Source organism: Ictalurus punctatus, chromosome 2 (assembly GCF_001660625.3).
Source record: "Ictalurus punctatus breed USDA103 chromosome 2, Coco_2.0, whole genome shotgun sequence".
Lineage (NCBI taxonomy): Eukaryota > Metazoa > Chordata > Actinopteri > Siluriformes > Ictaluridae > Ictalurus > Ictalurus punctatus.
The window spans coordinates 31,883,408-31,939,807 of record NC_030417.2 but is presented as its reverse complement, the minus strand read 5'-3'; the positions used below and the strand labels follow the sequence as shown (position 1 = coordinate 31,939,807).

Here is a 56,400-nt window from a genome sequence, read left to right as displayed (position 1 = left end):
ACTAAATAATTCATTAGTTCTATCAAAATACTTTGATATAAGAGGAATAAGACTTTAAGCCAGCAAGGCCTTAACTGTGCAAACAAAAAAAAAACTAAACCAGTGGGCCTATAATTAGACAGTGCTGGTATCAATTTTAACAATCTGCAGCATCCAGAAAGCATTTGGTGTTCTAGTGTTAGCGTGCTCTATACAATTAATGCATATTTACGATTCCTGATTATACTAAATGTCATATTTCTGTCTGGGCCACAGTTTCTAGCAAATTTTTCTTAACATTTATTACAATTATTTTTGCTCTGACACTACAGTGTTTCATAAGTACAACATAATCATACGTATGACTTTTCATGCTTTTTGGATTGCCATGTTTTTTTATGTTATGAAATCAATTTAATTCAAGTGACTAATTAACAATCATATAATAACAAAACAGATAATAGTAGTTGTTTGTGGGGGCGGGGCGGGGGGCGGGGGGGGGGTAAGTCGTGATCATGAGAGAACTATTTTTGATGTCGATATCACGAGAAAACTTTGTATTGAGGTCAGGAATAAATCAAGTCGTGATCACTAGAAAAAAAGAAAGAAAGAAAAATTAATGCATGACCTCTTAGGAAAAACGTTCTTTGGAGTACACAGTAAACAAATAAGTAATGATCATGAGAAAACATGAAAGAAAAAAAATTAATGCATGACCTCTTAGGAAAAATATGTTCTTTCGAGTACACAGAAAACAAATAGCTGTGATGATAGTATAGATGAAATAGTAATGATCATCAGAATATTTTTTTTTTTTTTTTGATGTCGATATCACGAGAAAACAACTACTTTGTTATGTGGAGATCACGAGAAAATTAAGTCGTGATCACGTGAAAACAAGAAAGAAAGAAAAAAAAAAAAATAAACAAATAATGCTGTTCGGGTTTCCGTGAATAATAACGTGCAGGCTTTATAACAGCTTTACTTGTAACAGCAGAGGGCGCGTGCGGGTTCCACACCAATACGGGGGCGCGCCTGATTGCGTCTGTGTGCGCGCGCACAACCTCCCTCCCTCCTCCCTGCGCAGGACAATAGAGGCGCGGAGAAGGAAAGGAAAGGGAAGAGAAGGGGCAGAGTGGGCATCTCCGGATCAGCACTTCTCTGTGCTTCAGCCAGAGCAGTAAACATGGACGAATGGCCGCCTCGGGCACTTCTGTGATGTTGCTGTAAGAATGCAGCCGCCGCGGGTTTCCCGACTCTTCGCCTTTTCGCTTCTCCTGTGCGGCGTTTGGCTGAAATCCGCAGCGCACCGAGGAGCAGTTGGTGAGTTGTTGAGCGGCACTTTTAGGATTTCAACGCTTGTAGCATCGACAGCGCGGTTTGTGCGCGAACACCGAGAGCCATTTTTGATCTTAAATGAAGAGCAACTTCAGGATGAATGAATGAATCGAACTTTATTGAGGGTTAAAGTTGCATAAACAGAATGTTGAATCTCTTCTGGTTTGGACTTCATTAGGGTTCAGGATGTTCACCTTCTGAGCTTTTGAGTGAGGATCATATTTTCGGATCAGCTATCACAGGGGATTTGATTTTCCTAGAAATCTACGAGTTAAACTTACTTTTGATGAAACCTCAGATACACCCCAGGAGCATGCACTGTCAATAAATAAATAAATAAATAAATAAATAAATAAAACTACTGTAAAATGTACAGCAAACAACTGTAACATATTTACAGTAATATCTCAACATAGTACAAACATATAATCCAGTAGATTTGCTGACACTGTGGCTGGCACATTGTGATGCAGGATGCAACCCATTTGCAGGTTAAGGATCTGATCATGACTGTGGTGGTGCTGGGATTTGAACACACAACCTTCTGCTCTGTAAGTCAACTGAGCCAACACAACTAGCTCAGCTACACTGCACTGATTCAATCACTTCAGCCTTGCACTAAAAGATTGCATTGAATCACTGCTGGTTAGATGTGATATTCGTGGTGGCCCAGGTGCGAGTAAATTACCATAAGACATTTTGTCAGGCGAGTAAATTACCGTAAGACATTTTGTTTACAGTGTGCAATATGTAAAATTATGAATGCAAAGTGTTAACGTTCCTGCAGGAGTCCCTGGCCTTTAAATTGAAGATGAGTTGAATAAATAATCTACACCATCAATTAGAATTATGGTACTTTGTTACCTAATGAGGTGTAAGTGGAAAATGATTCATTTAGGGTGCGTGATTCACAGTAACGTCCTGGTTAGACAGAATAAGTGACTAACACGTTGGGTTAGTGGTTTGTAAGTTCGCCTCACACCTCCAGGGTCGGGGGTTCAAGTCCCACCATGGCCCTGTGTGTGCGGCGTTTGCATGTTCTCCCCGTGCCGCGGGGGTTTCCTCTGGGTACTCCGGTTTCCTCCCCCAGTCCAAAGACATGCATGGTAGGCTGATTGGCGTGTCCGTAGTGTATGAATGGGTGTGTGAATGTGTATGTGATTGTGCCCTGCGAAGGATTGGCACCCTGTCCAGGATGTACCCCGCCTTGTGCCCGATCTCCCTGGGATAGGCTCCAGGTTTCCCCGTGACCCTGAAGGAAGGATAAGCGGTATAGAAGATGGATGTTGTACATCTTATACACGAATATAATCAAGTAAACCTAAGAGGGGAAAAATGAATTGAGTTTCTTGACGTAAAATGTGTCCAAAAAATTAAGTACACTTATTCACAGAACGTACTATTCTCCTAGACCGTTTAGTTTCGAATTCAACTCAAATCGAAATCTCATGAAAACTTGTGTATGTCTCGGAATGAACAAGCGGTAACCTTCTTACCGCTTCACACAAATTGCGTTTAGATTGTTACGAGACCATGTTGTTTATCTCCGGACCTTGATTTAACAAAGCCCAACAAGTTCATATCCAAGTGCATATTTGCTTCTATTATATTGGATCAAAAACTTATGCACAATATATTATCATATCCATCATTCTGACACATTTGATTCAGTTTCTGACAAACTTTGTTACCACTTTATTTGCCTTCACCGTACAACAGCTATCCAGAAATGACACACCCAATTTTTACCTCTGGAATTACAGGATTGGTTTCTGTCCAGGTTTTTTTTCTCTCCAGAAACACTGTAGAGCTGCTGTTATAGAAAATTCACCCTCTAACTGAAAAGATTAGAGAATTCAACAGTTCTCCATCCAAAATATCACTCCTTATTAACGTAGCGTGTGAAAAGAACTATGTCACTAGTATGTATGTGATTTTGAACAAATTGGATGATAATATCCATTATGTTCTATTATTGTTGTATAGCAACAGGGCATTCATGTTGATGCTGCTGTGTTTCATACGAATACTCACCCTGAGAAGGCTGTTTATTATTTATCTTAATAAAATATTTGAGTATGCTTGTTGATTTCATCATTAAGCACTGAGTTTAGAGAATCAGTTTTTGAGGCGCTGGCCCCCCGGTTCAGTCTGTCAGACTTGTTTGTGTAAACTCTTTGCAGGAACTCTTTGCTTCCGCAGAGACATTAGGGGAATATTAATGTGATCCGTGAGCCTTTTCTCTGCCTCCACTCTGTTTTTCTCTCTCCATGAGCTTATGGCAGGCGATGCTTCTGTGACTCATTTGCTTGCGGTTGCACATGCCACAAAGTAACCACCGGCTCTTCCTAAACGCAGGACTCTCAGCATCAGATATTTTTCCCTAATCCTTTGAAATCGTTTCTGGTTTTTAGGCATTGCATGAAATTTCAGGTTATAAACTTGTAATTGTCAGTTTATTGGTTTGAGCAGTTGTTTTTTATTTTTTTTTTTAAAAATGGATGCACCAAAATTTTGACCACTGGAAATGGAGGAAAAAAAAAGCATTTTAACGAATGGAAAAAAAAAGATTAGCACACAGATGTCATTTGTAGGCAGTTTTTGGAAAAGACTAAACAAAATTCACAAGCAGCAGTGTTAAATTACGAAGTCTTACAAAAAAATTTAGAGGTATTTGTTGCTTTGGTTGAGTGGTCAATCTCTGCTGTCGAGGATATTGGATTGTTAAATAGAGCATATTGAATATTGGATTGTTAAATAGAGCATATTGAATATTGGATTGTTAAATAGAGCATATTGGGCTCTTATTGGCGTTATTTTATGTATTGGCATTACGCAGTGACTAGTAGTTGCTCCAAATACCAGAAATCAGTCCCCTCAGGATTTTGCGATTTTACCATTGCAAAAATTAGCGCAAAATGATGTAAACTCAGCAATATTCTGAGAACCCTGACATTTTTCAAAATTACCACAGATTTTCAGCAGATTTAAGCCAAGACGCATCATGTGACGTCATCACAACACACATTCAGCCAAAGCCCTCTTCGATTCACGGGCATCATGAGTACAGCTAAAAGGTCTCATTTACCACAAAACATCACCGTGAAAGACAATTTCTTGCATTGCAATTTTGCCAATTCATGTAGTTTTCCGCAAAAAAATACACAAAAAACTCTGCAAGTTGCATCGCAAACTTTGAAAAAAGCCACAGCAAAATCAAGCATTTTTGACTGAGAAATGTACAAAATAGTTGCAGTTCATAGCTATAGTTCCCAGCAACAGACATTTCAGTTAATTTCAGCTTTACTACTGAAACTACTGAATTTTTGCTGCGCTTTTGGGTATGAATTTAAATTTTTATAATTCAATCCTTGCTTGTTTTTGCTGTTTCACTGTGGATGTGAAATGCTGCCTGATACTTCATAATACTTCGATCTGCTTCAAATGTAGACTTTCCTTTGACGGTTCGGTAATGTTTCCTTGGCAATTCTTTGGAGAAAAAGGAAGACGCTGCAGGTGAAGGTAGAAAGCAGTGTCATTATTTATAATGTACAACAGTGGTCTGAATTGACTGCTGAAAAATTTGAATTCACACAATTTCTAGATGCATTTGTTAAGCTTAGTGTGACAGCAGTTTTGAGAAACCAATTCCAGATAAGCGTTGTCATGTCAGCTCCCAGGAGCCCAACTGGTGCATAATTAGTCATGGGTACATGCCTTCTGCATCATTAGTGACATGATGTCCCGTATAATTTACCCAGGAAAGAGCCATGTGCATGTAGCCCGCACAGTGAGGGAGCATTAATATTATTCTAATATTAATCAGCAGAAAAGCTCATTATTTTATCAGCACCAGGGATGGTTTTTAATAGATTTTTTTCTACTGGTACTAAAGGAAAAGTTTCGGCATCCTAATTGTGAGGTAATTAATGTTATGGCTGGATGTTTGATGTTGTTAGAAACTCAGATATTGTGTACTTAGACATTCTAGTGCCAGTTAGAGTTTAGGTCGGCTTGTGTAATTAGTGACTGCTTCTACTGACAGTACAAGTTCTTGAAATCTTAGTATAATTTAACACAAAAATCTGTGATGCTTTTTGACTTTTCAGATGATTACCAGGTTACTTATGAGGTTAGCTAAAGTGCATGCTATTTTCTGTACTGTAGTTAGTTAGGCATTTGGTAGCATGAGGTAAATGTGTGCTGTCTAGTATTACTTGTAAAGTCCGTGGTATAAACACATTAAGACCATGATTAAACATAATTTAATATACTGTGCTTTATCTCATCTGTTTAGTTGTGGCCTGAATAAAAGCCTTGATGTTAGGTGAATTTTTGCCAAGGTCTTGTAGATTTTGTGCAGATGCTGCCTGAGTCATCTGGCAAAGCGTAAAACTGGGCTATTCTTGGTTTTTTGTTGTTGCACAGCAAGCACATGACCGTCCTAATCGTGCTGACACCCATCGCAGGCTCTTCTGTGTTTGCACGAAAGCCTGCAGAGGAAAAGATAGGTTTGGACTAATGCAAACTGACTGCTGTGGATTTGAGCGTGTCTATCAGTGCCTCAGGCCAGGTGAACTGTGACACTGAGTGGAAAAAAAGTCTCTTTTTATTATTCCGATAACAGTTTTGCCGTTTCTTGTGTCATGGTTAAGGATCAGCTGCTGAAGTGCATTTCAGAAAATTGAAACGCTGTTTCGTGAAAGTGAACTGTGTGATTGGGGAGATGAAGGTCTACACCAAAGAAAGAAAAGAATGCTAATCTAGTTCACTCTAATTGAACCTCTCAGAATTTGCATTAGGAGTAAACACTTAGGTCTTCACTTCTACTGAAATTAGATGGACACACATGGGCAGATAATTTACAAGTGCATACAATCTTTGTAGGAGGGAGTTATCAAGGTCCTCGTATTAAAATAGTGATTAAACAGAATATCAAATCTGGATGAAGGAAACTGTGGTAAAATAACAGTATAATAGATACACATAAGCTCATAAACATTTCATGTTGTTTCTGCATTGATGTTCTGGTGCTCTCAGAAGAGACCTTCACTGTCCTTCCGTCTGTTTCAACTTCCACGGGAGAGAAGGGCTGAATTTATTTGACTCCATCAGATTTGGTTCTGGGCATTGACCACGTCTTGCTGATCCGTGATCATCGTTAACCTTCTGCAGGGGGCAGGAGGACATCCCTGTCGCCTCCATCCCTTGGGATCCACTTGAAAGAGCACCCTTGCAATGTTTGACTGATTGAGTCTCATTGTGTACTTCATCCAGGACTACTTCAAGATTGCGTCATGCCAGTCTATTTTAAGGATAGACTTTAGGCACGCATTAATAAAGATGTCCAGCTGCTGATTGAGAACGTTCTTGACCTTTCAAGTTTCACAGCCATGCAAGAAGCATGACGCGTGATTCACACATACTCCGTTTGCAGTACGTATGCTGTGCGGAAACAGCACGCACCATTGTGCTTTCACATAAGCGGTACTGATCCGCAGCGGAACACGGTCAGAAAAGGACATGAAGGTGGAGGGTGACAAGACTTTGAATGAAGTTTAGAGTTTAGTAACACAGTACAGTAATACAATGATAATGATAATGAGTCTTTATTGATCATATATACATATGCACAGTGAAATTCTTTTCTTCGCATACCCCAGCATGTCAGGAATCTGAGGTCAGAGCGCAGGGTCAGCCATGATACAGCGCCCCTGGAGCAGAGAGTGTTAAGGGCCTTGCTCAAGGGCCAAACAGTGGCAGCTTGGCAGTGCTGGGGCTTGAACCCCCGACCTTCAGTAACCGAGCCTTAACTGCCAAGCCACCACTGCCCCCCCCATCTTTCACAGACATATTCATGTTTAAGCACAATAAATATAAACAACATAATATTCCATTCATTACTTCTATATATATTACGTTGCTCAAACAAGTGGCAAAACATTTAAACATGGTACTTCTCTTACATGAAAAAGTACTGTAGTATCACACACCTTTTAGATGAAAACTTACCAGCCACACAAACAGCCGAGGAAACTACCTCCTATGTCTTTTCTTTTGCATTTAAATCTTTATACAAAAAATCCTGGAGGTCATACACAACTTTTGTCCGATCACCAGCCTGTCACGTGATGGCCGCGTTCTACCGAGATGTGAGTGTCTCCCCCCTTCTCACCCTCACACAATATAGCTAACACACTGTGTAGTGTATTTCACGTTAAATAAACTATACATTCGATATGATTTTGACCGCATTGGTTATTTGTGCAACTCCTAGTAAGTGTGTTGATTTTACATACACACCGCAAACGGAGTATGTGTGAACCTGGCCTGACTGTTGGAAGACTTGCAGCTTTATTTCCAAGCTCAGTGTTTTGAACTTCCAGATTGTTCTGAATAGAGAACAGTAATTAACCTTAAAATGACTGTGATGCTTGGAATATAATCAACACATCACAGGGTGGTGTGATCCGTCCTAACATTAAGCCAAGTTGATTAATTTCCGATAACAGCGTGTCACAAAGTGTTTTATTCCTCTTAAAGAATAGCAATTTGCCAGCAATAACAAAGTTAAATTTATTAATGAACAACACGTCATACTTTGCATCTGTTTATAGTTATATTTTATGTTATGAAATGTTTCCTCATCAGTTTTTTTTCTGTCTTGATGTTAATAAGACCAAAAAAAGCCTAAAACAGAGCAAACAAACAAAAAAAAACCCCCACAGCTTGTCATGTTACCAGGAAAGCCAAAACGCGCCGAAAAGTCATCTGTCCAGAAGAGTTTCCTGTGATGAAAAAAAAAAAAGCACTGACACTGGAGACTTTTTCTGTAACAGTTAAATAAAATGGTCCATAAAGAAAACTTCACCAGATTAATGATTTTTTTAAAAAATCTGTTCATTGTAATATAATATTATAATATAATCTGTTATTATTTTAGCCTTAATTGTTAGCTGTTACTATAGAAACAATAACCTATTAGAAGGAGCATGTTAATGTTTGAATGATGGAACAACCATCAGAGCTGCACCTTCTGAACAATTAGAATTTTGAATTAAACAGTGTTTTGGTATAATCCTAAATAAAATGACATTTTTCGCTAACACAGTATAACTACGTATAGCCTCAAGCATTTGCTTGATCTACTTCAGTTGTATGTGAATACTGTTCAGTTTCATCAAAACTGAGAAATGGGCAATATTCATTTTCTTTAATTCATTAATTCATTAATTCATTCATTTTAGGATTTAGAAACTTAATGGCTGCATTTTGAGTTCTTGGTCTAAGTAGGACTAGGGAGGGTTATTCACACATGCAGCTTCAGGAACTATAGAGGAACCTAACTTGTTTTTTGTTTTTTTTCCACATGGAACGGATACACACAATTTCATTGAGATAAATTACATTGAAGTAAAAATAGTAACTAGATTATTGGACAACTTTTAACACATGTGAAAGAATGCAAGCTTGAAATACTGCATACCTTGTATCCATGAAGACGATAAAATGATTGCTATATACTATGGTATAGCTCTTGTTAAGAAAATGTGTTTGTGGCCTCCAGGCCAGTGTGATTTCCAGCACTACTGTAGAGTGGGACAGCTTTTAGCCACTAACAGCCTGAAAACATGACCATAAACCATCTATCCACAGGCTACACCATTGTACATGGCACAATGTCCACAGACCTCAGAGTGACAGTTTGGATCATACTGTATGTTATTAAGTGACCACTGGTAGCGTTATTTTTATGTATGGTTTAGCATGTCATGACGTTTGAAATGGGAGAGGGATAATGACCATCATGGTTACACTGCAGCTCTTGACAGCAAGATAAACCCTCTTACAGGACTCCTTGACTAACTGGGACTACTGTGTACACTCTAAACAGTACACAACTAAACAGTTAGAGGGCTTTGAGAGCATCAGGGGTGCCAACCTGAACAGAGCAGTATTGGTGAGCATGGTCATTAAGATGAGCACAGTGGGCCATGAATCGCACCTTAACTCCGGTGGATATTTCCATAGAGCACACTTCGTAGTTTGCTTTGCTTTGATTGCTGTCATTATTTGGGAAAAACATCCAGAACAAATAAATTAGGGAGGAAAAACATATATATATATATATATATATATATATATATATATATATATATATATATACATAGAATTCAACTTTATGAATAATTAAAGTTATATACAACATTATATAAATTGCATAAGGTTTCAAAGTGCATTTGTCTGTCACTTTCATCCAAAGCAAGTTACAATTGAGATATGATACAAGTGAGCAGTTGAAGGTTAAGGATGTTGAGTAAAGGCTCCGTAATGGCAGCTTAGTGGTACTGGGATTTGAACTTGCAGCCTTCCAATTAGAAATTGGATTGCCTAATTTCCCCTGCCAACAAGATTAAGGTTGTGATGACAAAACCACTGCGGGGGGAACGTCTGAAATTTATATTATATATAACTATATTACATAATGTAATATAATAATAATAATAATAATAATATAATTTTATAGGCTTAAATTAAACAAAAACCTAAATATACAAAAATTAAATGAGGCTTTATTTTGGCACTTCTGTCAGTGAAGCGAGGACAGTCTCCAGTGAAACAACTCAATAAAGCCTTGTTGTGTCGATTTGTTGCAACCCGAAGTGAAATCGCAGAATTCACCTGACTGGATTTTGCAGTGCTCAAACAAACCCGCGCCAAACTGACATACAACACCACATAAGCCGTTTGACTGTGATTATGTAATTTGTGTATTAATATAAAATCTCCCACTATATGGTAGGCTATAAATAGAAATGAATATAGCAACTGTTATTATTAGTATTATACTTGTATACAAAACTTTGTACTTTGTACTTGTCAAAGCGCCCACTCAAGCAGAAACATTAACGTGGCATGTGATGTGACACTACTGCTGGTGACACTCCACCAACGCAGTGGCAAACTACCACCATGGTGCTGCGGTTGTCATGGCCACCATCACAGCCCTAAACAAGAATCCCATAAATACAGAATGGCAAAAAAGTGGTGGTTTCTTGTCAATCCAGGGACAGGCTAGAAATAATGGGCTACTCTAATACTACTTCCGTTGTTAGGTCATTGACGAGTGAAAGGTTGAGACCCATGTACTTGTAATAGAGGGACAAAAACTAAAATATTTTAATTTAGTTTACATTTATGAACAATAAATGCTAACATTTATTGAAATTGCTAACATTGGTTTTGGATCACTTAATGAAAACCAAAAGAATAATGAATGAGCAGGGAGAAAATGTTACTGCTACAACCCCCCACCCCCACCCCCCCAAACCCCCAAGTTCTCATGTCCTGTTGGCACGCTGTGCAGATGTTTCAAACCTCGAGGCTGACGGTGCTGACTCAACCCACTGCTGGGATTCATTTCCTCCCAGAGGAACTGTAAACCCTTTTATGAAGCCTGGAAATCTCTCGACTCAACGACCCCAAATCCACACCTTCTGAATGAATAGTCAGGGAGAGTGTGTGACATTTTCATGATGTGATCATGCTTAGAATAGACAAAGCTGAAAGCCGTAGGCCAAGAACACTTACTCTTGTGTAACGGTGTTTTGTTTTTTGGCAAAGAATCTAGATTGTGCATCATATAACAAAGGTGAAGGTATTCTATCCCACAAAATAGACACAGTAGAAATTTACCGTTACTAACATTACTTATGTATATAATATATTTATTAATATAGTTAAACAAAAAAAAATATTTTGTAAGAGACCTCAACATAAAATGGAATCTGGAGAAGAAGTCTTGAAAAGTTGTGAAAAGGACAAGAACTTGTTTAAATCATTTAATCTATTAAGCATGTAGTCACACCTGTAGCAGTTTAAGATGTCTTGGCATTTAAACAGAGTTCTTTTCTACATGCCAACCATTGGAAAGTACTTAGATTTTAGCCAGAATACAGTTCCTGAAGCATTAGACTGAACTGTGTTGCTGAACAGTGTAGAACTGTGTTAGCTCTGCTCTTCAGTGGCAGGATGGGTTTAAAACACTGTCTGAGTTCAAATATTCATTTATATATGCTGCTAAATTCTTGAATCTGATAGGCGAGAAGGTGTTCACTAATTATCTAGTACAATATGGCCGCAAGGGAAATCACGGGTTTATGTCAATGCTCTGTGAAGACTGCATTTGTTGTTAAAAAGGATAAGCCAACATAAAAATCAGAAAGCTGTCTATGGGAGCAAAGCAAGCCATTTTGAAGCGGAGAAAAGAGGGAAAATCAATCAGAGGTATTGCACAAACATTGGGTGTAACAAATATAACAATTTGGATTGCCTTGAAAAAGAATGAAACCACTGGCGTACTGAGAAACAGACACCGAATGGGTTGGCCAAGGAAAACAACAATGGCTGATGACAGAAACATTGTGAGAGTTGTGAAGGAAAAACAAAACAAAAAAAACAGGCAGTGACATCACCACCAACCTCCACAGGGCAGGGGTGAAGGTATCACAATCCACCATTTGAAGGAGACTTCAAGAGAAGAAATATAGAGGCCATTCCACATGATACAATCCACTCATCAGCAGTAAGAATTGGAAAGCCAGATTGGAATTTGCAAAAACAGTACAGAGATGAGACCAAGATTAACCTCTACCAAAGTGATGGAAAACCCAAAATGTGGAGGAAGACGGAATCTGCTCATGATCCAAAACATACAAGCTTATCTGTGAAACATGGTGGAGATAGAGTCATGGCCTGGGCTTGCATGGCTGCTTCTGGAACAGGTTCACTAATGATGATGTGACTCATGATGATAGCAGCAGAATTAATTCAGAAGTTTACAGGAACAACCTGGCTACAAACACTGCATCCAAATTAACTGGGGAAGTTTATCATGCAGCAAGAAAGTGATCCAAAAAGCACTGCTAACTCAACAAAGGACTTTATCAGGGTGGAAAAGTGGAAGGTTTTAGACTGGCCAAGTCTTTCACCAGACCTTAACTGAATTGAGCACTGAAGAGTACTGAAGGGAGGGAACCCTGCAAAAAAAACTACTGAAAGGAAAAAAATGCCTAGAAAAGCATCACAAAAGAAGCAACCACCAATTTAGTAATGTCCATGAGTAGCAGTCTTGATGCAGTTATTGCAAGCAAGGGATATGCAACCACATATTAAGTGTTATATACTTGGTTGTCTGATACAAAAGGGTCTATATGTATATCTAGATGTAATTACCAGGAAATAAATGCTGAAATCCTAAACTCTCGGGTCATATCAATCTCTTGATCTCAAACCCAAATTTCTTTGGTGTATGACACAAACAATTGAATTGGCCTTGCCGTTCCAATAATTTTGGAGGGGACTGTACTTAATTTTTATGAAGGAGTCTCTAGTCTCAGAGCTTTTTAATATTCAGAGGTAAAGCTGTTCCTTTAAGTTTTGCACCATGGGGAATCTTTTTGATCTCTTAGTAATATGACAGCTACATTGCATTTAATCTTATTCACTTAAAGAGAGAGAAGAAAGTGGCTGGTGAGGAGATGAATGTTTATAGCTTCTATTACGTAAAGATATCAAGTAACTCAAACAGCACAGTAGAAAGGAACCACAAAAACTCTAAAATATTCATTTTGATCAAATACGTTGTTTGATGCTGTATTTAGAAACAAAAGTAATTGTGTTTTATGAGAGCAGTAACTTTAACGGGGTTATAACATGTAATTGTATATAAATGTAAGAAGTGTCATACATTTACAGAATAAAATAACGTTGCTGTGTTCAAATGAGTGAATGTGTGTGTTACTGCAGAATATTCAAACTCTTACCAGTTAACACTTAGTTTGCGCTTTTGTTTTTCTTGTTTACCATTTTTAAAATAGTGATTTAACATCTGCTTTAAAGTTGTGAACAATCAGTTGTTCTTTTGTTTTCAAAATATAATGTTAATATTTTTTAAAACTCCTTTGCACAACGTATAGCATAGCCTACATGGATACAGTTAATACCTTTTTCATAGCCTTCAGTTTGCACAGGGTTTGAAGGACAACATTGCTCAGAATGTGAAATAACATGTTTTCTTTCGAAAAAATACAGGAAAAAAAATTGGCCTTTTAATCTAACTAATCGGTTAATCGAAGAAATAATCGACAGATTAATCAATTATCAAAATAATTGCTAGTTGCAGTTCTAATTAAATGCAACTATAAAAGGATAAAAATAATTTATCATGTGATTCTTATCAGTTAATTTATATGAAATGCTGTAGTATAATGGGAATAACAGTTGTTCTGTTATGCTGTTACAGGTATGCTCTTATTGTAAAATATTGCATGACACCATTGAGTATTCCTCTATAACTGTGTTTTATTCCGTACTCTTGATTTCAGTCCCTCCTGAATTCTGCATGAGCTTCTGGTATAATTTCATGGTAGACTGCAGCAGTGAGACCCTGATTGCTTAATTTACTGGAGTAAATCACTGACTTGTATTTGAAGTTCGGTTCTTTGAAAACATGTCCAGGTGCTGCTCTATTTTTTCCCATGTGGTAGAAAGATGGTCCTAAAACTCCCTTCCCTCAGTGCTGTTCTCTTCCTCAGTGAAAGCTGGATTAGTGAGTGTTGCTGCACTTGAGCTGATGGCTTCCAGCTGGAACAAAAGTTCCATGAGAAGGCAATCAGGGGATTTATCTGCTGCATGATCTCCTCCAGGCCCTCCCAAAGAAGAGAGGTTTGCCCAAAAGAGATGGGCTTTGTGAAGAGCAGAAGGAATAGTTCAGAATTCCCTACTTACCATTATGAGCTAAGATGAATATTGCTTAATAGGTGTGGTGATAGCTTGCCTAGTGTTGACATGAAGAAGAAAAATGGCTTCAACTAACCAACAAGAAACCTAACTCAATTAAGCAGTGGTGTAGTGTTCATAGACACTGAATTGTTTTATTTTATTTATGTAGCAGACAGGGATGGGCAAATCACCAGCCCAGATGTCCAGAATAAGCAGATTTCATGTCTGGGCTATAGTTTTTTTTTTTTTATAGTTTGTTTGTTTGTGTTGTTTTGTTATTTTTTTCATAGATGGACCCACTGTACAAGTGATGTAGGTTCAATAACCAGAAAAAGAAAAATAACCCAAATCTTTTGTGTGCAATATGAGGACACAACACAAGACAGCTTATAGATGAACATTGGCCAAGGACTTGCTGAGTTTTTCTTGAGGATACAAACACAATGTGCTTGTCACGATAGGGACGTAATGGAGACTAGGACGGATGCAATTGCAGATAAGAGCTTTTAATAAAGAGAGGCAGACAGACAAATCCGAATCATGAGATAATATCGTGGTCAAAAACAGGCAATGGGTCAGGCGATTGGCAAACAGGCATAAACTAGGCAAGGCAAGAATCGAGAATGAGAAACAAGATCAAAAACCATGAAATGCACCATGAACAAAGACTGGGCACGGTGAATACTCTCAATACTTCGCAAAGACATTGTTTGAAAACAGACTCTTTATACTGTGGAGTGAGTATGTGAGATTGGATGCAGGTGTGAATGATTAGAATGAATGTGAGTGTTCTGGGAATTGCAGTCCATGCCAGCCATGTTTGTAGGCCGCAGTGCAGGATGGGAAATGTAGTCACTGGTTTGCTGTGATATGACAGTGCTACTTTAGAAACTGTCAGGAGGGGATAAAAACATACGCATTTGTTTCCCTTAGTCTGTATTAATGCCCTTAACATGCATTCAAGCTTACAATGCTTTATTGTATTGTGTTAGCTACCACTTTTAAAATCTAAAATATACAGTAGTTTATGGTAAGAGAATGAAACAAGGTAGCATTTATCCCAACTGAAGATAAAACCAAACACCAAGTGAAGATAAAACCACAAATAGTTTAAAAGATGTGGCATGGAAAGTACCCAGACATATACAGACATTTCTACTAAATTGGTTAGACTTTCATGACTGTGAAAATTCTGGCTCCTTCCTAATATAAAAGTTGATAAAAGATGTGACACTGAAGGGTTTTGATGCAAATTTAGATTTTCACATAATGCCAGCCAATTGGAAGCATCACAAATAAGAGAAACAACCAAAATATTGGTGGGATGGGATAAGTGTGTGCTCCAGTATCACTGCTGGTCTTTTGATTTTGTAAATGGTCTTCACTTATATAGCGCTTTTTTAACCTTAGCAGTTCCAAAGCGCTTTACACTGTGTCCCATTCACACACACACACACACACACACCAGTGGTAGCAGAGCTGCCACGCAAGGTGCTAACTTTCCATCAGGAGCAACTCAGGGTTCAGTGTCTTGCCCAAGGACACTTCGCCATGTGGAATCACGTGGGCTGGGAATCGAACCCCCAACCCTATGATTAATGGACAACTCGCTCTACCACCTGAGCCACAGCCGCCCACGAGTTCATCTTGTTGCTGCCTTGTTAGAACAGTATTTGTGGCCATGCTCTCTATGTGTGGTCAGTGACTACATCACACCGAACTCAAATGAGTAAATATGCTTTGCTACCTGAATGAACAAGAACGTGTCTTTCACTTGACCCATGACGCTTTGAGCATCTGTTGGCAGTCAGTAACTGGTAATAGGTAATGGCAGCTTTTAATGTGGTCAGACCGTCTGTGCACTCAGGTAATTATGGTTACTCACCAACATCGAGTAGTCCATACTGCAAAAAAATGATACAGTAGAAAGTAAACACATCTTGAATAGAGGCAAATGCATTTTTATTTGAATCGTGAGATTAGCAAATAATTATAATGCAATTCAACCTACACTATATGGCCAAAAGTTTGTGGACACATGAACATAACACCCATATGTGCTTATTGAACATCCAATTCTTGATTTTGTCCTGCTTTGCTGTTATACTAACCTCCACTCTTCTGGAAAGACATTTCACGAGAACTTGGAGCATGGTTGTGAGGATTTGCCCATTCGGCCACGAGATTTTTACTGAGATCTAGGCTTGCTGCGATGGCTGGTGTTATCAGTGTTACACAGTGTTCGGACACACACCAATTGCATCACTTGTCCACTGTGGCACTGCCCCCACTGTCATTTTGCTTTTTTATAGTAATAAAAAGTATTTGTTCAGTTAGAGAACGGATACGGGTATTTCCAGTGTTGTCACACAGTGAATAACCAGTGAGAACATTTCCTCACCGTCACATCCCTGCTGAGATCAGTCACTGATCTTGGCCAGGAGGCCTGGGGTGCAGTCAGCATTCCAATTTATCCTAAAGGTGTTGAGTGATGTTGAGGTGAGGGCTCTGTGCAGGACACTCGAGTTCTTCCACTCCAATCTTGGCAAACGATGTCTTCATGGAGCTTGCTTTGTGCACAGGGGCATTGTCATGCTGGAACATGTTTGGACCTCTTAGTTCCAGTGAAGGGAAATTGTATTCAGACAGATTTATAAACAACTGTCTGCTTCCAACTTTGTGGCAACAGTTTAGGGAAGGCCTGCATATGGGTGTGATAGCTAGTGTATTCTTAGGCATTTATTTTATCTGCTAGAATGAAATGTTCAACGAGCTTACTAAGGAATACAACATGATGGGGCTTGCTGTTGTGTACAAATAATCAGTGATGTAATGTGTCCCAACACGAAGTGCCTCTTTCTTGAGCATCTGCAGTACAAGATAGATTCTGTTATCATTTATATTATAGCATTCTCTCACCAGCCTCTTTTTTCTCTCTTTTGAAGTTAATAATAAAAAAATAAAAAACCCTTTGTCATGGTACAGAGAAACCACAAAGCCTTCATTCATGAAGAAGTGAAAACTTAATGGGAACGTCCTTACAGAAACCACAATGTGTATCCACTATACAAGTCCCTGTTAATAAGTTTTTACTGTAGAAGCAACAACATTAGAACAAGTGCATTAATTTAAACTTGGAATTTGCCTTATATTTTATGTCACATCAAAGATTCAGCAATGTGTTTTTTTTATAAATTGGAAACCATTTCACAATTGTAATAGTGGAGCAATACAAATACCTTTGCATTGTAGTAAATTGTCTATATTGGACAGAATGTAAGCAAGACAGGAGCTGATTTTCCTGTAACAGAAGGATCTTGGGAATACCTTGACCCTAGGTGATTCATGTAGTGGATAGGAAGTGGATTTATATACAGGAAACCCTAGCTGTGAACGGCATTACAATGAACATTCTTTGAATTGTGACACATTTTGAGGCCCCTGAAATCCTTCCTCTTTATCTTTAAAGAAAAGCAGCGTTGACATCATCATGTATGGTTGGTTAATGGTCAAATTCTGACTAATGATGGGCAGGTATTCAACAAATCATTCTGTAAATTATCATTTTATGGCTACAATAATGTGACATACACTGTGTAGCTAAAGGTAGTATACATTTGGCTAAGCTATAACATTACCCAAGCTAAGTTGCAAACAGAACAGAAATACATATTTTGTCTAAGGTAGCTAACTAACATAACACAGAATATAAAGTAAAAAACATATTTTGAAGCTAATTCCAAGTTTTGCTTCATATGGTTATACAGTGCCCTCCACTAATATTGGAACCCTTGGTAAATATGAGCAAAGAAGGCTGTGAAAAATTGTATTAACCTTTTGATCTTTTGTTAAAAAAAAAAATCACAGAAATACTCTGCTCTGAAGGATATCAAACAATTGCTAACAAAACACAAAGCTACTTCCATTTGTTAAGATAACAGCTTTGAGTCTTCTCCTATAATGCCTGATGAGGCTGGAGAATACATGGCAAGGGATCTGAGACCGTTTCTCCATACAGAATCTCTACGGATCCTTCACATTTCAAGGTCCACACTGGTGGACTCTCCTCTTCAGTTCACCCCACAGGTTTTCTATGGGGTTCAAGTCAGGGGACTGGGATGGCCATGGCAGGACCTTGATTTTGTGGTCAGTAAACCATTTTTGTGTTGATTTTGATGTATGTTTTGGATCATTGTCCTGCTGGAAGATCCAATCATGGCCAATTTTAAGCTTTCTGGCAGAGGCAGTCAGGTTTCATTTAATATTTGTTGATATTTGATAGAGTCCATGATGCCATGTATCCTAACGAAATGTCCAGGTCTTCTGGCAGAAAAACAGCCCCAGAACATTAAAGAACCACCACCATATTTAACCGTGGACATGAGATACTTTTCCATATGGCTATCTCTCTGTGTGCACCAAAACCACCTCTGGTGTTTATTGCTGAAAAGCTCTATTTTGCTTTCATCGGACCATAGATTTTTTGGCCACTCAAACCATCCACTTCACTGTGCATTGAGACAATGTAGACACTCGTCCAATTCCAGGTTGATTTATAACATTTCCTGTTTTCTGGAAGGTCTTAATTATTGCCCTGATAGTGGAAATGGGCATTTTCAATGCTTGTACTATTTTCTTGTAGCCACTTCCTATTTTGTGAAGCTCAACAACCTTTTGTCGCACATAATAGCTATATTCCTTGGTCTTACCCATTGTTATGAATGACTAAGGGAATTTGGCCTATGTGTTACCTCATATTGATACCCCTGTGAAACAGGAAGTTGAACAATTGGTTGAACAATTTCCTGTTCCTAGTCACCCAGGTGTACTAAAATATATATATATATATATATATATATATATATATATATATATATATATATATATATATATATATTAGTGGTAATATACTTAAAATATATTTTTCTCATATGAATTCATAGGGGTTCCAATAATTGTGGCACACACATATTTAACAAAGTTGTTTTTTTTAGGATAAACCTGTGTTATGTTTGCAATTGCTTGGTATCCATGAGAGCAGAGTATTTTTGAACAAAATATTAAAAGGTTAAACAATAAAGACAGTTTTTCACAGCCTTCTTAGCTCATATTTACCAAGGGTGCCAATATTAGTGGAGGGCACTGTAAGCTCATCTTTAGCTAGTATTAACAGATTTAAGTCTAGGTCACATTTTAATGCTCATTCTAGTTATGTAAGTCCTCCAAAGTAGCAATAGCTTAGCTTAAGCTATATAACATACTAAATAACTACTAGATAACTTAGCAGATTCAGACATCCATTCCTCAATTACATAACTGCATACCTTTATTATGTATGTACATATACTCAGATGTGCTAAGATATGGTTTAGCTGTAGCATCAATGATTTTTGACCCCTTGCTACAGCGATATATTTTTCATTTTTTTCTGATAACGTAGAAGTCAGACCAAATATTAATAAAAATATTAACCTGGTGGATAACTCAGTCCACTGAAGGGGAAAAAGAATGCCGGATGTGAAAGATGTGTATATGTTTCTGGTAGCAGTCAGTTTCTCGTTCTGATTACTTTATCTAGGTGAACTTTCTTTAAATTCATAGTCCTTGGTTTTGTAGAACCAAAAAACCCTTGAGGATGGGGCTGTGGTCTCTAGACAGGTAAAGTACAGGTTGAAATGTGCTGTTTATCACTTTTTCTGTTTACCATTTATGCTGTTAGCTGTGAGTCATTAACATGTGCTTGGGTTTTTGTGGTAATTATTTTTTTTTTCTTTCTACTTCCTAGGTTGCTCTTGTAGGCATCTTTGTATATGTTATAAGATTAAAGGAAATTAATAATAAGCTAGAAGTATAGAGGGATAATATAATATAAAGTCAGCTGTAGCCTACCATCAGACTGTGTCATAGATCCTTATTATTGTTGTTCAAAAATGAATTGCAAGCCAATTGTCAGGCGCAAGAGCTGATGCAATTGCAATAATGTGCTTTTATTAAAAAGAAAACAATATCAAACAGGTTGAAAACATCAGGCAAAAGCAGAGTGAAATAAAAAACAGGCTGGGCTTAGGTAATCAGCGAACAGAGTGGGGTAGACCAAACTATAATTACACAACTGGAATACAGGATCAAATCAAAACCACAATAACGATAACAATACAAGGTTTGGCACATCGGGAGAAAGGTTCACTGAACGATACTTCACAGTTTGTGTGAATTTGGAGTCTGTTTTTGGAAGGTGTTGGAATCAGGCGTGTTCGATCAGAAGTGGGGGAACTTAAGCGTGACAACTGGGAATTGTAGTCTGGGGAAGACATGTTTGTAGGCTGTGTTTCAGTACAATAAGTGGAGTCTGTTGCCAATTCCAGCATTGGCATGACACAAAGTATGCACACTATTGCATGTCAGACTAGAAGTGGCACAAAAAAAAACTTCAAAAGGTACTGATGTTTCAGATAGGTCTCCATGAATTCTTCTAATGGGATTGAGGACAACCACTGTCCTAAGAGCAATTAGGAATCTTTCTCAGAGCTTGAATGATGAATTCATATATATTCACTGTTTTAACCAAGTCCAATGATCATACCCCTGTTTGTAGGATTATACAGACGAGGGTAGGGATGCACCGAAATGAAAATTCTTGGCCGAAGCCGAAACCGAACATGATGAAAAACTTGGCCGAATATCGAACACGTTTTTTTTTTTTGCGTTTTTTCCCCCCATATATTTTGCCATTTTTTTCACCATTGCATAAATTAAATAGTCAAAATGTGTTTTTTACTATTTTGTCTTGTTATTTATTTTGTTACTTATTTTGTTTTTTTCAAAGAAAAAAAATGAATTACAAAAACAACAATTTCAAAATATTTATTTAACACTGAACATTTTTTTTCATTCCAGCAGGCATACACTACCAATAAGGCACAATATAATTTTAAATAAATAAATTAGTAAAATAAAAATATTTTGATGTGGTCATCTTTGAGCCCCCCTTGAATAGCCTATGTTAGTCTATAACTGATTGCTGAAAGAATGTAACTCTCTGTAGCCTACAACGAAAAATTGCATTAAAAAGTGCATTGACAAGAGTGCGATAAATGGTTCTATTCGGTTCTATACGGCTGATTATATTGGGGATATATACCGCTCACGTCCCTGTACACCCCGCGGAGTATTATAGTAGATATAGTATAGTTAGATACGTTGTTAATGTTATGTTCCTTGATAGATTTAGTTAGTTTAAACTATAGATTAGTTCATTTAGTCCCCACTGTTGTTTCCGCTCCCAGTCCATAGTACTAGTTCATGTTTCTTGTTTTGTGTTGTGACCATGTTTTCTGTGACCATGACTTTGATTCCTGCTTTGCCCCGTTTATGCCTGTCTGCCGGTCGCCCGATAACCCTTTGCCTGTCTTGACTACTTTTTTTGGATTACGATTTGGATTGTCTGCCTTCTCTTAAATAAATACGTCTTTACCTGCTTCCGTACTCTACTCCCTTACGTCTCGCGATGTGACAGAATACTCCGGAACAGAAACAAAACAAATGCACGTGTCCACAGCAAACTTCCATCAACATCCAAAGAGCACGTAGCTCGTGCATGTGCGTGCCCCCTCATCAAGGTCGTGACATTCGCATGTCGCACTTTGGTCGCGTCATCAAACACGTCATTGTTCGGTCAAATTTATTCGGCCTTTTCACTTATTCGGCCGAATAATTTGGTGCATCCCTAGTCGAGGTTATGAAATGCATCCTTGTAGACTCTTTTTACACAAGAATTTTGACCTCCAATAAGCCAGGGGCAAAGAAATCTTCAGCACTGATCTTGCACACCCAGAGGTATTTTTTATTTCCCAGTCTATTTCCTGGATTTGTACAAACAGCATGCCTGCCGAGTTAATTTTTCTCACTTCAGGATCGGAATCACTATGAACAACACTATGACCTACTTCCATAGAGACTTATTTATGCTTCCATTCAGTCAGGCTTCTGATACCTTTGGGACATTGGAAAGGTACTTCAGATGGTAAATACAGCGATTTTGACGTCACTCTCCAAAGCAGAACTGTTCAAACTGCCCACCCACCTGAAGGAAATATGTTATGCTGGAGGCAAGATATTTCATACCACTACATGGTAGTGTTGCTGCCCCACAGATACAGGGTCACTAGTATAATCCTGAGTTTGGGTTACTGAAAAGCCCTGGATTTCTGTGGAGATCATTAATTTGGAAAACTGTGTTTACACAGGATTGGTCATTTCTGACTGAACAAGGGAGTAGGGCACACTTCAGCTGTGCTCCACAATGTATGATCCACTCACGGTAAACAAGGCAGATTCTTAAATATTCTGCACAGCAAGAAGATGTCTAAACAGAGAAGTCAGAGAGATGTGTATTTGCATCTCTGCCAAGAAAACTCATGGTGAGATACTATTCTACATTAGTTCTTGAACAAGCCTGCTTCTAAATTATAAGATCAAAACACTTTGTTTGTGAGCAGTAGCTATATGCAGAGACGCAACTGCAAATTTGCTGAGGGGTATGCAAGATCAATGTTGGCACCCCCAAATCCCCACACATCCCCAGGAACAATGAAGGTGAAGTAAATATGAGAGAAATAAGCTACATATAACAAAATATAATCATATAATTTTAGCATACTATGTTTTTTCCACACAATTGTATTAGTGTCTGTAAATGAAAAGTACTAAATATAATATTTTAGCAATATTACCAAGCCCTAACACACACACACATACATATATTGGTATTTGTGGTTTATGAGGACTCTCAATAATATAATCTGTAATGTACAAACTATACAATGTCACGAAAAAAAATATGCGAACCCTTTGGAAATAGTTGGTTTCTTGGATTAATTTGTCATAAATTGTCATATAAAGTATAGACAAACACAATGTGCTTCAGCTAACAACACACAAACAATTATAATCTTTCACGTCTTTGAACACATCTCATTAAATATTCACAGTGCTATGGAAAAAGTAAGCGAACTTTGTAAGTGACTACCTTGTTTTCGTTACCTGGATAATCCACAACTGGTTTTATGTGTTGTGATAGTTGTTCATGAGTCCCTTGTTTGTGCTGAACAGTTAAACTACCCACTGTTCTTCAGAAAAATACTCCAGGTCCTGCACATTCTTTGCTTTTCCAGCATCTTATGTATATTTGAGCCCTTTCCAACAGTGACTGTATGATTTTCAGATCCACCTTTTCAAACTGGGGACAACTGAGGGACTTGTACACAACCATTAAAGGGTGAAATTGAAACATTCACTGATACTCAAGAAGGCAACATGTTGCATCAAGAGCGGGGGGACGTTTCACTTACTTTTTCCACAGCACTGTGAGTGTTTAATGGGATCTATTCAGCGAAACATGAATTCAATGAGACATGAAATATTATAATTGTTTGTGTGTTGTTATCTTAAGCACATTGTGTTTGTCTATACTTATGATGAAATGAAATGACATTTTATGACCTATTAATGCAGAAAACCAATTAATTCCAAATGGTTCACATACTTTTTCCTGACACTGTGTATTCTATCCCCTTATGCTAACCCTCACAGAAAACGTTCTGCATTTGTACATTTAAAAAAATCCTTCATTTACTATGTTTTTTTAAGCATTTTGTTTTATGAGGACGCAATGAAAAAGTTGTTAAAAACTACCAAAAATATCATTTTAAAAGTTCTTAAAACTAAAAGATATGGTAGATCAGGTCTTTAAGACATCTTTTTTATGAACAGCCATGTATAAAGCAATAAAACAGTTTTATTTGCTAAACAGTAAATTATTTATTTAATTTGATCTGCACCATTATTTTCAACATAAACAAGCAGAAAAAATGATTAATTGTTCCAAATGATTGGTTCTAAGCAACCTCTCCATCACAAGAAAGTCAATGTCTTAGCCTCTGGAATTATTAAATTACATCTGGATGAGGTAATTTACTCACACCACACCCAATGGTTTCTGATATCGCGTTTGACTGCGAGCTACAAAACATAATGTGCTCGTCTGCATTAAGGATGAGATGAGATGAGATGAAAAGCCCAATAACTAGCTTGTGTTTGGTGGGGAGGCTCAATTTTAACTCCGTTTCTCTTGAATGTAAATCAAACGCCCATTCACAAACATACGACGACTTTTTTTGTTTCTTGAGCGACGGAGATACTCGGAAATGAAGTGATGTTAACGTTAATCACTTTGGCCTCTCTGTCAACAACGTTAAATGTTGATTAACTTCAAGACTTACAGCGATAAAAATGACAGGTTAAGCTTACGAATCTCTGTTCATCCACTTGGATATTACTGTCCTCATTTTAATGCACTGTTTTTCATTTTCCATTTTTCTGTTCTGCGCCCCAGAACGCTTCCCTCCTCAATCTGTTTTGGTCAAGTGACTGTGTCTGTGACAGACTTAGAGTAATGTCAGAGGGTAGAGCGGTTGATATGCAATCATTTGATATAATAAAATAGATTTTTGAACTCATTTAAAATGCTAAACAAAAGTTAAATAAAAATGATTCCTTACGTGATTTTTTAACAAACAGGCTTTTGATTATTTATAACTTTTCATGAAAGAAGATTTTCAAAGACTGATTTTGGCACAATGCCCCCCCCACACTTGTGGCGCCCCTATGCACCATGTGTATACCATAAGGGGAAACAATATATGATATTTAATATGCCCAATATAGTGAGTGCAATCTGTCAGGCAATGTATGTAATTTTGTAGATGGATAATGGGTGGATAAATGGGTGGCTGGACAGTGGGTGGTTGAATGAATGGGTTGGTGGGTAGATGGATGGATGGGTGGGTGGAGTGATGGACACTGGGTAGTTGAATGGGTAGGTTGGTTGATGGATGGATGGATGGATGGTGGGATGAGGTAGAACTTAGCAGTTTTGGCTTTGGACTACTGATCGGAAGTTTGTGCTAAATGTGGGTGCCCGGATGGATAATCATCTCTTCTCTTTAAACTGATTGGTGGACAAGAGATAAGTGGATGATGGATGGGTGGATGAATGGATGGATGGATGGACAGTGAATGATTGGATGAGTGGCTTGGTGGATGGATTGATGGATGGGGGATGGATGGGCAGGGATTGCTGAATAGATGGATGATGGGATGGGTGACATAAGATGGATGGAATGGTAGCTGGTGGATGGATAGATGGGTGGACAGCAGATGGATGAGCATGTGGCTAGATGGATGGGTGGCCAGGGGTGGATGGATGGATGATTTGATGGGTTGATGTATGGATGTATGGGTGGATGGATGGGGTAGTGGTGGCTTAGAGTTTAGAGCTCTGCACAACTGATCTGAAGGTTGATCCTTTTTAAAGATGTGTTATATTTTTTCATCTCATTTGAGAATCTAACAACCAGTTAACACTTTTCATGTGTAGTGCACATAAGCTCACATGTTTGGAATGTAAATAGACTGTGATATGTCCTTTGTAATGTTAATTTATAATAGCGTTTATGTTTAGTACCATAACAATTTTCTATTTCTTTCTCCATCCCACAGACGTATTAATTAAAGTCCAGATCTTTGACAACAGTGACCTTTCACCTCTGAAAGAAACTACAGTTCAGGTGCATGGGAACCAATCTATCGTGGCATCTGGCCTCACAGGGGAGGATGGCATTGTCACAGTTACCTTCCTATACCACCCAGGAACCTGGGTCATTGTCTCAGCCTCCAAGCATGGATTTGTGACGAACTCCGCCCCTTGGCATGCTAATCGCATCCCCTGTAAGTAGCACCTCTTCTCATTACACTGTTTCTAGGTTATAACATTAACTAAATATTGCCATCATGTATCAACTCACCTGAGGAGTATTTAAAAGAAAGTTAAAGTATTGAATGTTTTCCATCCAGGTGAGGGAAAGACCTCAGAGAAGTCACTCAAAGCCAGGCAAAGTTATAGCTTAAGTATGATACTGTGAGGCTTCTCTGTAAGAACCTATTACATGAATCATATTCACATGATGGCCATGGGGTACTTACACTGAACATGGGTTTTTTTATTGTGTAATTTAATACAGCTCAGGAGCCCAATTTACTGCAAGCACTTGGAATGACCTCTTACTGTATCCATGTTTTTGTGTTTAGACACTAAAGTTCCCAGTTAAGATCTACAACCCACACAAGTTTATGGAATCTGAGCTTTGTACATAAACGGGCTTGTTAAACAGTGCTCTTGTCTCAGTGTTGTGAACCATACCAGCTGTTGTGTTAACCTCACGTTTGTCTTCAGTCGGCCATTAGTCTTAGGCTTATGGGCTCCGTCCAAGGTCTATGTATATCTTTTTAAAGATCATAAAGGGTGGAATCCGTTTGGATGTCCCCACTTTCATGTATTCACACTAGTTTCTGATGGAAATAAAAGTTTTGAATACTGTAACATAAACTTTTTGGACCACAATATAATCGCTGGTTTAAAATGTTTATGGAACCCAGCTTTAAATGGTCTGGCATCATTAATTTTGCTGTCAGTCAAATGGCCTCTTGTTGTGACAGTAGCCGAGTCACAGAATGTTTAGAATGTTTAGAAACATACCAGAATTTCTAGTGTAAGCTAGATGTCTGGCTTGTGAGAATACCTGATCACTTACTGAGCTCATTTTTATATTGAGTTATAGCTTGTTCAGAACTTTTGAAAGGTTGGAAATACTTAAAGGGATAGTTCACCAAAAATGGAAATTCTGTCATCAATTACTCTCCCTCATGTTGTTCCAAACTAGGGATCGGCGATATGGACATAAAACTATATCATGATATTTTCTGGTGTTTATTGCGATAACGATATGAGTGACGATATAAATATAGTAACATTCACCACAGTTTTTGGCTACACGTGACAGCTGCATGCAGTCTTGAGGGCCTCATTAACACAAACATCGATCTAAAAATAAAACTGATTTTCTGTAACCAAATTAGTTCGGTGTGCGAATGGGTCGCACACCGTCACACGCAGAAATATGTCATCAGCTAGGCTTCATCGTTATTATCTTAGACTAATTCTTATTGTAGGGAGAATTTCTACAGGTATATCGCAAACGATAAGATATCGCCCATCCCTATTATATCGCTATTCCAAACCCATAAGACTTTTGTTTATCTTCAGAAAACAATTAAGACATTTTTAATGAAACCTGGGAGATTTCTGTCTCTCCATTTACTGTTCAGTAACTAAAACTTTCAAGCTCCAAAAAGTTCATAAAGGCATCGTAAAAGTAATCCATGTGACTAAATGGACAGACAGAAATCTCCCAGGTTTCATTAAAAATGTCTTCATTTGTGTTCCGAAGATCTTATGGGTTTGGAACAGCATGAGGACAAGTAATTGATGACAGAATTTTCATTTTTGGGTATACTTTTAAGGAGTAGATGTAGATATATTGGAGTATATTATAAGCAGTATATACCAGTATATAAGGTGTCTTAGCATTGTCTGAATACTGGCATGTTCTCCTCCCAGCTCTGATTTGGCCCACACAGTGTTCATACACCGTACCCCTTAAGAAGCAACTAAATCAGGCTTGGGTTCAGAGCTGTCTGCACCACCAGCTGGAGGCCATTTAGCTATACATACTCCACTTTTAGCAGCAGTAAAAAATGTGGCCCACCCTCACAAGTTGGTGTTGGTGTAGCCCGGCTGCTGTCTATAAGCATTTCCACTATGGCTGTTTTCCCTTGTGGGAAAATTGCACGCATTCCTAACTCTAATTTCTACTTCAGTCATGCCACATTAGGCAGTAAAAGACCTCAGATGGACATAATGACCACAGGTGGACCCACGTCCAAGATTTTTCAAGAAATTTTTGCAAAGCCGGAGTTGTGGGGTTACATGAAAACTGTAGTCACAAATGTTTGCTCTAAGTGTATTGCTGTCAAATGGTCTAATCTCATGATGTGTTTTGATTAGATTATAATTTACAGTTATGGATGCTGATATCCAATATTCATTTTGCATATCTACTGATGTCAGTATAGACAGAACATATCCACCTTGATTGACACTACAGATATGTATTTGTATAACATTTTCATTTTGCAGACCAACCCTTAGACCATTCAGGCTGTTTTCACACCTAGTCTGCATTACATCTGGATCCACTGCTAGTCCTGGAACCACTGCTCAATTACAACGCTCCGGACATTACAGTGCTCATACTCACCTGACTTCTAGTACACCTGCTTCCTGTCTTCACTTAATCACATTGTCTATTTATACTGCTTATTCATAGATATTCTTTTGCAAGTTTATGCCATCTTTTCTGTATGTACCTCTGTTTTTTTAAAAAAAAAATTTATTTCCTATTATTTCTTAGTAGTTCTCATATAGTAGACCTGGAGGACTGCAGTCCAGATGAGCACCTTGCAAAATATTTCAGTGGGTTGAACTGAGCACTTAATTTACCATTTGTGGTCTAATTAGCTTCTAATTAACTTCTAAGCTCCTAAGAATTGCTTATTAGAATAATGTACTAGGAGTGGGCAATATGACAAAAAAAAATCATGATTCTTGAAGGCATTTTTGAGGAAACCCCTGTATTGGCTGTAAAAATCCTGATCGGAGCATCAGTAATGAACCCCATTAAACTAAAGCACTTTGCATCTGGCAGATAAATGAACTCAAACAATCGCATCCTATATGAGATTATTTAGATATATACACAATATACACAGAGCGGTTCGAGAATTGGCTCCAGCCCAGAACCATGACAGTGGGAAATGTCTAATAGTGTAGCTTTAAATATATTTAAGAGGAGCAGACTTCAAAGACTGTACATTGAGGTTTATTGTATTTGTTTACAAGGTGGAACAGGTTAACGGTTGGCTCACATGGCTCACACTGTGTTCCTAAATTCTGTCATAATTGAAAAGCTCAAGTTTTCTCACTTGTGTGTTATATTGTGGCACATTAATGTTACCATCTCTAAAAAAAAAAAAAAGAAAAACTAAACTTCAAGTGTGCTCCTAAATTTTTGACCGTGCTCCTAAATTTTTGTAATTAGGGGCACAAGTGCTCCTAAAAGATATTATTAACGTAGAGTCCTGCACTTCCCATTTTGTGAAGCTCGACAACCTTTTGTCGCACATAACAGCTATATTCCTTGGTCTTACCCGTTACCCTTACCCTAAGGGAATCTGGCCTATGTGTTACCTCATATTTATACCCCTGTGAAACAGGAAGTCATGTTTGCACAATTTCCTGTTCCTAGTCACCCAGGTGTACTAAAAAAGATTTAAAATATCAATAGTAATATACTTCAAATATATTTTTCTCATATGAATTCATAGGGGTTCCAATAATTGTGGCACACATATATTTATATATATATATATATATATATATATATATATATATATATATATATATATATATATATATATATAAAATTTATAATAAGAAGATTTCTCAGTATTCATAATATTTCAGAAAAGTGTATTGTGATAACATATCACAATACTAATGATATCATTTTGCCCAGCCCCATAATGTACTTTATCCCTATAATCTCACTAATTTGTTTACCTGCTACTTCCTAGCCACCAGCCAGCTTTCCCCTATCATACAACAGTTAGAAATCATGGAGGGTGCAACAAACACATGTTTCCTCCGAGACTCATGAAACCTGCCAACCACATTTTTCGAACTGCTGCTTCACAAGTCAGTGGAAAGTGCTTTCTATCCTCTTACGCATATATAAACTCACAGATGCACATGATTGGCTAGTGTGCCTGTGACAGGGGAGAGAGAGTAATGCAGTCCCTCTCACCCAGGGAGCATGTCCAATCTTACTCCCTTGGCTCTTGGCCATGGATGATTGTGGCATCATCAGGATTCAAACTCCAGACGATCAGGCAAATGCTTCTGTTGCACCACTTGGGAGCTACAGTGCACTATATTTAAGTCCATATAAGCACAATGGAACATAGCATGTTAATTCAAGACTGGGAAGTTTGCTGTACAATTAAATGAAAGCCAGCTTGGAGTCTTTTTATCGGACGCCTCATTGTTCATCTGCGTGCCACATGGTAGTGTCTGTCAGCTTGATTGTCTCAGCGAATAGCAATGCGGTTTCTATATTACAGTGTATTATGATTTGGAAGAATGTGTTGCACTTAAAGCTGCCGTTTCCATGGCAAGATGAATACAGAGAGCCACTGTTGGTGCTGGGGTGGTGCAGAGGCAAAAATGGGACAGTGAGTCAGCTGTTTGGAGGGCAGTTTTTTCAGACTACGTATTTGCACAGGGACCAGGGAGATGCTGCCACCTGCCCTCGTTCTCTGTCTTTTATTAATGATCGTGGAGGAGGAGTCCTGAAGTGTCCCAGTGTCCCGAAGCCTGGAAGGTTCTCCTGCTGTTCTGCAAATCTGTGCATGTCACGCAAAGCCAGGGAGTGAGTCATGCTCAAAGAGGAGGCTTTGCTCACAGATCTCACTGTTCAGTGAGCTCTAATCCTGAGAGCTTTTTTTAAGACATGTTTGAACAACAGCATCTTTCTCTTTCTAATATTCAGGCCCTCTGTGTCACTGGTTCATTTATCACTTGCCTTCACTATTGGTCTTGGACAAAATTTTGTCCTCCCACATCTAGTCCCCTGTCCCCCTAAAACTCACAGGGTGCTCACTTTATCTCCTAAATTATCATTCCTGACTTAACTAGCCTCAGATCAGCTTTCTCTATGTATTATATTATATAATAGTAATTCTGTTACAATCTCTTTTTCTTCATGTACCCACTGAGCATGTTAATGAAGACAACACGCTCCCTCCTGATAGTAGCATCTGTGCATGGGTGTGTGTGTGTGTGTGTGTGTGTCCGTCCATAAAACACGTCCTGAAGCATGGCTTAAATATGCAAAGTCAAGAAGGTCTCATAAAATATTACAAAAAATAAATGAAGTAAACACAAACACCGTCTGCACAGCTTTACTTCATGCAATTATGAAGCATTACACTCATTATAAAAAATGATCACAAATATATTTTGGCTAATATTTTGGAGGCCAGAGCTTTTTAATTCTTAAACCTTCCACTACTAACACAACATATTTTTATTAAATTGTTGTTAGAATCAAGACATTATGTATAATCTGATTTGTTTTTAAGATATTGAGGTTTGGATTAGACATGCTAACATGCTAATAACTATATCAGAGACTGACTGTGCTTCACAGACTCTTGTGGGTTCCTAAAACATGGCTTTAAATGAACTGATTCTTTGATTTGATTTTAAAGTGATTTCCTGTCTTGATGAAACTAACAAGACTGAGAGTCCACTGTCTAGTGAACAGTCTAGTGTCCATTTGATGGTGCACTTGTTTTCAGAATATGACTCAGACCAGATGACATTACTGGCTTTAGTTCTCACATGAGGCTACACGTTTTTTCCCCCCATTTGCATGACTCTCCTTTTCTCTTGAAGGCAAAAATGTCATCATATCAAATGTGATTTGCGCCATTATTTATGTATTTAGTCATATTTCCGAATTCTGATTCTCATTTATGCTGCAGCAGATAATTATCATTGCTGTTCACTGTCAGCTGTAGCTTCTTTAATAAAAAACGGAGGTGATCACGAGCGATGCGAGATGTACTGTAGACTTTAATTCAACTCCAGTGGTACACAACATAACGTATCCATGCCATATTCTGGTGAGAGAAATGGCCGAGTGGTGAAGGAACACGTGTTGTTGTATGTGGACAAGATCAAGTTGGGTTTCCTGTGTATTGCGAGACGCTCTTTGAAGATACAATAAACGTGTTTCTTGTGTGGCATTACTTCAACATTGTCTGTGATTACTCAGACATTTCATAGACATGCTAGCACTTGGGGTAAATCTCTTGTCTCAAATTGTAGCTAAGCTTTCTCTAAGCTGTATGTATTCTCTGTATTCTGTAAATTACACTTGGACTAAAATGCTGCCTGGAGAAAAAAAAGCATCAAATGCCTGAGTCTCAGATTTGCAGCTTGGGATAAAAACATTTTGTAACCACAGCAACTTGCCAATGGTAAAAAAAATATATATATATTAAGGAACAACACCTCATAATTTTAGCTGTTTGTTATTAAGATTAATGGTGTAGAATATTCTCAGAAGAAGTTAGTGTCCTCTTATCACTTATGTAATAGTAGCTGTAAAGTGTTGTTCCCTCACTAGCTTCTCTCTTTTTCAGTACTGAGAAACTGGAAAGCATAAACCCCTCCATTCTGAAGACTTTCTCATGAAGGAAAACGTACAGCTTTACCTTTGAATTCTAGAAAGCAATGACACTGGAGACTCCTTCCAGAAATGCTAAATAAACATGTCCTAACAGAAAGGCGCATCCACCATACAAGTCCCTGTGTTAGTTGTCATAATTTATAGTAAGAATCATTTATTAGAACGAGTGCATTGATATAAACCTGTGATTTGCATTGCACCTGGCAGAGCTGCTGTTATAGAAAATTAATCAACATCTTCTGGCCCATCAAAATCCAGAATTCTGTGGTCTAATATATTATTAATGCATACTAACTAAGTAAAAATGGCTTAAAGTGTTTCCTAATCTTTGTTCCTCTGTCTCTGCTAGTGTATGCTTCCGTGAGCCTGTACCTGCTTCCCCAAAGACCAGCTACATTGCTTCTCTATGATGATGTGGTGCAGCTCCTGCTTGGTTCTCCAGGTGAGTAAAGCTCTCAGTGATGCTCCTTATGATGTTCTCCAAACTGCTCCACTAAAAGTATTAGTTTTTTTTTTACATGGCTTGGTCTTTTTCGGTGAACCTGTGTTCACTGCAGCCTCTGACAGGAGTCAAAACCGATGTGGGCTTCTGCTCTTGGAGCCCATCCTCCTCAAGGTTTGACATGTTGTGCTTTCCGAGATACTTATCGCCTCACCACGGTTGTAAAGAGTGGTTATTTGAGTTACTGTAACCTTCCTGATGTCTCAAACCAGTTGGGAATTTCTCATCTGATCTCTCTCATCAACATGGCATTTACTCCTGCAGATCTGCGGCTCACTTTGTTTTTCACACCATTCTCTGGAAACGCTAGAGATTACTAAGTCACTAAGATCACAATTTTCACTCCATTCTGTTTGATGTTAGCATTAATGTCCCCATGAAGTGCCTTGAAACGCATGTTATTGTTCGTTATGTTGACATAATTTCCACTGAAACCGGAATTCAGGGTGGGGCATATTGAGTGGCTCCTCCCCCTTTAAAAAAATAGTCAATAGCACATTTGATTTTACAGTAAATCTGATGAGAAGTGCAGAATGATGTCATCAAAATTGTTGATCTGTATTAGTGGTAGAGAGAGACTGTCAATTTTGAATGCATATATCTTCTAAATGCAAAGTCGGTCATTGTTTTGAAGTACTCTACCTTGTAGATAACCTTAAGGCTTTCATATTCATACTAGAAGTCACGAAACATTGATTTCAATTTTGATTTCATGGGTACTTTAACTAAACCTCTTGACCTGTATCTGCATGATTTGATGTGTTCAAATCTGCTGCCACATGATTAGCTGATGATTAGCCACATGATTTGCTTTATATTTTGAATCGTTACCTTGTTGCAAAATACGTTTCATTAAAAAATTTATTTGTAGATAAATAGTAAAAAAAGCATGCACAATTTTGCACTTGGCTATAGCTTATGTTGCCTTCCGAATGGGAAAGACTTATTAAGTGAACACACAGATGTCTCCCTACTGGAATAAAAGGGTAGAGGCAATAACAATGTTGTGAATATCACAGTGTATTTTTGTCCCAAATTCTCAGCGCAGGCAATGAACTGAACTTTTCTGAAATCAGGTCGATTAGCAAGAAGGGAGTTGTCAAAAAATTTATGCTGCTGCTGTGTGAGCATTGCTGACGTTTCTCTTTCATGCAATAAACACCTCACTTTCATATCAGCAGAAGTGCTCATGGCTAGATGCAGGAAAAACTGAGGTGTGCAATTAATGTGGTGTGAAGCAGGCGATATGGAAAGCATTTTCAGGCTTCTAAGCACAATGAATGTCCTGTTAAATTTACACTCATTATCAAGCTGTCTAAGGTCTGCATGCTTTAGCACGCAGTTGTGGGTGTAAAAAAGACTAATAACCTTTTCCCTGTGGGTTTTGCGCTAGTAAAACAGCCTGAGTGGCTTTGATGGTTTTAGCCCATGGCTAGTCTGCTGCTTGGTGATTGGAGTTATGGAGGGAATTATGGGTGTGCTATAATGCTCGGGTTTATGGAATGGTGTTTTTATTAGGTAGGAGGTCAGTAATGCCTTGGAAGCTAAAACAAGAAGAAAAAAAATTCTAGTGCTGAATGCTGAGTATTCTGAGTATTATTCATGGTGCATGTGTTCATTGCTGCATGATTTTCCGAGTTTATCGCTCTTTATACCTCCATTATCAAACATGATGTCATCACTTTGCAGAGGAAATGAAACATTTCTCCATGTCACCTCATCCTCAATCTCTTCCTCCTGACGCAGCTCTTTTTGTCAGATTCTTATCTATTTAACAAGCCCCTCTCCACATGCTGCTGAATAGCTGCTCGAGCTCTGAGGCCTGAGTAATCGAGGCTGTTTTGCCTGATTGCACTGACTGCACTGACTGCTGTTCATTGATTATAGTCCGGCTCGTTTAAAAGAGAGCAGTGTGTTCACTCTTTATTCTGACTGACAGCTCTCCACTCTTCATTTAAGAGGGTCTGTCAGTCGAGAATGACAAATGATGTTCACCCAGTATTATAAAGATGCCATTTGTAATGTTTAAATGTCTTTCTAGATATGTAATAAGCAAATCATTTTGAAGATAACCCGAAAAGAATCTGTACTGTGCAACATTGTGATGTAACGGGTTTGGTTAATTTCTTGAATTCAGGCCTTGGTTTACAGAAATTAGCCCCACCTCAGGCAGAACAGAGATACTTCACAAGACATACATGGTCACAAACTGAATTTTTTTAAAGGGATGATAGTGTGAGCATTGTTTGCCAGGTTTATCACCTTATTTACATTGGGAATGTAAAAAAGTAACTGTGAATGCATCGTAATACGCAGCAAATATTTGCTTCACTGTATTTCAGAACATTAGCAAGAATAATAAGTACTGTTTGGATGGGATAAAACTTCCAGAGGTGTGAATGTTAAGTAATGTTGCTGGAGCCTGTCTGTAGTAATTATGATCAATTCACACAGGATAAGCTGTCTCTGTATAAATCACAAAGATTGTATTGTCTTCATGATGATTGCATGGTTGTCACACTAAAAATTCTGTGCATACTACATACACCACATTGTAATACAAACTGATTGTTTTGGCCTTTTTATAAGCACTTCTTGTAGTGCACTTGAACATTAGTAGGTCATATGAAAATAGCATGTACACTATATGACCAAAGGTTTGTTGACATCCAATTCCAGATTCAGTCCTTTTCTATGAAGGCTTTCCACTAGATTTTGGAATGTTGCTTTTGGGGATTTGCCCAATTTGCTGTTCTAGTTCATCCCAAAGGTGTTCAATGGGGTTGAGGTCAGGGCTCTGTGCAGGACACTCAAGTTCTTCCAGAGCAAACTTGGCATACCATGTCTTAATGAACCTTGCTTTATGCACAGGGGCATTGTCATGCGAGAACATGTTTGGGCCCTTTAGTTCCAGTTAAGGGAAATTGTACTGCTAAAGCATACAAAAACATCCTATACAAGTGTGGGCTTGCAACTTTGGGGCAACCATTTGGGGAAGACCCATATACCTTATACAATGTACATTTCTAGTGATCATTTTATAGAAAGTAAAACACAATAATTTTCAGATGCACACATGTGCAGTCTGTAAAACAAAAAATACTGACATGGCTGATTTGGAAGGGACCAAAATCCCAGATGTACTCCCAGATATAATAATTACTTTAGCCCACCTCCCCATGTAAAATTAGTCAAATATGAATAGAGATATTTTATATATATTTATATATATATTTATATATATGTGTGTGTATTTGAATACAGTTGCAGTTAAACGGTATAATAGGTTGTGCTAGGATTCCCTGGATGATCCGGATTTTAGTTTGAATGGAGAGAGATTGGAGCCTGCTGTATAACTATTCTCACATTGAAATCCATTTCCATGGCAACTTTGGCACGGAAAGGATCATGTTGCAGAAGAGTGAGGCTGAAGAGAGGCCTGTTAAAATGCAGTACATCTCCAGTGTGGGGGCGGATGCTGGTTTCTACTATATTGGAACAGCCTGAACTTCTGCGCCCATGACATTTTTGGGTCTGGGTGTTGTATTCTGAAAGCTCTCTGCAAGAGTGATGGAACAATTTGTGATAATTGTCGGTTATTAACAGACACACCTGACTCTGTCATACAAGGCCTCTGATGCAATGGAGTGTCATGTTTCTTCTAGGATTTGGTCAGTGAAGTTTCCATCAGATGTATGATAATGAAATATTGAAAAGGAGTGGATGTAAACAGACACAGTATCAGGAGCTGACCTTGAGGCTGTTGGATGAGTGGCTATTTCGTTTCTGTTTTGAGCCAACAGACGTTCCAACTGATTGGAACAGAAAGACGTAGTGATCATACAACCTCTACTGAATGTAAATGAAAATACAACTTCAGTTATCAAAGCTGCCCTGACTCATATATTATGCATTGGATGGATAAATGAGTAGCCTCGGCACCTTGGACAAGTGCATTTCATGTCCATTTTTTATTTGTAGTTGCCCAGCAGAAAAGTAGATTCAACAAGAAAATAAACACTACTTCTTTTTGACTTTTGCACAAAGAAAAGTTTGGTATGTATGTTTAAAAGTCGGTGCGGCACATGATGATGTAACTATAGAACATGTTTACAAATCTCTAGTTGTACTAGTTGGATTAATTAGTGTGCATGAATGATAGATGATCTTTTCAGAATCAACAATATTGCCTTGGTGCTACATCCTACCGTCGTATATCCCTATATCACCCATAGCTGTAAATATTTGCAGGTCTGTTTCATTAATGGGCAAACTGTTAATCAAGCAAATAGCCTGTAATGTGAATGTTTAATGTTGTAGCATCACTCCTCAAATGAGTATATGGGTATATTTGTGGTATGCTAATGACTCCTTGTTGCTAGCCTACTGAGGTTACATTAGAGCATTGTCCATCCACTGAGATGTCATGGCCTAGATTCGTCCATCCCCTGCCATTCCATGCTGGGTCAGTTCAGGATTACAATGCTCCTGTTGCTGCAGTGGCAGAAAAGTAGAAAGAACTGGACCATGAGGAACCCATCAACCTCATTTCCATTCATGCACAATATTTTGAGTGGAACATTGTCAAGCTTAATGATGATAGTTGTCAACGTCTAGGTTGCATTCCAGTCATTGTGTCTGGTGAAACCATCAGTCTGAGTCTAAAATTAATTTTGTTGATTATTTCCAGACTTTCACAACTATTCTGAAATTCATATTTCTTCTCTGCCATGTTCTCATCTCTTGGCTTGTAGTATGAGGCAAACCACCTGGCTCTTCTCTTAGATCCTGAATCAAGGAGCAGGTTGTACCTGGCTCTCTCTGACACCATGCTAGAGTCTTTTTTTCTTTTTAGCACAGACTTATATCTTTACTTCACCTGTAGTAGGGAGGAAGGCAGATAAGGCATGATTCCCACAGGAGCAATAGAGAGATAAGCTTTATAAGATCAAAGTGAGGAATACTGAAAGTATTCAAACCTCAGAAAGATGACTGGCTGGTCAGAAGCCAAGAATATGCCTCACTGATACATGCAATGCACAAGGATAAGGTACACAAAACTCTGAAAAGACAGTGTACCCATAAACCCCCTCACTGACCTTCTGATGCTAGAACTTTTGACTTGAGCTTTTGGCTAAATTCCAGCAGGGTTTAGACAGTGAGGCCGTCTTGGCAGTAGTCCCACACATTTGCACAGAGGGTTTATCTTAAGTAAGGTAAGCAAAAATGTTGGCAGAAAAAGAATATCCTGTTCCTTAATGAAAAGCTATTAATATGATGAGAATAGCATTTGAATAAGTTTGCAGTAAAGTGTTTTCTTATCACAGTCAGCCATATTTTGCTTCTCTATTAAGATATAAGGGCATTGCTGTACCAAAGCTATTAAAAATGTAAACAGTGTACATACATACACTGAAGACAGTTTAGGGGCGTCACTTCAACAGGCACAGGACCTGAATACCCAGTGACCCTTGCAGTTTCAAAATGGGGATCCACTAGGCCTGTGCAATATTGATTTTTCCATGCTTGCGATTTACCATTTTAGAAAATCAGCTGTGTAGTCGGGAACTGCTTGCTGGCAGTGGCAATCGTGAAACCTCATCTGGCTGGTGGACTGTTTACCATGCTATAAAGAAACTGTACATTTTGGGTCTAATCCTTTTACAAAACAGTTGTCAAATGTTCACATGGCTTTCAGTGTTTTGCTGCTGCTAAAAGTGTTTAAACACATCTGAGCATTTACCAGCCCAGGAGTCACCATTAACATTATAATTAACATCTCTTTTTAGGTCAAAATCTTTGTCCTTTTTTCTGTTTAGGATGAAAATGGAAAATGCTGTTTTTGACCATTTTTGTCTAATATTTTTCAGTGGCATCCCTAAGAAATATAGTTAACTGATGTTAACTATACACCTGTCTAATGTTAATTATCATCGTTATATATTAATTATCACATTAATGAGCTCAAAACATTCTCCTTTTGAAGAAGAGGGATGGGAATTCTAGGCAGTTTCAAAATCGTATGCAATTGGCTCGTCTCCTGTTTTATTGAGGTGAAAAAGACTGCTCTTTTGGCATACTGCGCAATAACTCATTCTAGCATATTATCTATACATGATATTACACAGCTACAATATTCAGTGACGTTAATTCAAACTGTATTATATTTCCAATCCTGCCAACCATAATGCATTTTGCGTAGGAGCTCCACAATTTAACAATGGAATCATTAAATCGCATAGACCTAGGATCCTCACAAGGCCAAGAAATTCTCTGGGTGAGATATCACTTACAGAGAGAAAGCTTGGAATACAAGTAAAGGCTCTTACCAGTTCAGCCAACTGTTCTGCAGCCATGGAAATAAATATTGTGGCTACCTCCACTCTCAAACTCTTAATTTCACGGTGTAGACATACACCCAAGTGTGCTGTCGTTTTCAGAACAGATGGGACACTTCCATTCACCTTTGACCTAAAGCTGACCCTTCCCTCAACAGCGTCCCTCAGCTGCATTAGACTAAACACAGAGCACTTCCACTCATTCATATTGTCCAACCGCATGTCTCCCACATCAGCAATCTGCACTTGTTTTCATCAGGTAATGATGCCAACCATTCCTGCTACAGAGGTACCGTTAATGCTAACAATGATTGCCATGATTGAAATGATGACAAATTGGCTGGTAGAATTGAGGAGAGTGCACTTCCGTGATCAATGTGAGTGCAGTGAGTCCCTGGGGTGTACTGATTAACATTTGAGAGATTGATATTGCAGTGTCAGTTGGGGCTTCTCCCCCCCACCCCCACCCCCTCTTTTTTTTCAAGGTTTAATTGTTCACTTCCATCATAATATTACACTATTATGATTTCTGACAGAAAATGATTACGGCTATTCACACTTGTTCCAGTCATTTTACATGAAGATATATTAAATGTCGGAGGATAAAAACAAACATAAAGAGCTCTAAAGACTTCAGGGGGAAAATGTTTTTGATCCATTGTGTCCTGACTTACCAGGACCAGTTCAATATGGCACTGTTCCTGAGGCAGACAGACAAGCTCTGTTCAGTGGCAGAGAAAAAGGAGGCCTGAGAACTGGGCTCTGAGGAACCCCTTAACCCCAGTGAGCTTCTTGTTTTCCGCATCACTGAGCACATCCATACAGCCAGAGACTAGCACAGCTGATGGCAGGAAATGTGAAGGGTTGGGGTGACACAATGGTGAATACTAACTGTTTTTGCGTGCTGTCAGGGACTTTTAAATTTAAATCATTAGAGAAGCTGTTCAGTAATTTTAATTTTCATTCAGCGTAATCACAATGACTGTTCAAACAGTACACATTAAGTTAGGATTTAAACATGACAGGGCGTGCTGATATAGGAAAATAATCAACCACCCCAACGTGTTTTATTCGTCTTATAACGCTTAAGTTGCCAATTATTGCGTTTATTTATTAAAGAACAACACATTCTTTCTATCCATTTATAGATATATTTTATGTTGTGGAAATGTTCTAATCAACTATAAACACTTCCCTCACTTTCTCTTGAGTTAATAAGACAGAAGAAATTGCAGCTTGTTGCTAAGGAACACAACATCCTTTGTCCACAGACTTTCCTGTGGTGGAAAACTTAAAGGAGCATCCTTACCTCTGTCTGTTACAAAGCTCTAACACTGGAGACTCCTTACAAAAAAAAAGTTAAATCGTCTTACTTACACATATTTAATCAGTTTATTGGCCTAATACGTGGATGGGGTACCTTACAAAACATGTCTATTAGCTGTTACTGTAGAAGCAGTAAGATATTACAAGTGTATTAATATAAACCTGTGATTTGAATTACAGCTGGAGCTACAGTTAGAGCTACTGTTATAAAAACAGAGAGTCGACTCCTTCTGACCAATAACAATGAAGTATGAAGAATATGCAAACAATGACTCCATGTGTATTAGTGAGGTAGTGCTGTGGATTTCTGTAAAGAAAATTCAAAACCATGACAGCCCTAACTATGATACTGTGTGTGATGTCATAGCAATATTTAGTGTTTACCCATATGGAGAGAACCAGAAGAGCATCTGTGCCATTTCAGACAGCAGACTTCCCCAACTCTGGAACCAAGCCACATGGTTCCCCAGTGTGAAGTGGATTCTGTGCTGCTGTGTGTGAAATAGCCAAGCTCTTCAGGAACCTAGCCAGCTTGGCAGACTACCAGTCACAGATAGACTTTTCTGTGCTTTTATTACGTAACCACACTTTTCTGTGTCGACTTTATTGGGATTGACCCACCTATGACCGTCATATGTGGGCTGGTTTTCCTTCCTGTGAATCACTGTTAAAGCAATGCTATCAGTGAAAGAGACCTAAAGAAGTAGCCTTATTAAGCATCAAATTCCTATCAGGCTTCTTATAGCCTAATTAAATCTGACCCCACTTTAATGAATCAGCTGTTGTATCTGTTTGTTTTGTCTGAGCGCTTGTTATTAGATTCCATTTGTGCAAAGTTGAAGTGTTTAAAGTGTATAGTGATTATGTGGAGAGATGTAAATGTAGGTATGGCAGTTTAATAAAACAACAAGTCCAAAGGATGAGGCAGAAGTCAATAATCATGAACAGGCAGAGGTTAGGCAATCAGGAAAACAGTACAAACAGGGCAGGGCAAAGAGACGAGATTGTAAACATAAGCAAAGTAAAAAAAAAAAAATCAGACACAGTACGAAGGCTTGGTATAGAAAGAGGCAAAAGGCAACTGAGCATAATACTTTGCAATGGTTGTGTGTGTGTGTGTGTGTGTGTGAAAGTCTCTTAATTAGTGTGGTGTGATTGAGAACAGGTGTGTGTGATTAGTCCTCAGGGGAAATTGACTTGTCTGTGTGTTCCACTGAGAGAGTTGTAGTTGGACATAGTGTTCCTTAACTAGAATGTGATTCAGGATGTCATGTGACCGTGTTGTAGTGCAGTGCCTGCTGGGAGCTGTAGTCCAGATTAGCCTTTGGGATATCCATGATATTCTGACTGTTGAGAGTTAATTATACATCAGAAGTCTATGCCTCTTTTTTGCTTGTTTTAGATACCTCGGGTTAAGAGTCAATAAAAAATGCCTCCATTTCAAAGATGTGGTGTTTGACATCATTTTTCAGAACAGACCGATTAAACATAAACTTGTTTCTGAATTGCATAACTGATTAGCAAATAGCAAAATGTATGATTGGACAAAAATATCATATCACTATTGCAATTTCTAAGATACGATATGTATCATGACATATAGGTCTGCAAAATGGGCAGCAATACAATAGTTCATCAAAAAAAATTATAGATAATACATTTTGTACATTTTTAAGTGTATTTTTTAGATTTAAAAAACAACATATATATATATATATATATATATATATATATAGAGAGAGAGAGAGAGGTAGAGAGATAGATAGATAGATAGATAGATAGATATAGATTGTGGGTGTTATGCTATATGATTCCTAAATGGTCTTAAAATGTAAAATATGATGGTTAGATGTTTAAGGATACACTTATTCACTTGTTTTTTCACAGTCAATATGATCAAGATGTCAGAGCCTATAAAATTTGAAATGATTGAACCTAATATAGTTTTCATAAAATAATTACAAATGCATGCCATACTTCTTTAACATGTTTCGTAAATAAAATTCTGCCAATTCTAGACATTTACAGATCTGTTCTGTCAGTCGTCATCACACACATTTGCTACTGGATTGGGTCCAATTTCAACTAGAGTTGATGTGTGAGGAATGCCGTGGGACTGGAGCAGAAATTTGAGTATGTGTGTTATGGCTGAGTGAATGTGATGGAAACGTAAAATAAAAAGAGAGATAGAGAGCGTGGCATTATGTGACAGTGGATAAGCCTGTCTAAGCCTATCAGTGGCTATCTATCTCAGTGCTAATCAAAACAGGCATCCCAAATTCACACAGACACAGGTGTGTTTTGGGTTTTGCATTTTGCTTTTTGTCTTCGTAGGATAGCTGTATAGTGGGGCATATTCATAATATCTGTACTCTACAATTATGTTGTTTTTGGATTTAAACAGATATGTAATAATATTAATAAGGACAAAATGGATAAAGTTCTGACATTTGGGCATATTTACTAAATCTTATAAGGAGGCTCAGATTTGAGGACTCTTAAAATAATTTGGAATTCCAGAGATGAAAATCTCCCCAGATTGCCCCAGTGATGCGGAATAACATTGAAGTAATACAAGTTAAATATAATATATTTCCATGTGTTCTTGTATTGTATTGTAGGTTCCAGAAGTCATCCATGGGTACAGCTCCAGAGAAAAGCCATTGGACCCACAGTCAACAGTTCCCAAGTCCCTCTCTTGGCCATGCTCACCTCCACTAGGAGCCAGTACGAGCTCGGTGGCTTCCCCTATCCCCTTGGCCTGGAGAACAACAGCACAGGTGATTTCAAAAAGATTCTTTTAAGCAATTCAATTAAAATTGATGAATTTACATAATCCGTGTAATTCCGTTATGGATTCTTTAACTGAAAAAGTTAACTGAAACACCGAATGCCTTGCACTTTTAACCACAGCAAACCTGCCAACCAGCATTTTGAGTAGGAGCTCCCAATTTTATCATGGGAGTATGCTGATAATGGTACTGTAGTTATCACTCAAAAATACACCCAAAGAGCAACATTTGAATCTGGAATGACTGACAGTCGCATAGGTGTTTTGAACTTTCCAATATTAACTGACATGCACTAGAAGCCCCGCCTCCTTCCCCATATCTATTTAGTAATCGTTTGATCAGTGCTCTCATCTCAACTTGATTTTTCTGTTTGAATAATGCACCGATGTGGCACCCTTGCTTTCTGTTAGGGTCAACAGAGAATGTTTTGAGTTCATTAATATGAAATAAATCTATAAATCTATGTTCAGCTTTGTTAACATTTGTATTAGGGTCGTTATCGTTTCACAGTTAGTAACGGGGTATGCTCAGACCTCACCTCACTCCAATTGTTCTCATCCATTTTGTGTCCAACTCTTCTGGACTCCGCATAAATCATATTACATCTACTCAGTTTCTCCATGCGGGGGATGTGACTGTACTGTAAAAGCTTTGGCTGTATAAAGCCTGGTTTATACTTGAAGAATGACCTTGGGTGCACATGTAGAAGCAGCAGCAATGCAAGTGGCATTGTTCATATACTGACTTGCATATCTTACCTACATCTGGGGGATTAAAAGCAACATCCACTAAATGGTACCTTATAGACAAAACATCACTATCCATCTGGATTCCAAATTCGAGCTGTTTTTGTGATTTCATGCACAGTGATGTTAAACAAACTAATGATTTCTATCTCTCTTTAAAACTTTCTGCCATCTGCGTGATTGTTGTCATGATGTGTGTCTCAAGTCGAAAAACCCTGACCCTGCATTCAAAAGTATTTACTAATCTAGAAGATCCAGAAGACGGGGCATCATGTTCATTTCTGAGGACATGCACAAGCAACGCTCCAAACGACCACAGGATCCAAGCACAGCAGCCATCTTGCATACACATACGCATAGTTAAAAGGAAGTATAATGGAGCCTTAATCTGCTACTGTTGTAAACACCTTACATTGCTACCTCTGCTTCTATTCTTAGTATGTTTGTAACTTAATCATACACGACAGCTATTAAACGCAGAGAAGAACATGGTATTGCTGTGAGAAACTAAACATAACAATGATCTATGTTTTTGGCTAAGCTAGCAATGTTTTTTTTTTTTTTTTTTTTTTTTTCACCAAAAATAGCACTTAGGTTTTTCAAGAAAAATACATCTACAACAGAGTGTCAAATGTAACAGTTTACAATTCATTTGAATGAAAATGATCATTAGAAAGTTACTACGTTTACACGGACAGCAGGAATGTAATTATTGACCTTATTCTGAATAAGACAATATTCTGATTAAGGTGTTTACATGAGTCACTTTTAGAATATTCCTTTCATGTTCCTGTTTTACATGTTATAGAACATAGATCAATTAACAGGGCATGTCATTACGTCACCGTGCCACGCCGTCCGATGTTCTCTCCAGAATTTCACGTATCAGCATACAGTTCATCTTCGTTATGGTACCGTATACAGTTTTGGGTGTTTTTATTTTGAATTTTTACAAACGCTTCAGATGTGGTTAATTATTTGTCATGCTGTACATGCAAATAGACGACTGCTTGAAACCGTGGGCTGCGTCCCAAACCGCATACTTACCTACTATATAGTAGCTGAAATACGTGTAATTCGCCTACTATCTAGTACGTAAGTACGCGGTTTCGGACGCAGCCGTGCTCTCTTGTTTGCTGTAAAATGGTTGAGCACTGGCGAGTGTGATCGTGTCCTGTCGTAAAATGCGGTGAAAACTCCCACACGATGTTAATAGTGTGATTAAGGTGTGTACATGCCTGTAATACACTTCGATAATGCGACTAAACATGGACAGCAGTAATATAATTATTGAACTTATTCTGAATAAGACAATATTGTGATTAAGGTTTTTACATGAGTCGCTTTTAGAATAGTCCTCTCATGTACCCATCTTCGTTATGGTACCATGTACAGTTTTGGGTGTTTTTATAAAAAAAATTTTTACAAACGCTTCAAGTGCGGTTAATTATTTGTCATGCTGTACGTGCAAATAGACAACTGCTTGAAGCCGTGGGTGCGTCCCAAACCGCGTGCTCTCTTTTTTGCCGTAAAACGGTTGAGCACTGCCATGTGTGTACGTGTCCTGTCGTAAAATGCGGTGAAAACTCACACGACGTTAATAGTGTGATTAAGGTGTGTACATGTCTGTAATACATGTCAATAACGCGACTAAAACAGGAAGACTCCACATGTCTTAATTCGATTTGTGTTTACTTCGAGTATGAGCTTAATCGGATTAAGGTAATTAAAAATTGCTGTTTACGTGGTAGTTTCTTAATCACAGTATTGTCTTAATCGGGTTAATAGTGGATTATTGTTGTCCATTAGTGTAAACGCACTGAGTGAAACAGTTGAAAATGTTGCCCATAGAACTACTCCACAATCCTGGTTTCAGTGATCATCATATTTATAAAATAATGAAAATCTACTGTGTACAGTACATTTCTACATCATACATTATATTATTACATTATTACTATCCTATTCATTATGCATTACTAATCCTTATTCATCTTCAGGGATATCCAGGCTGCTACAGTAGCTCAATCTGTGTTATCGCACCCCCAGTCTCTGCAGTGTTGGAAAATCTGCTCCTTTATTTGGTCATGCATTATTCACACTGTCCAATCCCCTTGGGTATTTTCATGTCCCATGCTTTGCGTTTACAGGGTGATCTGTCTCCTCCCCCACCTTTAGTGTCAGTGTTCCTGCATGAGCCAGCCCCTCTCAGCACGAACACTTAATGCTAGGTTACAGCATGTCCTTTGTTGTGTCTCCACGTACAGACATGTCTTTCTTTTTCATTGCTGTATTCTCTTTTGTCAAGGCCAGAGGCTGAATGCATTTACAACAAAACACCAGAATTATTCGCATCCTGTTTTTATTCATGACTCATTTACAACACAAATTAGCAAATGACAAGAACACAAATGGTTCAAGTCTAAAGCACATTAAGACAGGGTGGATGATTTAGGGCATTTGAGACAATTTAGGCATACAGAGAGAATGCAAGCTCTGGCCATGCCAATATTAAAACTGGTTTAGTTTTATTAATCATCGCAGTAGTCGGCTCAAGAGAGACACAATCAGATAAGTAATAAAACATGATGGGATGTTCTGTTATAGTGTTTCATTTCTCTTACACAATGGCAGTTTATTAATGAACAGCACATCATGCTTTTTAACCATTTATAGTTACATTTAATTTTGTGGAACATCCACAATCCACAAAGTTAATTCCTGACAGAGGCTTACCTTATCAGCCTCTTTTTTCTCTCCTGAAGTTAATAAGACCAAAAAACTTAGCTCATCACCTTGCCAAGAAAACAGAAAGCACCGTCTCCTTGGAAAACTTGCTGACTGTTAGGTCTGATACTGGAGACCCCTTCCATAGATGTTAAATAAGCACCTCCTAAACTAAAATCTTATACACCGTATCAATAATGATTTGTTTTTCTTTTATAAATAGCGACGCGATTTTAAATCCATTTTTTAGTAGAGTTAGATTTACGTAGCGTCCTCCATATGATCAAGTTGTTACTATGGAAACAAAAATGTATTTAAACGAGCACACTATTATTAAAGCTATCATTTAAATTACAGCAGGAACTACTCTCAGAGCCGCTGTTATAGAAAATTAATACAGAGAATTCAGCAGCTCTGTGGTATAATACAGTATAATAACCACTGTGACATTTGTGATTTTGGATTATTCCAGTTGTGTAAAACGGATTGAGGTTGGAAGTTCATTCCACCACTGAGGGACACACTAACTGTCTGTCAGTGGTGTAATGAACTTCCAACCTCAATCCGGACAGCAGAATCTGTCGCTATCTTCAAAAAAGAGCTAAAGACCCACCTGTTCCGTGAACACGTAACTAACCCCTAAAACGCCAACTCCACATTATCCTTTAAAAAAATTGAAATAAACAATAAATCTTACTCCGGCTCTTACACCTCGACTCTGCGCACTTTGCTTGTCTAGAACTCAATTAAAAAATCTTGTATGGTAGCACCACTTGTATTGTTCTCCGCTTGATATATCGCTTTGGACAAAAGCGTCTGCTAAATGAATAAATGTAAATGTAAAACAGCAGTTAAGCCAGCAAAAATTACTTTAACACAACAAAAATATTCTTAAGTAGTGTAGTCCCCCCCAATACTGTTTTCAATATTTTGAGCATCCACACGCAATAAATATAGCGAAAATTGAGAACACTGAGCCTGTAATGTCTAAGAAAGTTAGAGATAGGGCTGGGTGATACAACAGAAATATCATATGATACTTGAGTACATTTGTAATTACTAAAAATGTAAAAATAAATAAATAAATAAAAATTTTAAAACATCACCATACCAACGATATCTCCAGAAAAGTGTATCATGTAATAATTTATCACGATATCGATATTATATCGATAAATTGCCTAGCCCTAGTTAGACATACTTTTACAGGAACTCCTCCCTGCAAAGCATTTTAAGCTTAATTTCTTCATATATCTCTCTCTCTCTCTCTCTCTCTCTCTCTCTCTCTCTCTCTCTCTCTCTCTCTCTCTCTCTCTCTCTCTCTCTCTCTCTCTCTCTCTCTCTCTCTCTCTCTCTCTCTCTCTCTCTCTCTCTCTCTCTCTCTTTGTGCCCTCAGGCTTGAACAGTAGCTGGGTAGAGCTGACTGCAGTGGCTGCAGTTTGTGCCACACTCACTGGACCCAATGGCACTGAGGTGCAGGTCTCAGAACCTATCCATGTTTCCGTCCCTCTTCCCTCAGACTCTCCACTCAAATCTGCCACCAGTGTCCCCATCTGGAGGTTTGAGGACAGGACGGGTAAGCAATGATGTGAAATATTTCAATTAAATGAGCATTGTATCAAATGTCCATACAGTACAGATGAAAATCAGGTTTCACACTTTCTCCGTTTTCATGGGACAACTTCAGCTAAAATGTCTGCATTTCGGGATTCCCTTTGTGGAGGGACTAGAAAATGTTGTGTTTCAATTATATTATATAGATCTGAGAGTAGTGACAGTAGTCCATAAACACATTTAGTGTACGTGTGTAAATGTTTATATGGTGATGTTTTCTGTGAAGAGATGTTTATTTAGCATTCATAGATGGAGTCTTCAGTGTCTTCATGGCTTCATAACTCGTGTCAGGCCACATCACACCACAGCGTCATTGATTATTGTCCTATAACAGCATGCCCCTAAGCATTATTCCTTACCTAATCAACAGCCATATTAATTGCAAAATCACTTGCATATGTCGATTCTGTAGTGACCACTTATGTTTACTATTTTAACCATTTTAATGCAGCTTTAATTCCGACTGATAAACACAGACTGCAGTCAGAGCGTGCTCGGTGCAGAGTGCATGAATAAAAGAAGATATTCAACTACTGCAGCTGCTTGAGGTTAGAAGATCTCAGGTCATGATGGGAACATTGCTTCACAGAAGGATTGTTACTCAACGCGGTTCAGAGAGACACAGAGATAGAGAGAGACACAGAGAGAGAGAGAGAGAGAGAAGGGGGGGTATAAGTCACATTTGCAACCTTAGATGCAGGCATTCTTTTAAAGCACAGAGGACAAGGACTGCACAGTTTGTACTGGTTTCTCAGGGAACGTACAGTATTTTGAGACATGCTTTGGATTACAAAGCATTTTTGTTATGTATCCTTCTGAAAAGATTTTCACCAAAACATCTTCATGTGGTTGTATTTTTATGACGTGAATTCATGAAATAAAAATGACTCTATATATTTATTTTGCTTTAATTGCCAATAACAGTTAAAAAAAAATAAATAAATAAAAAGAAAGCATTGAAGAAGATCTAAGAAAACTTTGCTGAAAAGCACATGTGCAGAAGGCTTGCAGGAAAGCCTTCATGATTTACAGTAGGTAGCTAATGTGAGCTAGGAAGCAGACTAGAGACAGGTTGGATAAAGTTGTGTTGCACATCTATGTAGGATGTAGGATGCACATTTCAGAGCCTGGATATTATCAGACTTTGTACCTAGATACAGATAGTTTATACATTTGTATGTAGTATTTATCTTCCTGGGGGGGGTGCACGGTGACTAACACGTTTGCCTCGCACCTCCAGGGCTGGGGTTTCGAGTTTGCATGTTCTCCCCGTGTTTCATGTTAACTCATGGCTCACTTGCCCTAGCTCTGTTGAAGGGCTCTATTTGCTTGTTTGTTTAACTAAAGTGCATGTAGATTTTGATATTTTTGCTTGTCATAGCTGATGTTCCAACTACCTAGCAAGCTCAGTATTACCAGCCACTTAACAGTAGTCCGTTGGTATTAGGGTGGAGTCGAACAATGATAACAACTAGTATCCAGCACAAATCATCTAAAAATACTGTGAAAAAAAGAAAAAAGAGAGAGAGCTTTTTATAGAAGAATTAACACTGATGTTAGATGTACGAGTTTGTCTTAGCATAAAGTTACCTTAATTATGCTGACATTACCAGCTTACATACATGTCCCTTCATATAATTAGTTGCAAAGCTACCATGCATGTGAATAGAGAGAATAGAAAAAATATGCCAACTCAACCATGACATTGCTATTTTCTCCCAACAAACCCGGATCATGCCGAGTAATTTAATTACAGGTTTATCATTAGAGAATATTCATTGTATAATCTGACATTTTTACAGAATTCTGCATTTTTATTGGGATCATCTCATATTGTGTTACAAGTAATAGCTTTAAAAGACTGCTGAAAGTCTAACACTGGTGTAAGGCAGCACTGTCCACTATCATTAAGACTTTTTTTTTGGAACCACAGGTCGTTCCTACTGTTAAAACCACCTACGATTGTGTAGTTAGTCATCTGCTGGTGAGGAGCAACTGTAGGCCACATATTATGATCTTGTATATCTTGTATAACATGACTTGAGGTATAGATTCGTCTTTGTTTGTCATTTGCCAAATAGAATTTAGCTTGCTTTCCTGTAAACAGCTTTGATTAGTGGGAACCTGCACTAGCATTAACTTAAAGGTCTTAACATTAGGTGATACATCATGTAAAATGGAGGTCTTAGTCCATCTGGCTGTTAAGCGACAGCTTACTAAGGCGAGCTGGGGAGGAATGGATATCAATATGCAACATGCGTGGGTGGGCAGGATGTACTGGGATTTCGAAAAAAAAAAAAAAAAAGAATGAATAAATGGACAGTCACAGCCATGTGTTGTGGGTGTGTGTACACACATGAGTTTAAGAGAACAGTCTCCCTTTGAAGTCTATTTGTTTTACAGACAGTAGAGAGCTTAGCCTCCAGTGTGAGGGAGGCAGGGTTGCATGACCTGTTCTGGGAAAGCCCCCTACTTCAGGGACTGAGCAAGGGTTGCATGATTTAAGGACATACATCGCACCCAAGTGGCCAGACTTTAGCATGGCAGCTGTACTGGATCTTTTAATTTGCCTCTAAGGACTTGATAAATTGACTGGTGGAGCTTTCAAGATATAAATTATAGCACAGCTTGTAGCTGAAAAACGGCCAGCAGAGATTGAAAATGAGATGACCTTAAATAACTGGGAGAAGGAAATAAATTTGCAAAGCATTAAGGATTTTTTTATATATATAAAATGAGAAGTTTGGAAAATGAGAAGTTTGGAACACTGGCACTTATGCCATCAATGGTCACTATTTGGGTTGCATCCCACTATACTCACTATATTGAGTTTTGATGTAATGTTTTAAGTTAAACGCTACCATTTGGCACTAAACTGAAAGGAAGGAATATTAAGTGCTCCTTCCCGCCCTTGCATCAGAACAGCCTCCATTAGAATTTTTAAAAACCTAAAATCCATAAATACCGTAAATATTTTGCTTACTTAGCCATTGTACTTTTATATGTACTGTAAGTCTCATTTTCATAGGCTTACATTAAGTGATCCTGGTTTAAAATGATGACAAGAATAACAACCTGCAGGTTTTCTATACAAATTATTATAACTTCTATATGGGATTTCATTGTGTTTATCCATGTGTGATTGTCCTACAGGTCTGTGGGTTAGAAGTGGTGCAGGCTACATTAAAAAAGATGGGTCTCACATGACCTGGAGTTTTGTGACTTCACATTTAGGATACTGGCTTGCAGCATTTCCATCAGCTGGAGGTGAGCTCTGCTTTGCCCTCTACATTGACATACAGTACCACCCAAAGTCATTTAGTCAGATGTTTGTTCTCTATTAAAAATATAAAATGTTAGTGTTACTGGAATGCTGCCAATGTTTGATAAATTAGACTTGTCACAATATTTGTAATGGAGCTAGTCAAGACACTTGAGATTCACACTAAGCTGAGGAGGTAAATCATGACATTATGTCCTAATATCCTAAAGATGCCATACATTTTTATAGGAGACATTAACAACATAGTATTTTCATATTTCTGTTCCAGGCTCAGTGCTGAACAACTCCGGCCTGAGAGATATCACCACATACCACACCATCTTCCTTCTGGCAATTCTGGGTTTTATGGCACTACTGGTTCTCATCCTGCTCTGCTTGTTGCTCTACTACTGCAGGTATTTGGGTTCCAACTATCCATGTTGAACAGACCGAACCACATAAGCCAAAACAGATTAATGAGCCTTTTTACTTGGGGTGGTCTTTAGCTAGCTGTGAGGCCACCTGTACAAAAGCATAGCTTTAGGATTGAAGTGGATGCAGTACTACTAGTTCAAGGCCACTTAGGCTTATACTTTCTTTTTTATATATGCTATATGGACAAATGTATGCAGCCAACTGACCATCACACCTATATTTGGGCCTTTCCCGATCTGTTGCCACAAGGGTGGGAGCACACAATTGACTAGAAAATATTTGTATACTGAAACACTTTTGGTATGAATTAGACCACTGATTATTGATCAGGCCTTCTTGCCTGACATCAATACCCATCCTAACTAATGTTCTTATGGTTGAATGAACAAAATCCCCACAGCAATGTTGCTTCCCAGAAGAGTGGAGGCGGTTGTGACATCAAAGGAGGGGTGGAGGCTATTGAAACACCAACTCCTTATTAATAGACATGATTTTGGAGTGGAATGTTCAACAAGAACATGTAGGTGTGATAGTCAGGTGTACACTGTGCCAATGCAAACTCAGTAGTATTTTATCTCATGTTCACATTCTTTTTCAGGAGGAGATGCCTGAAACCCAGGCAGCATCGCCGTAAAATGTATATCGCGTCTACTCTGGAGAGCTCCAAAAGGGACCAGGGTACATCCACTTCTCACCTTAACCTCATCAGTGGTGGACGTTTGGAGACAGCTTCCTCCACTGGAGATGGTGTGAAATCAGACCTGTCCTCTACGAGGGACTTGCACAGTTCACGGGAAGGCTTTTTCAGGTGCAAGCAGCACCATTCCAAGGGGAACAGCAAGCAAGGCGAGAGCTTCCCACTACATGTTACCTGTTCCACCAACACCAATAACTTAGACCTTCTACGAGATGACCATGGCGGGAGTTATAGTTTAACAGATGATTCTGATGACCGTAGGAACCATTGTCATCCTCATAATGCCAAGGACAATCAAGGTTATACATCTGATCCTCCTTCTCCCCCACAGTTGCTTCCATTTGCCGGTCACTACCAGGAGCAAAGACGGGACAGCAAGCCCCCAGAGTACTCGGCCTCTCAGGCTGTTGATAACTTGAACAGACCTGTCTCTATGAATGCACAGCCAGGCCAGCTCATCTTCTGCCATTCCATGGAGCAAATGAAGGACAGCATGTACCACAGTGTTGTTCCCACCTTAGTCATCCCAGCACATTACATGCGCCTCTCCACAGATCTATCATCCATGGAACAGGCTGTGGACAGGCAGCAGCAGCTGCAGCATGATATGGAGACTATTCAGGTGAGCATGACATTACCTCGGCAACAAAGTCAACAGCAGCAGCAGGATGCCAAGCTGCAGAATGAGACAGAAAAAGCCAGCCAGCAAGGAGAGGAGTCAGAGGATCAGAACTGGACTTCAGAGGCCTCCTCCGGCCCAGTCCACATCCCTGTGCTGTTCAACGAATCCACCATGACACAGATGAATGGAGAGCTGAAGGCTCTCACAGAGAAGAAACTACTGGAACTTGGTGTAAAACCTCATCCTCTAGCCTGGTTTGTGTCCCTGGATGGCCGTGCCAATTCCCTTGTCCGGCACTCCTACATCGAGCTGGGCAACGAGCCTCTACGGGCACCCCAGGAGCACCATGCAGAGACATACCCTGGGAATTCAGGAAGGTCTTCCCAGAGAAAAAGCAAAGTGGAAAGAAAGGCAAAGGAAGGTGGTGAACGAAAAACCCATGGCAAGATCTACTCTAAGCTCCCAGTCATTGACACCACCAAACCTAGCACCAGCAGTGAGAGCCACACAGCCACCTACTCACCAGAGGATGGCTCCATGGCACCACTACTTGATGACACGCCAGAGTCCCGGGGTGGAACATTTCCACGTAAAGGATGCAGTCGAGACTACAGTGCCCACAGCAGTATCAGAGAAGACCGCAGAGATCTAGAGACCAGCCCAGACGATGATGACAATGATGGAGCTGACAAGGACGATGAAGGCGAGAATAAGAAGAGCCCATGGCAGAAGCGTGAGGAGAGACCACTCATGGTGTTCAATGTCAAGTAGTCCCCACAAGCACAGATTAGTTCTGTCATGGGCTCTGCCGGTTTCCTTGTCCGGCACTTCTACATTAAGTAGGGCAGCATTATATTGCAGTCAAGGATCATCATGGTACCTTGTCTACACATTTGCCTCTCATTGCGAGTCTCTTGACTCCTCCATGGACAAAAAACATGGATGGGCTGTTGCTTTCTTGTGTACCAGTTTACAGAAGTAGTCAGAGGTGGATCACCACCAGTACAGACAATATGATTTTAACAGTGACTTGCCTCTCCTTGTCAGCTAGTACTTAAGGCTCATATTCTCATGGATGTCCTGCAGGTATTTTCTAGGATGTGAACACCACTAAACCAGAGTATCACATTTTTAAGCCTAGTTTATTTCTTGAAATAATTTGCTGTGGTTAACTTTCAATGTCACTACCCTGAGGACAATGTTTCTTCTTCTACCACTAACTTCTTCACTCTACTGGGAATGACTATGAGCCATTTTTAAATGGACACTTAAAGGATTTCTCTAAAGAGTATGAAAGCCCAAAAATGATTAAATGATGAAAAGACATATGGACTGAATTGTGGAAGGTCTGGCAGTTGCTTCTTCTTTTTTTTCTTTCTTTCAATCTTTTCAGGCTTTCAGGAAGGTTTGGTTTTTATATGATTGGTAATAAAATAGAAATATGTGTGTGTGTGTCTGTATCAAACCTTCACAAAAAGGAGTGAAATATTGCTGGGTTAATTTGTTTACTCTAAATATGACTTTCCATTTAATGCCCCTGAATTTGCCCTTTTAGAATCTGCATTTGCAACCTGTTTTGTGTAATCAATTTTACATTTCTGGAAGGCTTTAATTTTTTTTTTTTTTTTTTTTGCAACTTTACTGACTTTACTGTGTTATTCTCTGACATCCAACTGAATCCATAGGCGATACCCTTAGCCTCATAGAGGAAAAGGTTTCTCAGTACTTTGGATGATTAACAACTCTAGCTAAAGGCATCTACTTGGGGAAAGGCAGCCCCTTTGTTGCAGAACTATACATTGATATTTTAATAGTATGTGTCCACTTGCCTTGCCAATTATTTTTGCTGCATGCAATTCATTTTTTCCGATAGTACTGCTGCATTTGCACTGTGCAGCAAAAAAAAAGGTTTGGTGTACTGCAGCAAAAGTTCAATGAAGCTGAACTGCATGCAAATAGTTGTGGCCACCATGTTGTATTTGGCCAACCAGGGGAAGACATTTCATTTGCAATAATCAATTCCAAGTAAATGCCAGAGCAATGCCAGGGACAAAAAGAGAGAAGCCATGCAGCAGCATGCAACCATAAAATGTGGACATGTAGTGTTTCGTTTCCCAGAGGGACAAACCAAGAAACACTTCAGCATGCTAGGTGGAACCTTGTTGTCTAAGAGTTTAATTCGGCAGAATTTTACTTTTGTTGTCTCATATCAAATCTGCTTTTGTGCTGTCCAAGAACTGTATGCTATGAGAGGCCATAGTATAAAGTCAAAATTTGTAATATTTTCACATCCTCCATAATAATACTAAGATTATTGGTTGAATTTAACTTGTGCAGAAGCAATAACCATGGAGGATATACAGCTGGTGTGGCGTGGTATTTATACACATTTTTTTACACACACATTTATATTTATGTGTGTATATATATATATATATATATATATATATATATATATATATATATATATATATATACACAACCAAAATTCCAAAAAGTTGTGTAAAATGTAAATAAAAACAGAATGCAATGATTTGCATATCTCATGAACTCATGTTCTGCACAATAGAAAGCATATTAAATAACCAAACTGGGTACATGTACCATTTTAAGAAAAAGAAAAATAACGTAGTTTTGAATTTGATGGCCACAACATGTCTCAAAAAGATGGGGCAACAAAAGGCTGGAAAAGTAAGTGTTACTAAAAAGAGACAGCTTGAAGTTAATTGGCAACAGGTCAGTAACATGATTAGAGTGACTTAGAGAGACTCTGCCTCTCTAAGATACTCTTTTTATACCCAATCATGTAACTGACCTGTTGCCAGTTAACCTAATTAGTTGCAAAATGTTCTTAAACCTGTTCCTTTTTAGTAACTTACTTTTCCAGCCGTTTGTTGCCCCGTCTCAACTTTTTTTTTAGATGTGTTCCGGCTTTCAAATAAAAAATTACCTCATTTTTTCTTAAAA

General features: G+C 38.5%; 1 protein-coding gene across 1 annotated transcript; it reads left to right on the top strand.

Annotated features, from left to right (window-relative positions):
• The first annotated feature begins 1,050 nt into the window (after positions 1-1,050).
• fam171a2a (family with sequence similarity 171 member A2a) lies at positions 1,051-55,485 on the top strand. The gene is made up of 8 exons (XM_017456584.3): positions 1,051-1,302; positions 25,660-25,887; positions 32,722-32,814; positions 43,160-43,318; positions 48,200-48,379; positions 51,571-51,684; positions 51,969-52,095; positions 52,713-55,485. The coding sequence occupies exons 1-8, from the start codon at positions 1,212-1,214 to the stop codon at positions 54,202-54,204; spliced, it is 2,484 nt and encodes an 827-aa protein (XP_017312073.1). The 5' UTR covers positions 1,051-1,211; the 3' UTR covers positions 54,205-55,485.
• Positions 55,486-56,400: the final 915 nt, after the last annotated feature.

Excerpts from the sequence above, each read along its gene's own strand:
- fam171a2a (XM_017456584.3), top strand. The coding sequence starts at position 1,212 with ATGCAGCCGCCGCGGGTTTCCCGACTCTTCGCCTTTTCGCTTCTCCTG. Across the intron at positions 32,815-43,159 it reads GCTCCTGCTTGGTTCTCCAG|GTTCCAGAAGTCATCCATGG; the intron begins GTGAGTAAAGCT and ends ATTGTATTGTAG. Across the intron at positions 51,685-51,968 it reads AGCATTTCCATCAGCTGGAG|GCTCAGTGCTGAACAACTCC; the intron begins GTGAGCTCTGCT and ends TTTCTGTTCCAG.